At 30.5% G+C, this 70,213-nt stretch overlaps 8 protein-coding genes across 23 annotated transcripts; 5 read left to right on the forward strand and 3 right to left on the reverse strand.

The window, feature by feature from the left end:
• The first annotated feature begins 4,310 nt into the window (after positions 1–4,310).
• LOC114394126 (protein REVERSION-TO-ETHYLENE SENSITIVITY1-like) lies at positions 4,311–8,246 on the forward strand. 8 transcript variants are annotated; one of them, XM_028355712.1, is made up of 4 exons: positions 4,311–4,613; positions 6,107–6,190; positions 6,331–6,656; positions 7,479–8,246. In XM_028355712.1, exons 3-4 carry the CDS (start codon positions 6,372–6,374, stop codon positions 7,899–7,901), a joined length of 708 nt encoding a protein of 235 aa, XP_028211513.1. In that variant the 5' UTR covers positions 4,311–4,613; positions 6,107–6,190; positions 6,331–6,371; the 3' UTR covers positions 7,902–8,246. The 8 variants fall into 8 exon arrangements, with proteins under 8 accessions (XP_028211513.1, XP_028211516.1, XP_028211514.1 ...); XM_028355707.1 differs by having other exon boundaries at positions 4,313–4,613; positions 6,282–6,656; XM_028355709.1 differs by lacking the exon at positions 4,311–4,613 and adding an exon at positions 4,798–5,931 and having other exon boundaries at positions 6,282–6,656.
• Positions 8,247–9,368: 1,122 nt separating this feature from the next.
• Positions 9,369–12,074, reverse strand: LOC114391878. Of its 3 annotated transcripts, none has more exons than XM_028352872.1 (6): positions 11,724–12,074; positions 11,526–11,596; positions 11,380–11,441; positions 10,280–10,753; positions 9,939–10,029; positions 9,369–9,630 (listed from the first exon to the last, which is right to left on the reverse strand). In XM_028352872.1, exons 1-6 carry the CDS (start codon positions 11,863–11,865, stop codon positions 9,544–9,546), a joined length of 927 nt encoding a protein of 308 aa, XP_028208673.1. In that variant the 5' UTR covers positions 11,866–12,074; the 3' UTR covers positions 9,369–9,543. The 3 variants fall into 3 exon arrangements, with proteins under 3 accessions (XP_028208673.1, XP_028208674.1, XP_028208675.1); XM_028352873.1 differs by having other exon boundaries at positions 11,380–11,438; positions 11,724–12,017; XM_028352874.1 differs by lacking the exon at positions 9,939–10,029.
• A 1,276-nt stretch (positions 12,075–13,350) lies between these two features.
• On the reverse strand, positions 13,351–18,133 carry LOC114392972 (calcineurin B-like protein 10). 2 transcript variants are annotated; one of them, XM_028354232.1, is made up of 9 exons: positions 17,914–18,130; positions 17,415–17,607; positions 16,526–16,608; positions 15,277–15,336; positions 14,722–14,830; positions 14,589–14,641; positions 14,419–14,499; positions 13,910–14,022; positions 13,351–13,809 (listed from the first exon to the last, which is right to left on the reverse strand). In XM_028354232.1, the coding sequence occupies exons 1-9, from the start codon at positions 17,941–17,943 to the stop codon at positions 13,755–13,757; spliced, it is 777 nt and encodes a 258-aa protein (XP_028210033.1). In that variant the 5' UTR covers positions 17,944–18,130; the 3' UTR covers positions 13,351–13,754. The 2 variants fall into 2 exon arrangements, with proteins under 2 accessions (XP_028210033.1, XP_028210034.1); XM_028354233.1 differs by lacking the exon at positions 14,419–14,499 and having other exon boundaries at positions 17,914–18,133.
• Positions 18,134–20,641: 2,508 nt separating this feature from the next.
• Positions 20,642–26,586, forward strand: LOC114394093 (histone deacetylase 2). Of its 2 annotated transcripts, XM_028355665.1 has the most exons (14): positions 20,642–20,770; positions 20,864–21,023; positions 21,100–21,155; positions 21,240–21,357; positions 21,824–21,886; positions 22,164–22,232; positions 22,305–22,471; positions 22,540–22,604; positions 22,686–22,732; positions 24,491–24,535; positions 24,664–24,714; positions 25,033–25,119; positions 25,252–25,339; positions 26,238–26,586. In XM_028355665.1, exons 2-14 carry the CDS (start codon positions 20,934–20,936, stop codon positions 26,336–26,338), a joined length of 1,047 nt encoding a protein of 348 aa, XP_028211466.1. In that variant the 5' UTR covers positions 20,642–20,770; positions 20,864–20,933; the 3' UTR covers positions 26,339–26,586. The 2 variants fall into 2 exon arrangements, with proteins under 2 accessions (XP_028211466.1, XP_028211467.1); XM_028355666.1 differs by lacking the exon at positions 20,642–20,770 and having other exon boundaries at positions 20,777–21,023.
• Positions 26,587–30,288: 3,702 nt separating this feature from the next.
• On the forward strand, positions 30,289–42,208 carry LOC114391811 (K(+) efflux antiporter 6-like). Of its 2 annotated transcripts, XR_003662182.1 has the most exons (21): positions 30,289–30,741; positions 31,134–31,177; positions 32,222–32,280; positions 32,366–32,429; positions 32,522–32,583; positions 32,666–32,741; positions 32,851–32,925; positions 34,575–34,646; positions 34,745–34,828; positions 35,700–35,768; positions 35,885–35,962; positions 36,112–36,200; positions 36,954–37,050; positions 37,260–37,313; positions 38,061–38,156; positions 38,954–39,142; positions 39,229–39,306; positions 40,038–40,082; positions 40,742–40,831; positions 41,094–41,433; positions 42,032–42,208. XR_003662182.1 is itself a non-coding variant. In XM_028352786.1 (20 exons), the coding sequence occupies exons 1-20, from the start codon at positions 30,465–30,467 to the stop codon at positions 41,175–41,177; spliced, it is 1,782 nt and encodes a 593-aa protein (XP_028208587.1). In that variant the 5' UTR covers positions 30,289–30,464; the 3' UTR covers positions 41,178–41,761. The 2 variants fall into 2 exon arrangements, 1 of the variants encoding a protein (XP_028208587.1); XM_028352786.1 differs by lacking the exon at positions 42,032–42,208 and having other exon boundaries at positions 41,094–41,761.
• A 3,196-nt stretch (positions 42,209–45,404) lies between these two features.
• LOC114392233 (transcription factor MYBS3-like) lies at positions 45,405–47,766 on the reverse strand. Its single transcript, XM_028353284.1, has 3 exons — positions 47,364–47,766; positions 46,581–46,774; positions 45,405–45,952 (listed from the first exon to the last, which is right to left on the reverse strand). The coding sequence occupies exons 1-3, from the start codon at positions 47,743–47,745 to the stop codon at positions 45,716–45,718; spliced, it is 813 nt and encodes a 270-aa protein (XP_028209085.1). The 5' UTR covers positions 47,746–47,766; the 3' UTR covers positions 45,405–45,715.
• Positions 47,767–57,231: 9,465 nt separating this feature from the next.
• Positions 57,232–58,382, forward strand: LOC114391903 (abscisic acid receptor PYL2-like). Its single transcript, XM_028352907.1, has one exon. It carries the CDS (start codon positions 57,346–57,348, stop codon positions 57,979–57,981), a length of 636 nt encoding a protein of 211 aa, XP_028208708.1. The 5' UTR covers positions 57,232–57,345; the 3' UTR covers positions 57,982–58,382.
• Positions 58,383–64,410: 6,028 nt separating this feature from the next.
• LOC114393043 (homeobox protein ATH1-like) lies at positions 64,411–68,879 on the forward strand. Of its 4 annotated transcripts, none has more exons than XM_028354302.1 (6): positions 64,411–65,000; positions 65,271–65,357; positions 65,790–66,923; positions 67,396–67,751; positions 68,306–68,366; positions 68,549–68,879. In XM_028354302.1, the coding sequence occupies exons 3-6, from the start codon at positions 65,790–65,792 to the stop codon at positions 68,711–68,713; spliced, it is 1,716 nt and encodes a 571-aa protein (XP_028210103.1). In that variant the 5' UTR covers positions 64,411–65,000; positions 65,271–65,357; the 3' UTR covers positions 68,714–68,879. The 4 variants fall into 4 exon arrangements, with proteins under 4 accessions (XP_028210103.1, XP_028210100.1, XP_028210101.1 ...); XM_028354299.1 differs by having other exon boundaries at positions 64,413–65,000; positions 65,626–66,923; XM_028354300.1 differs by having other exon boundaries at positions 64,413–64,889; positions 65,626–66,923.
• Positions 68,880–70,213: the final 1,334 nt, after the last annotated feature.

The raw sequence follows: 70,213 nt of genomic DNA on the forward strand, positions 1-70,213 counted from the left end.
ACTTTACATTATTAGAATAAACAAATGGATAGTGGAAACATATTTATACTGTTAATAAATTAAAAATGATTATTAATAATTTTCAAGGTAATTAATTCAAAATCAACCAACTTTTCATACACAATAATTTATAATTAAATCAGTTAAATACCTTTAATTTACCTATTAGTACATTAACAATTCTCTTAATATTATAAGAGTTATAAACTTACCATAGTATGCGATTGAACCATAATTAAAAACTTTTCTAAATTTAATTAGAATAAATTAATGTTATTATCCAGTTTGAAGAAGTTAATATTTTTTCATAAGAGTAAGGTGTTGTATAAGATTTGTGCGCAATTTCAGTTGTATAAATTTAGGAAATAATTTGCGAATAAAGCTATTTAATCATTCTTCTCTTGATTTTGCAGATGAGGAGACAGGGTGGTATGTTCTCCTCCCCTTATGTCCTTATGTAAATCTTGGCGCACTGTAATTTGTGTTGTTATATAAAATATGCCATGTAAGTGTAAATTGGTGCAGTCCTCCACAACTGTAAAGAAAATTATAAAGTCTAATATCTTAGAAGTGCTGTATAACATATGATGTTGTTAAAAAATCATTAACAATTTATGAGCACATGATGTTGCTTGAAAAAAATCAGAGATAAATAATTTGATGGCATGGATGATGACATGATGTGTGCCATGTCAGTTGGACCAGTAAAATTACGCATGCTAAATAGTATGGTCAATAAGATCTTTTGTGGTGTTCATTGTTGTGCTCCTTTTTGTATACCTTAAAAAAAATGCCTCTGCATTTGTTTTTGTTTTTGGATGGTATGAACAAATATTGTATTCTACTACTTAAGCCTAAATATTTCTCAACAGATATGGGTGAAGACTGCTGAAGTTTTGGCCCGTGATAGACTCCTTGGATCATTTTCTGTGAGTATATATTCTATTAAACATTGCCACTTTTACACGTAACTTAACTGTTGCTGCCTGAGATTCCTGTGAACCAAGCCATAGGCATTATTTTATATTCTTACTTTCTTTTGGACCTATATATATATAATTGTTTGTGAAGATTTAAGATTATGTGGGTTGTGACTTGTGAGCTAGCTAGGATCACTATTGTAACTGAAACAGATACGCATATCAAATAGGGATATTGTGTCATCAAGTTTCAGGAATTATTTAAAACTGCAGATAGACATGCTTTTAGAAAATGGGAAGACAAGACACAATTATCTTCAATTTTGTGCCTTTTGCAAATAGACAACTTAAACTTTCGTTGAAGTCGAGTAATCTGCATAATGAAGCAGATTGAAAATTACTCTAGTGAGTCTAGCTTCATTACTTGTATGTGCACTTATCCTCATTAACATTGATGGGGACTAAAACCTGACATCAAAAGAACCAGAGTTCGAGTTGTACCTGGAGTTTACAATGATGATTCTGCAAGATTATTTGAACCACATGCCTTTCGTGATGAACTTGATCTTCAATAATACATGACCACTTATATTAAAGCATTATCAACGCTGGACCCTTCATGCATTGACAACATTGTAGTTATTTGGGGGGAACGGGTGCTCCATAAGTTCAGTATCAAATTCTATAGTGTACATATCTTATATTTGCATTTTACACATCATATGTTTACTGTAAAGTTGAAAACAAAATGAGCATATGTACAGTTTCAGTTTCTTGTGTAATCCCTTTTTTTTTTTCCTTTTGGTCAATGGGACTAGCTACTTAACATAGAAGAATTAGGGTCTCTTTGGATAATTTTTTCTTATAAACACTTCTAGAAAAAAGAAAAGAAGGGAAATTGAAATTAGTTTTTGCGTTAACTTATGTACGTATATGCTAATTTCTTGAAAGTTTGTTTAAGGGGAACTTGACATGTATCACTTTAATCAATTAATGGGATTGGTAAGTTGAACGTACTTGTAACAAATACCAAATATTTGAGAGAAAGAAATTCTCAATAAAGTCCTGACTCCTAACCACACGTTTCATCTTCCTTCAAATTAGTACATGCACCAAAGAAAGATAAAAAAAAATTTTAATTGAAATTTGAAAAATACTTTAGGGTAAGAAAGAAAAGGGTAGCATGAGAAAGTCAAGATTCCCCCAGCATTTCACTCTTGTAGGTATTGGTGGCCATTCAGCCTCTCCAAGGCTGCCCAAGAAACTTAGAACATGAGCAAATAGCAGTGTGCCCCATGTATAATAAACTAACAATAAAAGGGAAAAAATATTGAAACCTCCTTGCTTTTTTTTAGAGACCATAAACATCTCTAAGCAGAGATAATATTATTTGCTTAGAGATAATATTATTCGAGTAGTATAGGATGGTTATGAGCAACAAAGTTTTTTTTCAAAAATTTAACGCGATTACATAATTAACATTAATTTAAGACCATTAGTTAGGATATAATATCTTGTGTCAATTGATTTACACATTTAGGTATAAATCCTATACCTTTGATATGTTTTTTTAAGATAACTATATTTTCATACTTATTTTATATTTTCTTTTACATCATCGCTTTATTGATTTTTCTCTTTTTCTTTGCATCTCTTAATTCTCATTATATTTTCATTTTTTTCCTTTTCTTTGTTTTTTTTTAAAACGGAGTGCATACATCTCAAACGATATTAAACAATATTTTTTCCTTTTTTTTTGTATTTTTTTATAAATTATATTACGATAAGTTAGTTACAGATTATTTATTAATATTTTTATAATTAATTATAATTGATAATATTATTTATATTTTAATGATAATGATTAAAATAAAATTAAAATTAAAATATAAAATATAAGACTAAAAAAATTAGTTTCAAATTATAAGAACTAAAAAAAAATTAAAATACAAATAATAATAACTAAAAAAATCACTTTCAAATCATAAGAAAAAAAAATTAAAATATAAATCATAAAAACTAAAATAACTAATTCATAAAACAAATCAAACAAGTAATTAAAACATTTTTTAATAACATTAGATTGGGAGAAGGAAAAAAAAAGTGATTGCCTATATGCACTCCTACCACAGTTCCACCCGTACTGAGAGATAACCGGCGGTGACCATTTTGGGTGACGTGTCAAGCTCACACATTATGCAAATTAACAGTTTTTTTTTTTTAAGGAAAACAAACGATAATTAAACAGGTTTTTTTTTATCATTCTAACCCAATTTATTTTATATATAATTAATAACTAGGTTAAGGAATATAAATCGATATTAATTATGTCCATTGTTGTTAGTAAAATAATTAAACATGTTAAAACAAAACAAAAAGACAATATTGTAGGTATTATTTTCAGTTAAAGTTAATATTTTATTTCAATAATTACTATCAATTTAAATCATTAAAATTGAGATAGAATATTAACATTAATTATAATAACATGCATAATATATAATATTATATATATAAATTTTGTAAAAAATAAATATATATATTTTTTTATTTTGATAAACATAATTTCACTTTTTTTTTAAATATTTCATACACGACACATATTTAATTATACTTCATTAATAATATTAAGAATCATAATGTTTTTTTTTTCTTTTGCGTAAATATTAAAGAAAGGCACGTATTTAGGTTATCAAATCAATAATAATTGAGTGAATACAACGTAAAAAGTAAATAATATATGTAACCACAATATATTTTTTAATCACAAAAACGTTATGATAAATTTGATGCTTTTTACTATAATTATCTTATAAATCATACAATAATATTTTTTTATTAATTTATAGTGCAAGACATTTTGAATAACCTATATAAAAACTACAATATCAAGTTAGTGTAGAAGAATTAATCTTCTATAAAGTTAAAAAAATTGTAAACATCAAAATTTAAATTATATAAAAAATAAAATAAAATAAACCATACTTTCATATACTAATAATAATAATAATTTTTAAAAAATAATAATAAGACTTAAATATCTTTTTAATTTTTATAATTTAATATTTTTTTAGTTCTTATAATTTTTTTATTTTATTTCTTATATAATTTTGTTAAAAATATTATTTAAAGTAGTTTGAAAATTAAATATAAAACAAACATGTACTAAAAAAGTATTTTATAAGAACAAAAATAAAATAAACACAAAATTCTAAAACAAAATATCTTTAAATCAAATAATCTATTAAGAGTCCTATTTAGTATTTATTGCATCTTTCCTTTGAAAAAAGAAATGCAACAACTCCAGAGACATGGTAGGGGCCCACCATGAAAGATAAAAATGAAAAATCAGGGAAGGGTTCATGCACCTTTCCCATTTCCAGTCTCTTGCTTCTGTTCCAAAACAACCAGAGACTCAGATTTTCCCAAATGAAACAAACAATAATTAAAAGCAACATAATAAAAAAAATCCATTGCATCTAATTATTATATTTCCAAAAAGAGAATAGCTTGTGGACTTTGTGAAGCAATATTAATTATGATTTTTATTTTTCCTAAGTGGCTTCACCCCCTGAATAAATCACACGCCATTGCAATGACCCCCAACGACAACTTCAACTTCTCTTCTGCATCTTCAAACACCCTTGTGGCTTTTCTAAGTGTTGTGATTCTTTGTTTCACCTTTTTCTTCAGGTAAGGATTGGGGGCACCTCAGTTCTGTTCAGACAGTGATGTGTCTTTTTGTTTTTCTGACATGTTATGCAAATGATGAACTGTTATATATATATATATATATATATATATATATATATATCTCCAATGTGAGTATTCATACAAATAAAATGGGGCATTAAAATGCTACCCCCTTTAGCTGAAAGAACTTTTTTTTTTCTTTTTCTGTTTCCTCTTTTTATATTTTTGGGGGCTAAAGTTAATTGCTTGCATGAATAAAGGATTCTGTGACCAATTAGTGTGTAATTGAGTGCATCTCTCTCTCTCTCATCTCTATGGTCTTCTCTGTTGGTGTTGTAATTGGCTTTCTGCTTGAATCTATGGTTTGACACTGTTGTTTTATGTTTTACATTTTCTTGTATGGTGGGAAGGGGGCATGGGCATCCATTCTATCAAAATTTATCTGTGAACTGGACTGTTCAATGTAAACCTCTTGTGGTGTCAGTGCAAGAATGCTCTTAAGGGGCTAATTAATTTCCAGCATTGAGTAGAATAAGCACATTTTTTTTTATTGCTAATAATTTCATTTGTGCTATTTAGGAGAATGATATTTTGAAATATTTTGGGGTACTTTTTTGTACTATGAATACTCATTGTCTGCTTAGGTTATTTTTATAATTGTGTCCTTTCCTAAGTTGCTAGATCAAATGTGGGAAGGGAAACAATAACCTATTAAAGTAAATATTGTTTATGTAATTGGACCAAAAATGATGGCGACTTTTAATATTAAAGGAACAAGTTTAAACTAACTAGATGCACCTATTCATTGAACAGGAATGGGAACTTTTATTTTTAAGATTGTAATATTAAATTTTATGAAAAAACCAAATTAGTTATTTTTTTACAGCATCTTAGATATAAATTTGTTGTAGCAATATATGCAAATAAGCTCAAAATATATGAAGCAGGAGAGTTATTTAGCTTATTAATGAAAAATAATTACAGAATTGATAATATGGAAAAGTAGATTTGTATTTTCAAAAGATCTTAGTTTTTGTCTTTTCACTTGATTGTTGGTCCATCAAAAGAAGGTTGCTCCATGTGAGCTGTTTTGTAAGAATGTTTTTTATCCCCAACCTTGATTCTTACAGATTTGATTCATAAAGCAATTGACAATGTTGTGGTATCTTAATACGTTGCAATTATATATCATTGAAGACAGCAAATAGACAAATAAGTAGATAAATAGGTTGGTGGCACGGATGGAGGTAGGTAGTTGAAGTGATTGAAACTAAATCTACCACTGTGAGTTGTACGATGAGATGGCATGAAGAGTCAGGTAAGGAAGAATTAATGTGGCACACTTAGGAAGAATCAGTGGCCAAAATTTCTTTATCTTTGTCCTTGTGAATTCTCCTGAGGAAACATTTATACTGTGCAAGCATAGATTTGGTTGGTGTTTATGCTCTGAGCTTTATATTATATCTGATGTTGCCTTATTTTATGTGCTACAGGTCCTAAAGCATACTTGTGATTCCCTCCATTATTTACCTTTGAGATTTAGAAAGTAGTTAGTCATACACCCAATTCTAAATTAGGTATTTGTGCCATAAAGTCTGTCATTGCTGAATAAATTTTTATCAAATTGGTGAAGGATTAACTTTCTCACTTGATCTTTTCATTGTACAGAGTTGGGATGTCTGGAGTAGTAGTTTGATACAGTGATGCATCTCCACAGATATTTGAGTAAAGCTATATGCCGTGCCCTAGATTTTTACTATGTACTTAAATGCAAGTTATGACGTTGAGCATTCACATTCTACACAAAGAATACAGCATGAGCTGTGGCCTCTAGATCCAATTGATCCAAAGAAGGCAAAGTTTCCATGTTGTTTGGTTTGGAATCCACTTCCTGTGGTGTCATGGTTGGCTCCCTTCATTGGTCATGTTGGCATTTGCAGGGAGGATGGAGTTGTTTTAGATTTTTCAGGATCATATCTTGTGAATGTTGATGATTTTGCATTTGGTCCAGTGGCAAGATACTTGCAACTCGATCATAGACAGGTACTGTTTCTCAGATTCACTATCTAAATCTCTTGTTGCCTTCTTTCTTACAGATTGTTCTCATTCATGCTAGCATACCATTCACAAATGCATGCATGCTTTGCAATTTGCAAAACAGTTTTATACCAAATTCAACTAACTTTAGTTTTTGGTTGGTGACGGGATTTCAAGGGACTACAGAACTTTTATGGCCAAAATGTAGTCAAGTGTGAAACTATAAGGTGAAACATTGATGTATTGGGAAAACACCATAACTAACTGTGATGTTGACGATTATGTCCTTGTTGGAAATAGGTTGCATTTGCACCTACAGGGCTCTCAAGTCAAAACCTACAAGTCATGTCCCCCATTTGTATCTTAGAGGTTTCACCTTGAGATATATAAATCTTTTAGTTTAAATAAGAAATTCCTTACCTTTTACTTTTCCATATATCAAATTGAATCTGTTTTTTATTTTACCCTTTTTCCCCTCATAGGGACTCACTTATATTTGAAATTGCCTTTTCTTAATAGATAGATCTCTTAAGATGCTAATTCAAATCAGCACACTAAGTCTGCTAAATTCGAACAGTTGTGTTTGTTACCACCCAACAATTTCAGATTATTGACACCCCATTTGGGCCCTAATTTAATACGGTGATATGACCTTGATTTTGGAAAAGTAATTCAGTTATAGATGTGTTGACATTTTTATCCATAGAATAATCCATTTGCCAAGCTCTCCCTTTCTCTCCACCCCTTAAAATTTTGTTTGGTGTCAATTTTAATTCTTTAAAAGTATAAACTCTTATTTGACATGCTGTGTAACCTGAGATGTTGCAGTGTTGCTTCCCTCCTAACCTATCTGCGCATACATGCAAGCATGGTTACCTGCATGCTGAGTATGGTACTGCAATCACATGGGACCATGCATTACAGACAAGTTTGCTGTATTTTGAGAACAAAACTCACAACCTTTTCACTTGCAACTGCCACTCGTTTGTCGCGAACTGTCTGAATCGACTGTGTTATGGTGGATCAATGAGTTGGAATATGGTGAATGTAGGAGCTTTGGTACTATTCAAGGGGCACTGGGTTGATTTCAGGTCAATTGTAAGGTCTTTCTTGCCTTTTATTGTGGTTGTTTGCTTAGGTGTTTTTATGGTTGGATGGCCCTTCTTACTTGGGCTACTATCCTTCTCTTTACTCTTAATAGGGTGGTTTATATTGGGTACTTACCTATTTAGAAACTTATTAGAGTGCTAAAATGGTCTGTTGAGTTGAAAGATGGTCATGATTTGTGTTCCCTCTTCACCAAATAACAAGTTTAAATGTTGTTATTTGAACAAGAAATAGTTATCTCTTATGGAAAGTTAATGAAATAACTTTTAAAAGTGTACTTTGAGGCCTCATTAGACCGTGCATTATGCAATTGCATTGCCTTGTTGGTGAAACTGTTCTAGTTGCAGATTCTCTCATGTTTCTTTCAAGCATTGAGATGAAAAGATGGGAAGACGTTTATCAAATAGTATTGTTTTGGGAAATAATGTGAAGAATGTACTCCAATTAAGAATTTGAAAGCAATGAGAACTCATTCAAGATTGAACGGTACACATTGTTTTTATTTTATTATTTCTAGACAACCAGCTAATATCGAACCCTATTTTATGCTTGTTCAATAATAAATGGCTACAACAGTGTAATGTTAAAATATAAAAACTTAGTACCTTCCTTTGTTGTTTAAAATGATCATATTCTAATTCAGAAAATGATGGATGGTACAAAAACGAAAAATTGATCCGCTTAAAAATTATGCCCATAACATACCAGTAAATGGAAAAAAAATTATGCCCATAACGTAAATGGTGAAAACTTGACACATGATTAGCTAATTTTGACTATTTAAGAGTTCAATTTTTATATATTTTTGGTTAGATATTTTTGCAATGTTAATCAATAATCAATAAAATATTATTAGAGGGATTAATTTTAAAATAATTATTACAAAATTTAATAAAGTTAAAATATAGCGACATGTAACTAAAAAAAGTTCAAAATATAATAACAATGTAAAATTTTATATTGTCAGTATATTTTTAATTAAATTCAAGTTATACTTATAATATAACTTAATATTTTATTAAGTAATTTTATCCTAGAACTTTAGAAGTTCACATTTTATATATATTATATTTATGAAATTTAAAATTATTTAATATTTCAATAACATACTGTAACATAAAAATAAAAATTATTATATTTTCACTAGAGTCTAATTTTGATAAAAAAAATTAATTTAACACACATTTAAAGTAATTTATAACTATAATTGAATTAATAAAAATCACATTTCATAAATTATTAATGATATAAAAATGAATATGATTTTCATAATTTTCATTAACATAAACCGATGTTCGATATTAGTTTTATTTTAATTTCAACCATGCATTACGATTGTATAATAAAAACTAGTTCTTCTTAAGTCTTAATCATACATTCTTTTTAAATTGTGCACTAAAAACCTATTGAACCATAAAAGAAATTGGGCTTGTGTTGTGTGGAAGACAATGTACATAGAAAAATAGCTACTGAGGAGTACTTATATCCGTGGCATGTCTTGATATTGAAACGATATGGTAAAAAATTCAAGAGATGTTTTACTATACAAGAAAGGACTACCAAATATAAATTTCTGATCTTTGCTTACGAGAAACATTACCAAGAAAAGAGTTTAAGTAGATAGGTGTACCCTTCAATCATCAAAATCTTATTTATTACATGATGGAACAGAGTATATACTTTAGTTTAGAGTCCGAAGAAAACATGTTAATCAGAAATTTTAAATAGCTCTGCTGCCATGGCAAGAGGCCAACAAAAAGTTGAAAAGAAAAAGGAAAAAAAAAAATCAGGCTCCATACTTGGGAGCTTTCCAAAGCTTAAAGGCTATCTCATGCAAGAACCTATCTGCTGGTATTGTAAGATTTCCACCATGCTGCATTACAAGAAAACAAAAAAGAAGCAAAGATTATACAGTAACCAAGAATTACAGTATAACTTAAATGGATAACAAGCCAAGGAAAATTCCATAACAGCTAGCACTCAAACCATGATTTTACAAAAACTGCAAACACTTACAATCACAGAATCAAATATGTTGATGAATAACATGAAGGTTTTAAATATTGAAGTATGGAAAGTTGTGTACACTGAACATCATTCAGAACCACACATAGAAACACTAATTGGAATAAATCATTACTAAATTGTTAATAAAACCTAAAGTAAAATCTTGAAACAAACCTCCATAAAATCTTCAAAAGAAAATCTCTCTGCATTATCCTTGCGAGTCACCGCAGATTGCCATTGAGCAATTAACATGGGAGAATAATGTCTGTATCATTTGATATGGAGATAAATATTCAAGACAATCCAAAGAGAAAGCAAAGATTACTAATCTTCAAATACTATAACTTAGGAAGTGTTTGGTGGACGTGTGCGTATCATAACATGAGCTCTATATAAAAGAACATGACAAGGGGGTAAAAGATTTCTCCATTCTTTAAAGGATAGAACCAAGGATAACAAACAAAAAATGAATTTTCTATTTTATTCTATCTATGCGCTAAAGCTACTTTAATTACCTTACATCCTTTCGAGGAATTCCTCCCTTCATAGTGTAACTTTGGAGAGGATAAAGCATTGAAAGATGAGAGTTCTTCTCATCTACCCTCTTTAACACAGAAAACTTAGAATCATCAGCCTCTAAGACATTGCCATAGCTCATGACAACGGATAAGTGCAGACGTGAACTGATGTCAGATCCAGGTTGTGCTTGACTCATTACCCCTCCAACCAAGGCATCCATATACCCCACATCAGCAGCAACCACTTTTTGTTCACCAGCTCCAATGTGAAAGAAAACAAGATCAAAGTGGTCACTGTCCAGCACCTTCCCTTCTTTAAAGCCAAGAAACTTGAGCAGCTCAAGGGCCACAACCTCAGCAGAACCTCCTCCCACTAACTCATCCAATTTAAGAACACTAAATCCAAGTTTGGCACTAAAAGACTTCAAGCTTGAATTGTTGGTCAAAATAGCAGCTTTCATTCCGATAAACCTGTATTGAAAATGAAATCCTTTATTTAAATCAATAATTTGGTCCTTACAGGTGACACTCATTTAAGAATCAGTCCCTAGTGAAAAAACTTTAGTACCTGTAAGTCCTTAATTAGTACAAATTGGTCCTTGTTGTTCCTATGTTTCTTAAGTATTATTAGTCCCTTAAAAACTTAACTTTTAGTCCTTATAAGTATAAGGACTAAAACTTACTCTTTTTTTCCTATACTTGAATGAGTGTCACCTATAAAGATCAAGACCCTGTTTGGATAACTTTCTCAATAAGCACTTATAAAAGAAGAAAACAAAAAGATAAAATAAGTTAAGTTTCTTTTATAAGTTAAGCTAAATTCAACTTATTCACTTCAACTTTTATAGAAACTCTCTCACTTAACTTTTCCACAAGCTCATTGTAACTTATTCATAAGCTAATTTTAACTTACAGGAAAAATTTAATTCATTTTACTTATTTTCTTCTCCTATAAATGCTATAGAGATGTTTATCCATACATGGCCCAAATGATTATAAATGCTATAGAGAAGTTTATCTAAACATATCAAATGATTAATTTAATCTCTACAAACAACAAAATGGAAAATGGAAAACAAACAAATAAAAGAGAATACCTATCAGGCAAGGTTTGTTTTGGTGGATCCTCTTGGTTGTCACGATCACTGATTTGCCCCTTCTAACAAGAAATAACAAAAAATCACCAATGATAAGATAGAAAAAAATAAAATAAAAAACTTGAGCATATGGGTTTCACTCTCACCATATTTGAATAAGTGTGGCATGCATCCAGCAGCACTGCAAATTCTCTAACTGTCCTCTCATCCTCGCTTTCTGAAAACTACATATTCAAGTGAATTTGAATCCGGCAGGGGCACAAATGGGAAAAAATAATAATTGAGAAGCGTGTGTTAGACATTATTACAAACACAAAGGGGTCATGGATTGAGAAGAAGGGAACCTGATGGGGGAGAATTTGGGAGACTCAAAAAACCGCAGGAAGATAGAGAAGCGAGAGAGTGAAAGTGGGAGTGCGATGAATCGATGGAACGAGCTAACCCATCACCGAATAAGACCAGGGATCGGCTTGGCTTATCGGCCATTGCTTATTCAGCTTTTGGGTTTTTCACAATTTTGGAATCAGATGCAGAGAGTGTAGAGATTGTTTGGCGAATATGATGCTACGTTGTAACGAAGACCTTTGTTTATAAATAGGAATTCTCTGACACGTTCTTTTGCGGTTTAATTATTTATTTTTCTAAGGTTCAGCTTAGTTTTCTCATTATTGTTCAATCTAATACAAAGGATTAAATATATGATGTAAGGTTGCGTTGAGAAAGATGTATTTAATGGAACAATCTATATTCATTCGATTTCTATACTATATAATTTTTTGGGCTAACAAAAGTCTCTTATTATAAACGGAATTAGTCATTCACTGAGTGGTTAGAAAATATTCATATTCTCTTACTTGATAAAAAATATGATTTAATATAAACTATTGATTCAATTAAAATAAGACTCAAATTTAATTTCTTGAAACAAAATCTTGAATTCAAGCTTTATAATAATTAAAAATGAAAATTCTATTCTAGATCATCAGTCAAATTTTTTCAGCAAAGATTATTAATTGACAAAGTCAGTATATACTTTAAACTTAACAAAAAAAATAATTTAATAATGTTTATCATTTTTAAAAATGGTTCAATTAGATTTAAAAGTTTTAATTAGATCTCTTATTGTTTAAAATGTGTTTAACTTAATCTTATTTAAACCTGTCAAATTTTTTAAATAAAAAATCTAATTGAACTTATTTTAAAAAAATAAAAAAATTAATTGAACCTTTAGAAAATAAACTTAATTGAATTATTAAATCTAATTAAAATTTCAAAAAATAAGAGAGGTAATTAAATATTAAAAGTAAATTAGATAATCAAAATAATAATTAAATCTTCTTCGCCTTCTTTCTTTATTATTATGTTATCTCAATTTTTTTTATTAAAATTATGTGTTAGCAAAATATATATTTAGTCACTAAGGATATTTTTATGACTGGTTAGGGATCTATTTGGTAAAAGACAAAAAAAAGTTTAACTAAGTTTTTAGTTGCTAGAATTTTAAAAAAATTGATTTTTAATCCTAACAAAATTTTGACTGGTTAAGATTTTTAATTTTTTTTAAAAAAATTAGTTTTATCTCTAAAAAAAAATTTGAACTCCATTATTTTATTTATTTATTTATTTAATGAGATTTAATGGATTAAAAAACAAATTTTAAAATAATTTAAGTACTTTTATTATATGACTACAAAACTTAACTGAAAAATGTTGAGTGAGCTTGACCATTTATACTTTTGTTCAATGATTAAAAAATAAATTTTGAAAAAATTTAAGTACTAAAAATTTAATTAACCAAAAAATATAAGATGAACAAAATATGAAAGATCTTTTTTTATATATCAATATGAAATAGAGTTTATTTGAGAAATAAAAATGAAAGAAATAAATAGATAAGATGAATGAAAATAAGTGAAAAAAGAGTAAATTTTAAGAGCAGTTGATCTGAGGAAAATAAGAAAGAGGGAAATAAGAAAAGAAAATACAAAATGATCGGATGTTAACCATTGATTGATTGTTCAGATATATACTCATGATACACATATCTGCTAGCCATTATGTTCTATGTATAACTGGCATCATGCAGTTTCTACTAAAGAACTACTTACTAATACAAAATCAGTTATTTTCTTTTACAAATTTACTAATACAGATTTACCAATATAGAAATAAGTTATTTCTTATTGCATATATTCCTAATAATTTACAACTTCTAATCTATTAATGGACCCTTTCCTAACTAATTTGGATCTCAATTCCCCTAAAAAAGCCCTGCTTGTTTGTTCACAAAACATTTCTGTTTTGCAATAGGGCATCACAATTATTCACCTCAAACAAAAAGCATCTTGATGCCAAAATAACAAAACAAATTGATCTCAAGGTTTTGCCTCCGTTTTGAAAACAAAACTCGAAAGCACACTGGTGATATCCCTGGTAGATGACAAAAATGACACAGTTAGTTGTAGTTTCAAAAGGGTGACCACATAAAAGAAGGATCATACACAAGGGAAGTTTTTATAATCATCCATACTTCAAATAAGGAAGTGTCATGTTTATCAAGAGGGATGGATTTCGGCTCACAAAAGCTTTCCAATCTTCTCTACTGATTTTACCATCATTATCTTTATCCGCATCAGCAATTGTCTGCAAAAGGGAAAAATGGGCTGTTGAAAAACTGAACTGAATTGAACTAAACTGAGGTAAAAAAAATAAAATTGAATGCTTTTGAATAAAAAACTGAACTGAATTGTTTTTTAGTTCAGTTTTTAAAAACTGAACTGCTCCTAAACTGAACTCTAACTTATGAGATTGAAAAATGTGAAAAATATGCTTTAAAATATGTTTATTGAGAATAGTTTGTGGGTAGTTTATAACAGTTCAAAGCAGTTCAGTTCAATTCAGTTTGCCCAAACTCTTAAGTAGTTCGGTTCAGTCCAGTTTGCCTGAACTCTTATGCAGTTCAGTTCATCTATTTTGTCCATCCCTATTAATTTATATGCTCCATTGAAGCTAAATTTTCATATTTGATTACAAAATAACCTTGTGAACAATTGCTTCAAGAAGATCATCAGGAAGATTCATGTCAAATTCTATCAAAATGGCTACAACCATTAGCTTGACCTAAAACCAAGGAAACCATATAACCATATCAGCAAAAATGAACTTGTACCACCAATTATGGTGAGGCTTAAATGAATTTCTACACTTACTTCCTCTGGCTCGATAAACCCAGTTTGCCTCAAGTCATAGAGCTTAAATGCAACTACAAAATATCATTGAGGGACAAAGATTAGATGTGAATAAAAATTGAGTTTCATGAGTTTGTCTTCAATTTTAACATACAATCAATTTTTTCATCCATGGGGGCATATGGATGGAAAACACTGAGGGCGTGGACAAATTCGTCAAACTCGATTACACCGTTTCTTTTTTGGTCGAAAACATCAAAAACCTGAAGAAGTGTAATAGTTTCACACATTAGTATGTTCAAGGCTCTGTGGATGAATCATGAATCATGAATACCTTAACTTAATGAATGCATGAAAGAAAGGAAGAAAAAAGTACATAAAAACTCCATATGCATGTTATGTGAGTCATGTAACTGTTTTTTAAGCCTCACATGCACCTATTAGCCAAAAATCATATTACAACTAACCGATAAAAACACAAAATTATAATGCCAAGATTACAACTAAAAGGCAGCAATCATTTTCTCCCTAAGTATTTTAGAAAATTAAACAATATTTTGCTATATATATCTATTTATGCTTTGTTTCATGCAGTCATTTTACTATAATACAAGTCAGTTTTAGTCTTCCTAGAAACTTAATTGGATTTCCAATATAGTAACCAACATGAAGAAAAATGCTATGGTCGAGAAATATAAGAATTGCTTACTCGATCTAGGAAAAGATTTTTCCCATATGGGGTCTGAAACAGTGCCAATTGAAGCTCCTCCTACAATAGAAAAAACATACTAATATCATGATAACCGCATCACTGACCTATTGATTTTGTACAACAAGAAAATGATTATAATTTTGGCTACCATTTGGGGAGGAAATGGGATTTTTTACAACAAACCGCCAAAGATTTTTCTCATTAGGTGCTGAATGAATTGAATAACACCATTCTGGTTTGTCCCCAACCAAATTTAATTCTAGATCATTTTTAAGTGTTTCATTTATGATTTCTTGATCTAACTCTATCTTAAAGTCGTTCTTGATCTATCCATAATTATTGAGCTATCCTCCATTTGTTTAAGTCTTCCAAGCAGGGTTTCTATTCTATTGGTCTTCTTCTCACACATTCAAACCATCTTAGACACAAGTCTACCATCTTTTTTTCTTAAAAATGTCAGTCACTCCAACTCTCTCACTTTCAATTTTCATCTTATCTTTTTCTTGTATGACTACTCATCAAACTCAATATTCTCTTCTTTGCAATCCTTAAATGTTGTCAGTCCTTTATTAACCAACATCTAGTACCATAAAGTATCATTGATCTTACAGTTTATACTGTAAACTTTTCCTTTTAGCTTAAGATCCGTCTATATCAAATAATCCTTCTATTTTGTTCACCTTTCTTGAATTTTTTTAATTTACATCTCCCTCTATTTATTTTTTTATCATTTTGTATGATAAATCCAAGATACCTAGAGAGCAATCGCATATTATCCGACTAATTAATTGCATACAAACTCTGACATTGTAAGAATAAGAAGAAAACTTAGATATAATTTTTTTTTGAGTTTTTTAATGTTGTTTTTCAATCAAAATTAGAGTTTTACTTCTGTAATATATGTAATAAACATATGCATTAAAGTCATTACAGACTATTTTTTTTTTTGACAAAAAAGTCATTATAGATTATTAACAAGTGAAACTTTAATTCTAATTAGAAAACAACATCAAAATACGAAAAAAAAACAACTGTTTTATCCTATAAGATAAACAAAAATACACAACCATGCAGCTAATCTCCCTATGAGAGAGACACTCACATAAAAGGAGAAACATGTGAATCATAGAAAGCCAGGGCAAAGCAGTAAAATACAGCAGTAGTAATTAGTAAGTCACTAAATCATCATAGAAAGTACTAATTAGAAACGAAGTATGCCAAACTACTTGACAGATCAAGTACGTACCTTGTGAATCGAGTCATCATCAATCAGGGAGCTACTTAACCTTTTAAACAACACATGCAATGCCTCCACTTCTTCAACTGTAACTGCATTATTAACAGCAGAAAAACCAATCATTGAACCTCATACATTCGTACTATAACATTTGTGTTATTTGAGAGCTGTCACAAAAAATTAATATATAGACCTTTGGACCCCATCAAAGCTGGCATGAAACCTACTTGCCGAAAGTTTTAACAATAACAAATATGAAGAGAATCATTATAATACTTGAACATAACCAACTCATATAATAACAATAATAATAATAATAATAATATATATATGACAGTATAGGTTTCTTTCTTTTAAAAAAATTGATTTTAAGAATGTATAAAATAATGATGTCATGAAAAGTAAAAGTAATTTTTTATTTGATTAATATATATATAAAAAAAAATATTTTAAAATTTTAATTAGTTACAATAAAAGTTGTTTTTTCAAAGCTGCTTAAAATAATTTATCGAAATAAAGAGAAGTTTATTTTTTAATTCTTATCATTAAATTTTTTTTGAACGTACACACAAAAAGAAATCAAAATAAACTTGAACTTTTGTAAAGGAAAAAGACAAACTAACTCACAGTAAGATATTAGAAAGGATGTAGCGTGCATGCAATTTTAACTTTAGTCACACATAAAATAAAAATAAAAATAGACAGTTAACAGAAAGTGGGTGTTAGGGGCGGGCTAGCATATTATAAACAAGAAATTTCCTAATATTTTATGAAAAAATGTTGAGCTTAATATCAACAAACTTAATATAGCTTCTCTTCCATCATTATATATATATATATATATATATACACTTTTGATTAATAATCAGAAAGTTAAACTTAGGGAATATTAATTTACATCTGGTTTCATCAGCAAGGATTGCGAAGTCCTTAGCAGTATAGGTACATTTATGGTTCTGATCAATAATGCTGATGCATGGGCAATAGCTGAAACAACCTGTCACAGTCAAAATCAAAACCTCAACCACCGCTATGAGTGGCATCAACGCCGCACACACGCGCTCCCCTATTGTCCAAGAATCTGACAAACCCTGTTCAAATTTAATTATATATATATATATATATATATATATATATATATATATATATATATATATATATATATATTCATCCATTCATCAATCATGACTTATTATCAAGCAATGAAATAATGAGTGAAACTTGAAACATACTAGTATAAGATTCATGCTTGCTATCTACTTTAATTTAATTTATTCTGAAGTAATTTTCTTAGACAATTTAAAATATATAAAAGGCGATCGATTATAATTGCTAAGCTAAAGTATACTAATCAATTTCAAACATGGGCCAAACTTGGTGGCCAAAAAAAAACTTACATGGGAATCCGTGGCTATGGTGGAACTCATGAAGATGAGAAGAAATAATGATTGTTCTGGAAAAATATTGTATGCTCTGAATGGTCTTCAGTTTGGCATTGTATTCCTCATAGATCAGATCCTTCTTTCTTAGTCTCGAGTGTCTTTCATGATTTGGGTTGTATAGAGACAAATGATGGTTATAGTTGGTCCAAACATAATCTATCATTGAGCTGAATTTTCAACGAAAAGATAGAGATATACACAGAGAGAAGCATATGCTGGTGTTGCGTGTGGCCCCAGCTCAACCTATTTGTTTCAAACAAGTTTGAAGATATGTGACGACACTCCCGTGACCATACTTTCCCACCTCATCATCAATACTTCCCTTTGCATAAATTATTGGGAAAAAAAAAATCACTGTGTGAATTAAGTGTGTGAATTAAGTGGTATGAATTATTCTAATTTATGATTTCAGGTTCAAATCGTAAATATGCAATTGCATATTTAAAGAAAGCTTTATAGTTTATATATAGTAATTCAACATTGCTCGAACATCATATTGTCTCAGATAAATGATATATGTGGTCTAAAACAATGCATGAATATCAATGTGTTACTAGACATTTAGAGTGATAGTGTATACATAGTAAGTGGTATAAAATGTGTGATAGTAGGGTATCAATAAAATGTTCATATCATGCAAGTATCCATATATGGTTATTCTAAGGGTCTGTTTATTTATACTTTTATTTCGTATTTTCATCTATTTTTACTTTTTAATTTACAAAAATATAATTAGAAAAATATCATTTAGTGGCCGACAAAATCAATTGCTATATTGAAAAATCAGTTGTTAATTAAATTGGTCACTATTTAGATCAGCCACAGAAATAGAGAGGGAAAGGAATAACTTTATTATTTTTTATACTTGTAATATTTTTTTTCAAGCTTATTATCTATTTTTTTTATTACTTGACATTTTCAATTCTTTACTTTGAATATATGTCATTAATCTAAATGATGTTGTGATATTCTTTTAATTTATCACATGGATGATGTGACTCTTTATTAATTTGTTATGTAATCACTTTAACGGATTAAAATTAATACACATCTTAAAATGAAAAGTTTAAAATATCATATGATAAAATAAAAAATTAAATAGTAAACTAAAAAAATATTGCATGTAAGTAAAATATATTTTAATTTTTTTAAAAGATAAATTTATCGTCAGATATTTATAAAATTAAATAAATAAACAAGTGTCTTAAAAAATAAATTATAATATACTCTAATTTTAAACTATGTAATAATTTAAACATGCAATATCAGTTCAGATAATGATAAATTAATAAACTTAAAGTAGTAATATGGTAATTAACAACAGAAGAACTCATGCTTAATTATGCTAATACTGCAAATATGCGAGGACGGATGTTTCAAAACGAAACCTTCGCGATTGTTGAAAAACGTGTTTACGTGCATTGGTGCATAGAAATGTTATAAGAGTAGTAGCTTTCGTAATGATCGTTCTGAAGACAAAACATGTTTGACGGATTAAGGATGATGTGTCCACGGGAATATCGATGTTAATTTCCATCTCTTAATGTCAACATTAAATACTCATTATGCAAATAAGATGAATGGATTATTTATTATAGAAAAAGTAACATAATATATAATAAGAGAACTTGTAAGTTGTAACGTACTACTACTAGAGACTAGAGTCCATCTAAGATCTAGTAATTAATGGAAATTTGAATAATTAATACAGAATTTTAGATTCAAACTTCCTTGCTAAAAAAATCTATGAGAATTCTCTGTCAAAAAAAATAATTCTGAGAATTTGTTTGTCTAACCTTCTTACTAAAAACCTTTTCACGATTTACACTAAGAACTTGCCCTATTGTTTTAAATATTAAATAGGATTAACGTTTATTTTTATTTAAATTAATCCTACTTTGTTATAAGAAAATTGTTTAATGCAGTTTAACTTGATTTTTAAATAAATAATAATTCAAACTAAACATTAAAAAATATACAAACTGTCTAATTCAATTCAAATGTAATATTAGATACGAATTAAACTAAATTAATCTTTTATCATTTTATAACTCGGTTTGATAATTTTTAAAAATAATTTATTTTTATAAAACTGCTAAAACTATTTTTAATTTAACAAATAACAAAATAAATTAACACAGAATAAAAATTAATGACTTATTAAGTTATGATTAACCTTTCAAAATAACATTGACGTAATTATACAAGCAAATAAGCAATATAGTAAAAAAAATCATTATAAACCTCTTAATATATTAATTACATTAATATATTAAAAAATCACTCATAATATATTAATTACATTACAAACTTATTAATATACAAAGTACAAACCATTCAAAATAAATTAGTTATTCATTGTCAATATCATGAACTTATAATTTAAAATAACTGAAAAACAATAAACATAAGTAGAATTATATATTATCACTATCAAAATTGAATCATAACTTAACTTAGTATGATGAGATTTTATATGAGATTGTAAAAGAAAAATATATATAAATACAATGTGTAATTTTATTTGGTAATATAAAAATCATGGGTAGTATAAATATAGAGTTTTTCTTTTTTCATTAAGTAGTGAAGCTCTCATAATAAGCACATTGTTTTTGTTTGGTAATAACAAGACTCTTGAATTAAAATAACCAAATAGTGGAATGTTTCATTAAATAAATAAAACAACAAAACGGTGTATTTCTGGATAATACTACTGTAGCTTATGTAATGTGGAACATTCCATTTTTTCGGTGCCATTCATGATTTTTATCAACCGCTGCGTTTTTTGCATCGAGTATCCGAGTTAAGCAAGGTGAGTTAAGCTTCGTCGATTCACGAAATTTTATTCCCGGAAATCGTTACTGAGTCAACTCGGTATTTCGGTGGCTCGTCCAATTTGCATCAGGTTCGCCGCCGTCAAAGCGTTTCCGATTCTCCACCACCGCCGTAGCTGCCGCCGTCAACCGTCGCCATCGATGTCGTCTTCTTCCGCCAACGATGCCGAGGCTCTCCGGCGCAACCGCATCCTCTCCAGCAAGCTCTACTTCGACGTGTCTCCGTCCAAGGTAAGCGAGCTCCGCGCACTCGCACTCTTCGCGGGTCGATTGTTTACTTCTTAGGTTTGTTTTTATCGTGACTCAGGTTCCGCTAATCTACTCCGCGTCTTACGACATAGAGTTTCTCGGCATAGAGAAACTGTAAGCAATTTCTTCTCACTGACGTCGTTTTTCGAAGCTGTGAATAGCGTGTGGAGTTGCGTAACTGTTTGCTGATTGTTGTAGGCATCCGTTTGATTCGTCGAAGTGGGGACGCATTTGTGGATTCCTCGTTTCGTTTGGTATTCTTGACAAAAAATGCGTCGTTGAGCCTTTGGAAGCTTCCAAGGATGATCTTCTAGTGGTAAGCGTTGTGTAATACTTGATCAGTAAGACCTTGTTTGGATATACTTCTTCATAAGCGCTTATAGCAGAGAATGAAAAAAAAAAGAAAGAAAAAGAATGAATCAAATTAGTTAAAGTCAACTTTTGTACCTCAATGTTTTGGAGGAGGAAGATGAGAGGGTTTTTTTTTTTTTTTATAAAAGTTGAAGTGCACAAGTTGATTTTAATTAATAGGAGAAGCTTAATTCGTTTGAAAATTGTGTATGTATATTCAAATCACATGTATAGCAGCAACAAACAAAATGTTTGGATACATGGTATATAAAGTGCTTATGAGAGCTTCTACTGGAAATATAGAGATTTTTTCAATAGAGAAGTTGTCGAAAGCACTTTTAGTCTTGTATCCAAACAGACGCATAATGTAATTTAAGCAGAATGTCTGGTGCTGAATCTGATTTTTTTTTCTCTTTCCTTTTTCTTTGAAGGTACACTCTGAATCGTATTTGAATACCCTGAAGCAGAGTTCAAAAGTTGCTATGATAGTTGAGGTACTTTCACTCACTTGTAGGCACGAGGCAACCATTTACGTATTTGTTGTCTCTACATACAGTTCCATGTTTTTCTTTAACTATGGAGCTCTTGTATGGAAATTTATCTTGACTTAGTAGAATAGAATGAAGCAAATATGGTTGTGCTGGAGTTCTTTAATGTGTTTGTTTTTGTTATTTAATTTCTATGATAACAGATATGTATTTGCTGAGGCTTTATACAGTTGATGTATTAAGAATTATTTACTGAGTACTAATATAAATTACTAAAATATAGGTCCCTCCTGTGGCATTAATTCCCAATTGTCTTGTGCAACAAAAAGTTCTTTTTCCATTCAGGAAGCAGGTAAATTAACTGTTTTATTGAATTCTTTTTAGCATCTCCAAAAATCTCATCTTGCTCCTAATCAAATGGTAGGTTGGAGGAACTATATTGGCTGCGAAACTTGCAAAGGAGAGAGGATGGGCCATTAACATGGGAGGTGGTTTTCATCACTGTTCTGCACAAAAAGGGGGTGGATTCTGTGCTTACGCAGATATTTCTCTATGCATCCACTTTGCTTTTGTTCGGTTGAATATATCAAGGTACTATCTTATTGCAAGTTAGAATATTCTATTAATACCCGTGCAAAAATTGATTGCAAAATTTTCAGGGTGATGATCATTGATCTTGATGCACATCAAGGAAACGGTCATGAAATGGACTTCGCTTATGATAGTATGTCCAAAAAAAATTTTGCTCAAGTGTTTGACTTCTTATCTTTTAGTGCTTTTACCAATGGGGACTTTGTAATGGCAGGCCGAGTCTATATCCTGGATATGTACAATCCTGGAATATATCCTTTGGTAATCTGCTCCTTGATTTGTTTTACATAATTTTTCTTACTATCTAGTATTGTGAGGTGATTTTTCTCTGTTTCTGTTTTTGCTCATTTGTCTCATCTATTCAAAATCACTGGCTGGCATCTGATGTGTTGTTGCAGTGTCCTGTTATATTGTACATTTGAATTGTCTGGTCCTTTGTCTTGGAATGAAGCATGGATTTTTCTCCATGTATATAAAATTGTGGAGTGGTATGAAAGAATATATTACAATTTCTTTTCTATATTCCACTGGTGAAAAAGAGCGAGTTTTGGTACATCAGGAAGATTGCTGTCTTGTGAGTTAGTGGTAAGAACAAGTTTGCAAATATATGACCCTCTCTAGACCACACATGGTGGGAGCCTCATCCACTAGGTGCTGCCCTTTTAATAAACAACAACAAAAGTCTTTTTGTATTGGGTGGGCAATATGAGCCTTAGGAGAATCACATCACAAAAGCTAGGCATTGTAATTAGATAGCCTAAGGCCCTATAAACCTTACACCAGAATCCCATACTTCCAATGCTGAAGTCAAGTCCCATACTTGGGATCGGATCCTAATATCCTGCCACAAGTCACAGCTGGTACTAAGTGAAGTTGCCCAACACATATATAAGCTGCAACCCAAGAACCGAGGCAGGTGATGTGAGACTTCCTAACACCCCCCCTCCATGGATGCCTACCAGAACAGGCAAGCCTACTAGAATAAACAAGAACTAAGATGGGCTATAGGCTTCGATACCATGTTAGATTTCAACTTAAAATCAATTCGCACCAAGTGAAGTTGTCCAACAGATATATAAGCTACACCCCAAGAACTGAGGTAGACGATGTGAGACTTCCTAACAACAGCCCCAACACCCATGCAGGCTGGTTGTGTACTAGCCATTTATCTAGCCCCGGGCTAACACTGCGATATTGGCATCACCATCCACACTCCTCAATTCCAGCTAAAAGATATGGTCAAGAGTTTGATAAAAAACTAGCCATTGTAGTTGGAGAACCAAAAGCCTTTTATAAATTCCACACCTAAATCCCATACTTCCAATGTGGACTCAAGTCCCATACCTTGCAATTGGATTCTAACAGTGGGTCAGTTACATGGATCAAATGATGCTTTTGTAGTAAAAAAACAACTTTGAGAAAGGCCATTTAGATCAAGGTCTTTTTTAAAAATTATTTCTCTTAAAATTTATGGTCTTACTCTACTCTACTTTGTTTGTGGGGATAACTTCCATATAACATTATTTATTAGGCTAATCTTGATATGATCAACCCTTCTTACTAAGGTCTTTACTGGTCTTGTCCACACTACCTGTTAAGTGTTAAATCCGGTGGTGAAAACCTATTCAAATACTAGATAATGGCATTTATGTCAAGCACTCAAGCTTACAAATGTTGATATTTTTTCTGTCTGCATCTGCAATTGACTTGTAAATGAAGTATGCAGGAGGCCAGCAAATGATTTTGCTGGAAAATATGTTGAGATGGGTTCATTAAAACATTAGTGCTTACTGATTTCCAAATAGCGATGCTTCATCGTGATGTTGGAATAATGTTTTTTTCTGATAAAATGGGATGAAAGACCTAATTTGTGAAGATGGATGGTCCATCATCAACAGTTACTTGTTATTTGCTTTTAATTTGAATTATGCATATATTCTGATATGGTCATCATAAATTTATCATCTTGAGACCAACTTATGGCAATCCCTTACCATTCCTTTTTGCCTTCTATATCAGGATTATGAGGCGAGAAACTACATAAATCAGAAAGTTGAAGTAAAGGTATATTCGACTTAAAAGTTAAACAATTCACCAAAAAAAAAAGAAGGTTAAACGTGAATCATATTTGCTTTTCTGATTTGCCTCTTTAAGATTCTCTCTCACTCGTATGTTTCCCCCTGAACTTTCAGAGTGGGACAGTTACTGAAGAGTACCTGCAAAAATTAGATGAAGCACTTGAGGTATAGCTGTGTGTCTATACATTTTTGTATTTCTATATCCTATCCAAGTCAAATTCTATTAACTGTTCATTTGATTCATGATGCACTTTATCTTACCCTTCTCTTTATTTTAAAAATAAAAACAAGGGAAAGGAAAACTGTATATTTACCTCCCAATCTCTACCCTTCCCTTCCCATTGATTTCCTTTCCCCCTTTCCTTTCTACTCTTAACTCCCTATCATACCCATAAGATGCCATAGAGTTGTTTATCAGGTGAAGGTATACCAACATTCAAGTTCTTTTACTAATTTTTGTTTTTCATGTCAATGTGATTCAAGGTTGCTGGGCATAGGTTTAACCCTGAGTTGGTTATTTATAATGCTGGAACTGACATCCTAGAAGGTGATCCATTAGGAAGGTTGGAGGTAATGTCATTATTGGATTTGCTCTTATATGTAGGTTTTATGTGAAAAGAATATTTCATTATTGAGTTAGTGTTTTAGTTTATTCCTTTACCACTCACCATAGGTTGTGCTTGTGCTATTTTGTACACACAGATCAGTCCTGAAGGAATTGCCCTTAGAGATGAGAAAGTTTTCCGGTTTGCTCGTGAAAAAAACATTCCTATCGTTATGCTCACTTCAGGTTTGCTATTGTTTTCCTCCCTATTATATGGTGGCTACTATGGTCTTTTGTGTGCACAGGAAACTTACCTAACAAAGGCCTCTAGTCTTATCTTATATTACCACAATCTTTTGTTTACTATTGGTCTTTTATTTTTTTTTATTTGTAGTTTGTGCATTTCACTCATGCAAGTATCTTATTATGTGAAAAAGTAATCTGAAGGAAACCTGAAATTACCCTATCGTATGTCTGACTTCAAAGAGGTTATGTTTTTTATGTATGAGCATGTGTCATTCTATGCCAAAAATTTAAAATACTATGATCTGTTTAGCGAGTTATTTGAGACTGAGGTCCTATGGCACAACTTTCATGTAGGAAGATACGGTATTGTAAAGCTGTGTTTTCATCATCAATATAACCATCGGTTACATTGAAAGATTCTTAGAACTTTGACCCACTTAAATGTGATCAAATAACAAAATTTTATGAAGTGAAAATATGACTAATCAGTTATAATTAATAATTTATAAGACAATCATTTTTGGATTATTTATTTAGGTTAATTGGAATCCGATTGGTAACTTTATCTGACCTTATATAGTTTGTTAGCGATGCACCTAGTTCTAAACGTCAATTCATGTTTTCCAAGAGACAAGAAGTAGAAGTAAATTTTTGTTTCGTCCAGGTGAATGTGGGTTTTGGTTGAGATGAATTGTGAAACAAACACTAATGTTTTCCCCTGTTCTGAGCTGATATAACTTGCTTAAGGGAGATGTGATCTAGATAACTAATTGTAGAAATTGGCAACATTCCGGACCGATCGATCCGCGTGACAGCTTTTTTTGGAAATTTTCTTCTATTTTCTCTTCGGATCGTTTGTTTGATGTTTATCAAGTTGTTTTTATTTTCCATGTTTCAGGTGGTTACATGAAGTCCAGTGCTGGAGTCATTGCAGATTCAATAGTCAATCTTTCGAAGAAATGCTTGATAGAAACGAGTGGAGCTCCAAAGTCTACGTAAAGTGCTTCTGTGTTTTACTGATCATGAATGGTCCCTTGTAAGAGTTTTCCAGATCCTTTGTGTATTTGGGTATAGAATGTTTCCATTTTAGTGGAAACTTTGATGTACAGTATTTTAATATAAAAAAGAACTTAGTGTAGATGAAAATGTGTTCTACGTGAGTTGTAACAAGTCCGTAAATGCTGCTGGTATATTAGTACTACATAATGCATAAATGAGTTGTATATTATTTCATCATTTTTTTGGAACGATGGTCTTTTTAGCTTTTTGTTTTGATTTGTCATAAAAATTGGTGGAGAGTATTGTTATTGGTAGTTAGTAGGATAATTTATGCCAAAAGTAATTGAAAAATGGAGGATTTATTCTAAATTTGTATTAATTGAATATTTTTTAATTAGGGCCTCATAACTTAAAAGGAAATATAAATAGTAAAGATATTGGTTAAAAACTTTAAAAGGGAAAATATTTTTATTTAAAGACATTTATGATTTTTATTATTATTTATATAATAATTTTTTTTTAACTAATGTTTTAATAACACTCCTTAGCAACACTTTAATTACCATTATTTTGGAATTCAAATTAAAAAGACCATTATTTTGGAATGGTGGTAGTATGATTTGCTCTGAAACTTGAACAAGGGTGACCAGGTGGGCGATATGTAGTAGTATCTCTGTATTCTATACCTACATTATATCTGTGCGAGATGAATTCAGAAAAATATTTAGCAGTTTAATATGGTTGGTGGCAAAGGCCAGTGCTAGTCAAAATCTAGAGTGTGTCTTTTCTACCTCATTAAAGTGATGCTTCATTCCTAACCAAATCGGCTTATTCATAGATATTTCCATGTTTCCTTATTTATCATTTATATATATATATATATATATATATATATATATATATATATATATTATTTTAGTATTATTTCCATCTCTTAATATATTAAAATTTCAAGAAAAATAGAATTATAGTTTATTTTCTAAAATTTATTTAAAATATATTGACAGTGTTGCTGTTTCTAATGATTTATTATATGGTCAGATTTTTAGGTAAATTTAATACATTAATTGAGGAATAGAGTGAGTGAAAAAAAGATTATTTGTTACAGGAGGTTAACTGCACAAAGAATAAGGTTGATCACGATGTAAAAATTTCAATGGCAGGGAATGTTCGATGGTTGGGTTTTTAGATGAAGTTTTTGTTATTGAATGAGCTATTCATAGGGCTGCATGTCAATCTTGAATATTAAGGCAGCTTAATTACATTTTTTGTTAAGCAATCCAAACATTAATTTTATTTATTTGGATGTGATGCAGCACCTTATTCTTAATTTAATGAAATATGATGATTCTGTAAAATGCACTTCTTTCAGATATAAATATAAAAAAAAAATATTTCAGTTTATTTACTTTTTTATTTCATATAAAAAAAACTACATTTCCTAAACTATATATTTATTGGTGATAGTAAAAATTTGAAGGGAGCAGGATCCAGAGGTACTATGTTGTGGTAAAAAAAAAAATACTAGTAATTTAATTACACAACTATAATTCATTACCAGTTCAGCTTGGCAACAAAATCGTTGAGCACACTTTAGAATTATAAATATAAAAGTAATAATAATCGTTCATTATTATAGTGAAATACTTTTTTTTATATATAATCATAACTTGAGAAATGTTAACAGTGCAGTATTCAACAATCATTTTCCTTTATTACAGTCTCATATTTCCATCGACAAATTCAACTTTTTACAAATCCAACTTAAAAGTTGGCAACTTGTAAGGGCGTCACGTGCAGGGTGCGTGCATGTTGCTCGTGCACGTACATTTCCATCTGCTAGCTGTTATCTCTTTATTATATTGTTTGTATGTTAGTATAAATATAACAAAATTAAGAAAGCTATTTTTATTAAAAAATATAATTCTAATTTCTTTAAATATTAAGAATAGTCGGTAATTCATGAACATGATAAGTGCTTATATAACTGGGTAGACCATCCCCTTATGAACCGGTTTTTAAGAGGACCTTTCGGATGTCTTTGCTGCACGATAAAATTTAATATGGTATCAGAACCATATTTTGTTTCTGTCCGGTGGGTGCCACCAGCCGGGTAAACCTCCCACTTATGAACCTTTAAGAGGACCTTTCGGATGCCTTTGTTGCACTATAAAATTTAATATTAAATGTTTAAGTAAAAAATATCAATAAATAAAATTTATTGATAATTTATTAATAGTACTATATTATTTATTTTGTAAAATTACAAATACACTATGAAACAAATAAATATACTTACATAAACATATAACATAAATAAATAAAAAATGAGATGAGAAATGTATTATTATAAATATAAGACAGACAGTACAACATATAGGCTAATTAAGAAGTTCCTAACTATGAGTGTCGTAAATTTTTTTATATTATGTTCAATTTTTACGCATAAAAAAATTAAATGAAATAAATTAATCTCATAGGGTTTAGTTTTATGATCTTACTAACCAGGTCCTTAAATAGAGAATTAATTAATAAATAGAAAGGTTTGGTTTCTTAACTAATTACTTTAAACACACTTATTAACAATTTTTTAGCACTGTCAAATAAATTTACACCATTTAAAATTAGTTATTGAAACACTTATTGGTATTAAAAAAACGTTTAATGACTGACTAAAAACATAAAAAAAATAAAAAAATCTGCCTAGATTGTTTTATTTTAATTTAAAGTGCATGTATTTAATGCTTTAATTCGTAAAATATTAAACACACATAAGATCCTTTCTTTATTTAGATTAAACTATATTAGATTATAAAATATAAAAGGAAATATTTACAAAAATAAAGTATCTTAAGGTACGCCAAACTGATAGGGGTGTTGAATTTATTAAACTTTATTTAGTATATTTATAAAGTTCCCGAATCCTTTCTTTATTTGGATTAAATTACTATATTTATTTTGAAGAATAATTTACTAACTAGATTACATTTTGATTTCTTTTCCATTGCTTGCTTCCTTTATACTAGAATCATGAAATGTTTTTTTTCATCTATTTTTTCAACTAAGTTTTAAGATTGCAAAATATAGCAGGAAATGTTTGCATATACAAAGTACCTTAAAGCACGCCGAATTGATTGGGCTGTGTCAAATTTACAAAACAATATTTTGTATATTTACATTTATATTTATACTAATTAATTTTTAAAATTTATTATTACCTTAAAATTTAAGAAAAATATGAAAAAAAAACATATTTTTTATGATAAGTTTTATATTTTTTATTATTAAATGAAATCTCATATTATTTTTTGAAAATAAAAAGAATTAAATCTATTTGATAAAATCAACACAAATTTTATTTAACAACAACGAATAATATGTAAAAGAGATAAATATTCGTAATACATTTTCTAACACTCTTTAAATATAGATTACTTTTTATAAATTACAAATACTTCTACACTGCTTCTTATTTTAAAAAAGCTCACTTATAATTTTATAATTTTTAATGAATTTTAATTAATAATAAAATTTAGAACCAAATCCTTATTAAAAAAAATAGAAGGTTAATAAAATTTAGAGAAAAAATCTATGCACCATTAGTATACATTATTATCCAATTAAAATTCAATATTTATGATAAATTTGTTATTTGTTTTGAATTTTATAAACTATAAAAATGATGATGAGTGATTGAATATCGGTATAAAATTAATGCATTATAATTAAACTTTGAAATTTAACTATCTAGCAAGTGTTTTGAATCTTGCTTAATATGATTTTTTTTCCCTCTAAAAAAATAGAGATTAAAAAGTGTTATCCCGAATATAGAGGATGTAAGAACTAAGAAAGGTTACCATCGTCAAAACGACAAGAAGTCCCACGGTAATTAATTAATACTAATTAATAGCAAATAATAATGAGAAAAATAATTAATGAACGATCTCAACTTGACCCTTCACCAATCACCACTTTCAAGTCCTCTACTCCCTCTTGTCTTTTTGCTCTGCTCCTCGTTTTTTCTCACTTCTCAACTTCTTCTCTCTCTCTCCGCCACGCCGGCAAACGGTCACCGCCGTCCAACACGACGCAGCACCGCCACCTGCTAACGTGCGCCGGCGGAGCAATGTCGCGAGCAAGATCACGCTCACCGTCACCGTGCTGCGGTGACACTCACTTAGTGCTGCTGCTGCCTGTGATGCTCGCTGTTTTCTTCCACTCGCTCCTTCTGCTTCCTCACTCCTCGCTCGCTATTCGCCCTACCGAGTCGGATCGGATCGAACTCGCCAACGCGACCGAGTCCAGCAGCAACGCCTCCCTCTCGCGCCCTCGCGAAGGAACCTTCGCCGACATGATTGATCGCGCGCTCGAGCACGAGTTCACCGAGAACGACCAGAATGAAGGTACCGTATCGGATTCCTAGATTCCTCCACCTCTCACAGTTCAATTTCAACGATTCTCGCTTCCTTCTTTTTTTTGTTTTTGCTTCAGTAGCTTAGAAACTCAAATTGCGGTTTCCGTTTGCTCCACGTGCTCTCTCGTAGGGTTTTGGTTCCTGATCTGTGAACTTAAACCGGTTTATAAATGCCGGATTCATTCAAATTCGTGTCACTTGGACTGTGTTGCTGCATTTTATGATTTTGCTTTTTTTTTATTTTTTATTTTTGGCGTTTCTGTTAGGGATTAGTGTGTGCTTTTACCTGTGCTTAAATTTTGGTTTCCGCGCATAGGATTTTGAAATGAAGAGTTTCAGAAGCGGTTTTAACGCTTTGTTTGTTCTTCTTTGTGCTAGCAGCGCCTGATCCGGGAAGCTTCAACAACAGTGTAGCAGAACAACAGGTTGGTCTTGTACCTTGAGCCTTGATTTGAAATAATGATATAGTTACTTTGATTCAAAACTAGTCGCTCGTTAGTCATTATGCATGTAGCAATAATAATAGTTGTATTTAATAATAATAATGTAACAATTTAACAATAACATTAAATTCTTATTCCATTAAGTGAGCTCCGCTGCATGGATCACACGAAGTTATTTGGCTCGGTTAAAGACTAAAATTTCAGAGATGTTATATATACATTGGTGGTTCCCTCTCCTTCTCACTAATGTCTTTTTTGTATATGTAAAAACCACCTTAACCATTTTTTTTTGTTGTCATTTTTTCATCAATCGGGGCTACACCAATCTCTCCTTGTGTACTATCATTAGGTGTTTTGTCTTTTTTTGGGTGGCTACATACATCTTAACAATCTTTTTTATGCTACTCCCACTTTTTTCTCTTGCTGTCTCCTAAAAGTCCAATATTCATTTATGTATAGCTGGCCATGCAGCAGTATGATAAATGTGTGATGTTCTCATTGATTTTCATATCATTTTGTAGTATTGATCCCAAATATTTAAACTTAGAAACTTGTGATATGGCATCTTTCCTTTTTACTTCCGAGTTCCAAGTCATGTCCCTCTTGTTTCTTGCTAAAATTGCAATGCATATATTTTGTCTTACTCTTGTTTAAGTGTAATAGAATTATGATAATAAAAATAATATAACCACAACATCATAAAAAAATGAGGGAAGTTAACAAAAAAAGTGAGGAAATGAGAAAAAAAACGGTGAAGAGCTGACATGGGTTCATGTAGAGTCATTGTTTTAATATATCGTAAATAGATATATAGATTAGAGGTCTTAACTATTAATGGCACTATTGAGTTACCTTTTTTTTTTTTTTTTTTGTAATGTGTTTTGAGTTTATAGACTTGTAGCTTTTAGTTAGTGATGAATCTGGCTTTGTTCTTCTACCAATATGCATCCATGGTACCAGTATATTATGTCTTCTCTGAGCGTCATGATATGCTGAGTTACTCTTCTTGCCTTATTCGTGGATCAGGCTGTTCTGGAAACTGTGGCCAGAGTCACACCAAACAAGAATGACACGAAAGATGAAAAGTACTTAATTTATTACTTCATTGGTTGTCCAATATGGTGCATTTGATGCATGATTTTATTTAAGTATGTTTTTCTAAACTTACAGGTCATTTCAACTACATCATGTATTCAATAGAGCTGAGGAAACCCCAATGTTGATAGATCGAAAGGTGAGATAGCTCAATCTTGGGCTTGTTATTTTTGTTGACATTCAATTAAGTTTTGCAAATTTTAAGTGTATGAATTTTGCATCTTCTTTCAGGACAATGTCTTTATCATTTCTAACTTTAAATCCAAGTATCCCGTGCTCCAGCTAGATTTACGGTAAATTTATTTTGCTTATGTTTTTCTTTTTGGCCCAAAATGGATTTTATTACTTACTAGAAATTTTATTATTGTCATATAGATTGATTTCAGACCTGGTAGTTGCTATTGTTTCAGCAACTTGTGGTGGCGTTGCATTTGCTTTTGCTGGACAACCGGTCTGAACATTCTTATTCTGACTTCATTCTTCACAAATGCAATCTTAGAATCTGTTGTAGTATAATTTCTGGTAACTCTCTCTAACAAAAACTCAGTATAAATTGGCAGGTCATTACCGGATATCTTTTAGCTGGCTCCATAGTTGGACCTGGCGGCTTTAACTTCATCAGTGAAATGGTGCAGGTATTGGGAAACAGTAAATTGCTTTTGTGATAGCTTCTTTAATATCAAAATATTGTCTTTTTTTTTCGTGGTATACTTTTACTGTTTGGTTCTGTAGGATTTTATTTTCTTATTTTTTTATAAGGTATGTGCAAGCCTGAACTTAGGTTGTAAGAATAATCTTATCAAATGATAAAAGTGTTGAAAAACATATGTAAGTACGAAAGTTGTGCCCTATACATTGAAAATTAATAGGATACCTTATGTGCTCTTTGCAAGGTATTGTAGAAGAGAAATTATGTTATTTGTACAACAATTCATACAACACTTTGTACAACAATATTTTGTGTCTATCACTCTCCTGCACATCATTTATTACATGTCATAATGATGGAGAGAGATAGACACAAAAATTAATATTGTACAAATTATTGTATACATGTATCACATCTCATTGCAAAATGCTAGAATGTCACTACTCTCAATTTTCCAACTAAAACTGCACATCACTCCATTTGATCAACTTGACTATCAGCATATTAGTATTACTTTATGCTAACAGATATTCCTTCAAACCTTGCATCTAAATATGGATAATATTGTAGGATCCCTAAATTTCAGAAATATGAGTACCTTTCAGCCCCCCCAGAGATCCACCCTATGTTGTCTCTGCCTTTCCAACGAGGAAATTCAGTCATCACATGTTAGTAAGCTTAGTTATTATCTCCTCCTTGTTCCAAGGATTGCCTTAATCATGTAGAGTTTGAGTCACCCTTTTGATATTTATGGCTTATAGAATCACTAAATCACAAATAATGTGATATTAGTAACTTTTACACTGTCATCTTGTCAAGCTGTGTACTAATGTGTAATGGCACCAAGTTGATTGTCTGAAGCCTTATCAAAAGCCATCTATTGATAACAACCTGAGGCTTTTATAGGGTGATCTCTTCAAGGGGGTTGTGTTCTCCAATAAAAAAGTCCTTTGGCGACTAATTTTATTCCTTATGGTATAACCATAGTTCAAAAACCCGGTCTGACCCGACCGGTCGGACTGGTCCAATCGGGACCCGGTGGCATAACCGGACCGGTTTGTTTATTAGACCGGTCATGCATCTAGTCTGGTTAGACCTGACCGGTTTGGGGTAAACCAGGTAACCCAGTCCGATTTTTAAAATCCGTTTCGCGTAAAAAAAAAACAAAAAAAATGCTCCAAAAAAAATCCGGGACTTGTGTAATTGTGTTATTGAATTATTATTTGTGGACTTGTGTTATCAACTTTAGTACTTCAATTGTTATTTTGGATTTTGGAATATGAATGAATTTTTCTTAATCAAATAATGTTAGTTATATACTTATATATAATAGATACATATATAATTTTGAATTTTTTAATATATACCGGGTCAAACTGGACCAATTATTGGCCCACCCGTTGGACCATTGACCCACTGACCCACTACCTCAACCGAATTACTGACTGGACCGGGTTTCATAACTTTGGGTATAACTGTACAGCATATGCAATACAAAGTCCTCATCCCTAATTAAATTTGGGAGCAACATAGTTAAAGGAAAATACAAATGTACAACAATTAAAAAGAAAATCCTAGTAAAAATAGGAAACTACTTTAATATTTAATCAAAAGAATTTTTTTTCAAATATGTAGGTGGAAACAGTGGCACAATTTGGGGTAATATTCCTTTTGTTTGCATTGGGCTTGGAGTTCTCCACAACAAAGGTTGGCTTATTTTTCTGTTCTCTTATATATTTCCCTCTTATTCCTGTTTATGTTTTAATTAGCTCTGATTACCCTGCTCTTTACCTATATGATTGCAGCTTCGAGTTGTTCGAGCTGTTGCTGTTCTTGGAGGCCTACTTCAGATTTTTCTATTTATGTGCATGTGTGGGCTTACAGTATCAGTATGTTTTATAATTGTGATTCATCCTATTTCTGATTTTCTTGTTTGTTATTATTCTTATATCATTTTATAGATTAATGTGGAATTCAAATCACAAACAAAACAAGTAACCCTTGGATCATGTAGTTGTCCTTTATGGAAATTCATGTCATATGCAAGATTAATATGACTTGGTTCCTACCTTATCTATTAATTGCACAATCTAACTCTTGTCATTTTTAAATACATAAAAATGCTTTTCAAACCAAATGGTTAAGTTTCATCATTTAATCTTAAAATTAGTATACGTGTTGATTGAATGATGGTTTCTCCTTCAGTAAGTAGATTTTGGGAAAACCAAATTCCACTTGAAGTCCCCAGGAATGACAAATTTGATAGGTTGAAACTGCTACAATGAACTTGTATAATGGAAATGTTCATGGGTATACTAACCAAGAAACAGTTTCTACAATCTAATTTGTCTCATCTGTCTTTCTTAATTTCTTATCTTCCTTTGGGGATATGTTCTATTCCTTATTTTACAAAATCCATAATGTTTGATGCTAGTAAAGTAAAATTGTATAATTTGACTTCAATTGCTGGTGACATAGATGGGAAAAAGGTAGCAGCATTATAATATATGTATTCGTATTTCTAAACTTCAAAGCTTAAATGAAAGGAGATGATGATAATTATTTAATAAAACAGGAAGTTGTGTTCTTTTTGTCTCCTTAAGTTGATCTAGTATCTCTTTTACAATTAAGTTGTTTGGTGTTGTAGTTTTAGTCGATGTTTATGGGCAGGCAATGTTTTATTTAATTATCTTTTATATCAGTAAATTTTGGCATATGACATTCTGAATGCTGCAGCGCTGATTGAATGCTATTTTGCAGCTATGTGGTGGTAAAGCTTCAGAAGGGGTTTTTGTTGGTGCTTTCCTTTCCATGTCTTCAACAGCAGTGGTATATCAACATAACCAATCTAATTCGATCTCATTTTTAAAATGCAGACGCTTCTTGTTTGGACTTCTGGTTGTATACTTCGGTTTTGGTTTCTTATACACTCTTTTTTGGTTTAGGTCTTGAAGTTTTTGATGGAAAAGAACACCACTAATGCTCTTCATGGACAAGTCACAATTGGGACCCTGATTTTGCAGGTACTTAGTCAGTGGTTGCTTGTGAATCTAACTTTTTCTTCTGCTTTGTCATGTCCCTATATTATTCTTTGCTCACTTTTTCGCTGATATAGATAATAAATGCCAGTAGAATGTTCTATTAAGTCTCGTCAATTTATTTTTGCTTAAAGGATTGTGCTGTTGGATTGCTCTTTGCATTGCTTCCAGTTCTGGGTGGCACCTCAGGTGTTTTTCAAGGAGTGTTATCAATGACCAAGCTGTAAGTGTAGAACTTCTGGAGTGCTTGAACTGATATTTCCATTATGTGTTCATTATTTCTAGTTTTTTTTCTCTTCTCGTTCTCACCTTCCCAAAGGAAAATTAAGACAAGTTCATGCAATTTTGTCTTTTGAAATTATATGCTTATATATGTTGCATAAATTAATTCAAACTAAAAAATAGACAAAAGTGGGAAATCTGAAAAAAGAAAATGAAGGAAAAAGGTGAAATTACATGTCAAGCTCAAACCAGAAAGATTGCAAGTTGATGTTCTCGTTAAGGGAAGAGGGAAATATGTATCACTGCAACAGTCAAACAATAAAGTTACAGTAAAAAATAAATCTGTCATCTAAAGCAAGAAAAATGGTACTAGAATTTGGGCTTAGGTCTGAACTCAATCCCACAAAAGCTTTATAAGCTTTATTTAAGCCATGCCTTCAGTTGATGTGGGACTAAACACCACCAATTGCAGCCCCCAAAGAGGCTGCAATTATGGTGGCTTTCCAACACTGTCACTGAAGACTTCCCTTAATTAGCATTTGTTGACCTCTTATTTTGAGCCATTTTTCCATAAAAATCATAATTTGGCTAAACTCCAATTCTCTGAATGGCTTTTTAGTTAGTTTTTTCAGCTTGGCACTGGACTGATATATCAAAATGCACTTTGTCAGTTTTGCATTCTATGGAAGATTTTATTTAGCCTGTAACCTATAGTTTCATCCAGCATAAACATTATACTCCTTTCTGAATCCAGGTTGGTGACATTAATTGCATTCCTCTCTGTTCTGTCAATATTGTCTCGCACTTGCCTTCCATGGTTGCTTAAGCTGATGATAAGCCTCTCATCACAGGTTCATACTACTATCCCATTTTAATAATAAAATCTTACCTGTGGAAGTATTTGCTTCTTATTTCTGAATTATATTGGCAGGGATAGTGGAATCAAATTTGAAATTTGTAATTGGTTCTTTAGCTATTTACATCTTATAGCTAATTGGCTATACATTTTTGTCTGACTGTCTTAGTGGTTCAATGATAATTGATAACCTTGTTTGTGCAGACAAATGAACTCTATCAATTGGCATCAGTTGCATTCTGCTTGCTAGTAGCCTGGGTTTGTTCTCTTCCAGATTTCTATGTTTCTATTTGAAATGCTTTGTTTTCATTTTTTTTATAAGCAGAAAAATGTTTACAAGTAGTTATCATTTGCTGTAGTTTACCTTACTTTCACAGGGTATGATAACGAGTACTGAATCAAAATCTTTCTGCATATCATTTAATGTTTTGATTCATTGAAAGTATCTATATTCTGGGCCTTCTTTTTCTACATGCTTGATTACAACTATAAATCTTTGTTTATTTTGAACCATTGGAAAGGATTTAGCTGGCTTACTAGATCCTAGGAATTAGATCAGCCAAAAGGAATCTTTGAATATGTAGAAAACAATTTAATAAGAAACTGATGAAATGTTCATTAGAATTTAGAATGACAAAATAGAGGAAATGATTATCTTCTTGTGAGAAGGCCTCCTGGTTCATGTGTGGGAATTATCATCTAGTTGTAATTGATGTTTCTTTAGAAGATGGAGATGCATGATGTCAAAGGTAAACTGGATTCTTGTGTCTCAGCAGAAACGTCCTTAGTCATTGTGTTTTTGAGTGTTTGGTTGTGTTTTTTTCTTGGTTTTACATTTAAAGGACTCCAGTACTTCTCCTTTGGCTTGAAATTATGCATATAGATATTCTTTTAATTGTCTTCAAATAATGTATGCTTATTCTGTTGATTGATCACCTTACTGTTACTTGCACACAATTTTTTGTATCTCATTAGTCATTGCTTTTATTACTTTTATATTTGCAGTGTAGCGATAAGCTGGGACTAAGTCTAGAACTAGGTTCCTTTGCTGCTGGAGTGATGATTGCAACCACTGATTTGGCTCAACATACACTAGAGCAAGTAAGACTACATACAAAATCTGGAAAAGACTCGTGTGAATAAATTAACGCTAATATCAACTGATCGTTGGCATGCATTGGTGTTGTTAGATGTCCTACGTTGGCTATAAATATGGCTAAAAGTAGTAGTCCTTATAAGACTAGGGCAATTTTCCCCTTTCCCTTTAAGCTAGTTTTGGGGCTGAGTTTGGCCTGGTCTAATTTTAATATGGTATTAGAGCCTATCCAATCCTGATGTTGGGCCGCTCATAAATGTCTAGTTCTGGAAACTACACCCTCCAAATGTCCAGCCTTGGGCAAGATGAGGTGTGTGTGTGTTAAGATGTCCACATCTGTTAGGAATATGACCAATTTTCCTCCCTTAAGCTAGCTTTTGGGGTTAAGATTAATCTGTTTCAATAGATGTAGCTTTATGTATTCAAACAAATCTCTGTTGATTCTAATATTGGTATTAAGAAATGCATTAGATTCTATGTTTTTATCACCCACGATGTGAAGGAAGTACAAGGTAATGAGTGAAAATGCAATATATTGCTTTTCTTAGTAGTAGTTTGCAATTTTTTTTATCAGCATATGCTGGACAAATTTTGATGAGATCCATGCACATTCGTTGGTCATTTTGATCTGCATTCTTCATATGTGGCTATTATTTTTTTTCTTCCTTTTATTCACTAGATTATTCATGACAAACTTGCTGATTATTTCATGAGCCTAGACTCTGAATTGGAAGTCTGGAATGTTTGGTGGTAAGATACATTTATGGAAGAAGATTGACCTCTTTATTCATTTATTTTGCAGATTGAACCTATTCGCAATCTTTTCGCTGCTCTTTTCCTTGCCAGCATTGGAATGCTGATTCATGTTCATTTTCTCTGGAACCATGTTGATATTTTGGTAGCATCTGTAATATTGGTGATTGTTATAAAAACAATCATAATTGCATCTGTTGTGAAAGGATTTGGTTACAATAACAAGACTTCAATACTTGTAAGCTTTGTTTCAGAATTTGTAGGTTAGATACTCTTCTTTTCACCCTCTTACTGATTAGGGTACCTGAAATCATCCATGTGTAGGTTGGAATGTCGATGGCACAGATAGGAGAATTTGCTTTTGTTCTTCTCAGTCGTGCTTCAAACCTTCATCTAGTTGAGGTTAGTGACAAAAAGGATTTATCTATGGTAATTAAGTGTTCAGTTGTTTAAAGATTTCTAAACTTGACCATGAAGATAAAAATGTCAGTGATATTGCTAAATTGGTTTAACTTAGACTTGGTGATAGGGCTAGAACTAGATTTTGGCAAATGAACCTAGCTTAAGCTTTCACTTGTTTGATTCATTAGCTTAAGAGCCAACCCAATATATAAATATATAAACACATTTTAAATAATAGTAGTCTTAGAAGGGTTTGGGCCTAACTCAATTCTAAAAGCTATCTCATAGGGTGAGGATTGTCCTCCACTTATATACTCTATCTTGGCACTATCTCTAGCCAATGTGGGACTTGCATTTTTCCTAATAAGTAGAAATATTATTATACTTTAGTTTAATTTATATTAGCATTTAATTTAATTTTTGGTTTGACAATTATATTTTAACTAAATATATAAAAGAACTTTTGTATCAAGTTACAAATTTGAGCTTGGATTATTCTATCAATATTTATATTTAATACAAAGCTCCATTGACTCGTTAAGCTTGAGTAGCTTGTGAGCTTTTAAGTGAACTAAGAAAATAGGCTCAATTTGCTATTGAGAAATGCTTGAGCTGGGACTAATTCAGTTCAATTCATTTCCACTCCTACTCGGTAATATAACTTGAAAGTTGCAGCTTAAATTTGTAAGTATTGCTGGCTATTATGGATTCTAATATTTGATTAATTTCAGGGTAAATTATATCTGCTGCTTCTTGGGACCACAGCTCTTAGTCTGGTATGAAATTGTTTTTATTTGTTTGAATTAACAGTTACTAGATTTCATAACTAGCTTTATTGTCTTTGATCCATGCTTGATTTTCAAGAACCAAATCTATGCAAACTTTATTCTGAATGGAAGTTCTGAATTACCTAAACACATTGTGGACACGACAAGCAGCCTTAAATTAGCTTTTGTAATTATTTTTTTATGTCCCGTACTCCTATATGATAGTGCAGGTAGTGGATAGGTAAAATGCTCAAGTTTATTCAAGTTGCTGGCAATACTATTGGGGTTCTAGATCTTGAAATACAATGTTCTTGAAAATACACACATTTACTGATAATCTTTATTTAAGACTGTGCAAAGAAAAGGCTGAAGTCCAATAATTTCATTTTATTTTATCTTGTTTTTTTCTTTTATTGCTTCATCTTTCAAAATGAATGTTCATTTTATCCAATAACGGAAAAAAGGAATGTTAGGCAAACTCTGGGCTAACTTTTCTAAGCGACACTTGGTTGCTTCTATAAGCTTGCCAAGTATCTTGCCATAAATAACTTGAAATCTAAGGATCATAAACTGCAACCTGTTTCCATGATTTAAAGTCAGTGGTACAACTATCATTATGAAGTAACAATAAATAGTCCCATTTATAATTTCTTGGTTCATTTCTCCAGGTGACAACTCCTTTACTTTTCAAGCTAATTCCTGCTGTAGTGCATCTTGGTGTCCTACTGAGATGGTTCTCTCCTGATAGTTCAGTGGAGGTAATCACCTGTCTGTCATGGAATTGCTTGACTTCTATATGCCTGAAAGTCTCTCTCTCTATATATATATATGTGAAAAGGGATCCACTTCATCCTCACCATTCATTTTTTTAAAATCTAATGGTTAAAATTAATTACAACCATTAGATCTTAAGAAAATGAATGGTGAGGATGACGAGTTACTCCTGGAGTAATTGGATGCCTTCCCTCTATTTTATGTTTTCTTTATTCTGAAGATCTTGTCTTTGTTGTCCTAATGTAGATTGGATATAAGCTAGATAACCTCCGCTCAGATAGTGGTAAGCAGCGGATAATTTTGATGGACCAAGAATCTCATGATTCTTAATCACTGCACTGCACGAAGGGATTTCCATTTTTGCACGACCATAGTTTTGACAAGGTTTTCCAAGTGTTGCTGAAAAGAATTTGATCTAACTGCAATTTTTCTCGAATCATGCAAACCCATTCCATGATGGTTATTGCATACCAAACTGACCAAATACTAACCAAGGCAACTCATCCGAACCCCAAAAATGGAAAGAACAGGGGAGAGGAACGATAAAAGATTGAAAGAAAACTGACAAGAAGTCGTACACATGAAGGTATGTGGAAGATATTCTTTCCAGAACTTCAATTTACATTCATTTTTTTAAAAAAAATGGCTGGGGATGCTCATAAATGTATGATATGGTTTGTAATTTGAATAGTCACTATCCTTGTTTCTGCAAGCGTAGTCTTAGTGTATCAAAAGTTTTCTTTTCTAGCATCAATGCCATCAGTTGTGTGGCTGGGCTTTTTTGTATATCTTAGGCAAGTTTGCATTTGTGTTTTTGGACAAATCAATCGATACGTTCAAGTGTGTATAAATTATAATAGATGTCATGTATCCATTTCGAAAATCTGCCAACAAACATTTGACATGCTGCTTTATCTAATCCATCTCCTATAATCGTTTCGTTTATCTAGAATTAACGCCCCTAGTTTTGCTTGCGATGTTTTCAACTTTCAGAAACTAGTAAAATTTTGAAGTTGAAATCTTCGTTCAAAGCAAGCAGTATTCTTTGCTCCAAGATATGGGGATGGTTATGTCTTTGTGTATAAAATACCTTATAGTTTCAATATCGATAGTTTGAACGCCCTGTTAGGAATTTGTGGTTGTGCTACTCATGAAACGATTGTTTAAAAATGGCAAATGGACAGGTGTTGGAGGTGAGTACCACGAGATATAGAAGAGCAAGGTGCTTCTTCGTGATGCATAACATTTATCCATTGAACCCTTGGATGTTTATTAGTAAAACAATTTATATTTAGGAAGCATTTGGACGAGTTTTTTTAAAATTAATGTAAATTGCTTTTACCTTTTTTCTGGAGTGCTAGCAATCCATTTTCTAATACTCTTTCTAGCAATCTACTATTGATCTAAAATTTACTGGAGACTATAGAATTATGGGCGAAGTTATTAAATGAAAGACAATATGTTTTTAATCTCTCAAAGCTGGGATAAGTATTTTTCTGTCCTCTAAATTGAAAATTGACATCAGTCTTGTAATTTTTTTTTACGGAAAATTTATTGTGGTAAGATGTTTGATAGTAAGAATGTAAAATCGAAGTGAGTTATGTAAGTAATTAGTCACGAACTAAGTCTCTAACGATGTTAGGATAGAGTGAAAGTTTAGAAATGACAAGTTCAGAAAAAATGTATAACAAATAATAGATTAAGTTACTGCTCAGAAAAAATATGAAACAAATAATACAATAATTTCTTTTCAAAATATTTTTTTGTAATAAAAATTTAATCCTGTGAAATCATTAATACATTAATAAGACTAAACAAAACTATTTTTTTTTATAAAAAAAATAAGAATTATATAATAAAAATAAAATCAAATTTGATGGATTTAATTATTAATCATTAATAAAAAAAAAGGCAGTACGAAAGAAAGAGAAGAGAGTGAAAAAAAATTGGGTGACAATGCCCTTTTTTTTGCCTTCTTCTATTCCTTTTTTGTTGTCTTTTCCATTTTTTTGATTTCTTTTCCACTCCCCCCCTTATTCTTCCTCTTTCGTTCTTTTTTTCTGACTTCAACTAGAAATAGTTGCGACTACGTCGCCGCCTCCCTATTTCCTAGTCGTACCCTCTCTCTTCCTCTTCATCCCATATTTCCCCCTTGATCTTCCATTTTCTATTCAATTTCATCCCTAATTGCATCACCAAAGCCACCACACCTTCATTTGCCAGAGAGTTGCTTCTCCCATCAACTTCAAACCTCCATCGTGTGGGTTGATGATCACCCTCTTCAGGCTTTCATAGACATTGAAATCTTTAGACTTGCGAAACTGAGGTTCTCTTATTAGGGTTTCATGTTCTTTCACTTAGGGCATTAATATCATTGTCTTATATTTTAAAAATAACTATGGCATATAAAAACAAAAAGGTAAATAATCTCTCCAAGTGCGAGACAGTCACACACATTGGTTCTTAAAACTTAAAAAAATTCAAATTTAGTTTATAAATGTCTGAAAAACCAAAAAGTGTAAGAAAATTTAATAATAAATTGGTCTCTAAATTTTGAAATTTGATATTAAATTAGTCATTTAAAAATATAATTTATTATTAAATTGATACTTGAATATTATAACTTGGTCTAAGAAATTTAATGACAACATTAATTTATCTATTTTTTACATATTTAATGATTAAATTTATATTTTTCATCTTTTAATAACTAATTTATCATCGTATCATATTTTTTTGGGGTAAATCTGGTTATTTATCCAAAAAAATACGTAGTTGCAATCTATTATATTCAATTAAAAAAATAAGAATGTTCAAATCCAAATATATCCAAAATCAAAATTATGCTTAAAAACCCCAAAAAATTGAATCAGACCGATAGTTTTTTAATTTGTTTGAATGATTTTGTGTTCAAACTTCAAACCCATCGATTTGGTCCAGGTTGTAGTTTTTGTTTCTAACATCGAACGGAAACGCAGCATTTATATACTATTTTAATGTTATGCTTTTTACACGTATATCACTCAAGTTTTATATACTATTATGTGTATGAAATTTATAGGGTATGTATCACTTTAGATGATTTTTTCATAATATATTTGATTTAAAATATATGAAATTTTTACAGGATTTTTATTATATAATGTTTAGCATATATATTAACAACTTTTGTAGATTGTTATTAATAATTTTTTAATATAATTTGATTTAAAAGATGAAAAGAAAGCATATTAATTTTAATGGAATCATATTTTTAGTAAAATTCAAAAAATCCATCTAAATCAAATCGTACGAGATTGGTTTGATTTGATTTGAATTTGATAGTAAAATCAAATTTAACTATTTATTATTTTATGTTTGATTCAGTAAATTTTTGTTCAAATACCAAACCAAACCACATGAAGTAATCCTTAAAAAAAGACTTCATTTAAATAAACTTGACTTGTTTAAAAAACTTGCATTATAAGCCTCCCCATATTTGTTATTTTGTTATGTGCTATTCTTTTAAGCTCAATCTAACGTTTTAGCCTAATAATTAAAATCCATTTATGTTTAAACTTTTTATGATGTATTTTAATTTTAAATAGGTTTGGCTGATAAAATAATGAGAATTTTTTTATATAAAGTAAAATATAAACTATGAAAATTAAAATTACTTCCAATTATTTAAAATATGAAACAAAGGTGGAAATAGATAAGTAGGAGTTAAAAAAGTTGAGTGTAACTCTTTTAAATGATATAAATCTATTTTTGAGATCTAATTCAACCTTTATGTGCATAAATTTATCTTTTAATAAGTCTATAGTTTGACTTTTTATGCAAAAAAAGATACAGATAGAATTTTAATATATTATATGAAATTTAAAATAGTAATCACACTAATAAAATGTTATTGTTTATTTTTATGTAAATTGTTTAACTTATTAAATTTAAAAGAATTTTTGAATGGTTTAAAAAATATTGATCAAATTTATTTTTCAAAAAATTTGACCAGAGCTCTATCCCATATAAGCTAGATGAATAATAATATCTCAGACAGCTTGACCAATCTCGACCCCATATATGTTATGCATGGAATATGATTTTAATTTTTTTTTTTTTATAATTTTGACACTGATCAATTCATGATACTCCATCATTTGGCAGTTGAAAACGTCATGATAATTGGCATGTCCTCTAAATAACTCCTAATGTCGTGAAGGGACAACTTAACTTTTGCTTTGGTAAAATAACCACAAAACCAAGCAAATAACCAACCTAGTCTAGGTAAACATGAAACATCATCTAAAGTTCACGAAACTACGGATGAGTTTGTTTTAAATTTGAGTAAAATTACTTTTAAAAAATCATTTATATTTTAAAGTATATTTAAAAAGATAATTAATTTTATTTAGACCATAAAAAGGAATAAATTTTATAGAATAAATATAAAAATATAAAAATCTTGTATTTAAAGTAAATTCTCATCATTAAAAGATAACTTTTTACCTTTTTAAATCAATTCTTCTAAACACAATTTATTGCGAAGGAAATTTCTGCGTGGACAAGTTAGCGAAGATGGGATCCTCCGAACTTTCATTCTGTGTTATAGCTGGGGTGTTTGTCCTCCACAACTTTGTTCCATAAGAGAGTAGCTTGTTTGTTCTTCTTGTTTTTTTATTTTCCTCACAGCATAAAAAGAAGAAGAAGCACAATTTGTCACAAGTACTTTCACACTTTAACTAATAATTAAACTGCTTACTCTTTTAAAGATTCAATAATCAGAATATACTTGCACTTAACTTTTTCTGAATGCCCAATTCACATAAACTAATTAGCACATTTAATGGAAGCTACAATAATATTTCAAACACCACACGTACTTATAATTAAGTTCTTTCGCATGGCTCTGTTTGTTTGGGAACAGCAAGCTTGAGTTCTAGATCTGGGGCAGCACTTTGATGAGTGTAGTTTGTTGAAGTGGTGGCCCAATTCATCACTGAATGTTTGTAAGAAACCCACTGAGGACAAGTAATTATAGTCCCAAATAGGGACCCAAATTGACCACTTGCCTTTAAACAAGTATTTAATGGTTCAAGTGTAGTTGTGGTTTCATATCTTCCCACCTGAAATCGAACAACATATGTTGCACAATTCCATAGAAAAACAATTTTGTTAACTAGCATTTAAGGGGGCAAAAAAAGAAAAAGAGAACTAAAAACAACCGATTGCATATGAATGGTAAATGGAACACGATAATTGGATGGGAAAATATTAATTGGTGCGTGGATACTAATTTCTATTTCTACTTTTCTAGTTAACACTCAAAGAGGAAAAAAAATCTAAATATAATAAATGATAGTACATCCTCCTATCTCTGTTATAAGCAAAAAAATAATTAATTTCACATTTGTTAAAAAAAATAGTTAATTTCATTAATTTGTGTTAATTTTAAAACAAAAAATAATTTTTTCCCTAATTAAACTATTATTCATTAGAACTTGATATCAACCATAAAAAATTCTTTAACCCTATTAAATGAATTTCATTTTAAAGATAATCTCATAAAATAAGGTAAAATTAGTTAATTTTCATTTATATTTGAAATAAAAAAAATAAGTGATTTTTGTTGCCTATAATAAAAACCAGAAAAAATCATAGTATAAGAAATAAAACCTAATAATAGACATTGATGGAATATATTATAACATGTGATTATATCCACGTATCATCATTCTAATTAAATTTACTCACATCAAAGAGGCTGCGACGGCGCTTTCTTTTATTGAAGCTAGTTTGACGCAAAAAATATTTTTGTGCATGACTAGCCACTTGGGATGGTGTTCTTGTTGTAACAAAATGTTTAGAAATGCCTCTCCAATTACCCTTCCCCAGCTTCTCCAGTCCTTCAAGAAATTTCCGGTGCTCCTCCTCATTCCATGGCACACCTGATCATAAACATATAGTAACAGTACTTAATTTGTTCAACCAAAGATAGCAACAAAGCTAAATATATATATATATATATATATATATATATATATATATATATATATATATATATATATATATATATATATATATATATATATATATATATCTAAGTCTCCGGAAGAATTGTTATATATTCTCAAATCATTATATACTATATAGTCGTGATCCTAATTAAATTTGTGAATCTAATATGATATTAATATAAAATATACACTAAATTATGTTAAGTAAAGAATGATTAAGACAGTAATAATTTCAAACCACATTTACTAATTCCTTTGACTCTCCTCCCATTGTCTAATAAAACATTTTTAATTCAAAAGCACCAATTCCTAGATTTTTGTTCGAGTTTAGAACACAATTACTACAATTATTTATACAGTATATGCTTTCTTTTATCTATCTTATATAATACATATATTAGCCATCTCATCACTCACTTGGCTCTTTTTCTTGTTTTTCCCTCCTTGTTTAGAAGTAATGCAAAATTTATTATTAGGAACCATACACCGTAACAAACGCGAGTTAAAGTTGGGAGAGAACCTTTTTTCCTTTCTTGATGACGAGTTGTTGAAGTGAGTCCACCACCACCGACACTGGCTATGTACCCATCAGATATTGCTTTATCTGAATTTTCATCCACACCACCACCAAGCAGAAAATTATAAGAGGGTGATGATGAGGTGATTCGTGAAGATACAAGGTGGTAATTCATGCTCAAACTTCTTCTTTTCATGATATCAATGAGTGTTGATGAACAAGAGGAAGAGGATGAATTAGTTGATGATAATGAAGAACAACAACGACAATTAGAAAGGTTAAGTTGCACTCCAAAAAGCTTTAGTCCTCCTTTGTGATGAGTGTTGCAAGTCCTTGAATTGTGACCAAAGTTTCTACAATAGGAGCATTTTCTTCCCGTCCTCATTTCTCACTGACCAGAACAATAATGATGTAATTAATATAACAATATCCTACTATACTATATAGTAATTATTATTATGTATATATAGTACAATTGTACAAACTGCATGGACTCATCACATGAATCCTAGCTAACACTCAAAAGAAATTAAGATAGATAGAGTAGTATATATTACATGTGTGTGTGGCTCAGAAATCAGAGGAAAAGGTAAAGGAGGAATCACCAATCCCCATTAACCTTTTGTCGTCTCTGGTGGTGGATATATATTAGTAACGAGCAAAGTGGAAGCAGAAAGGTGCAGTTTTTAGGGAAGGGAAGTGTACAGAAAAAAAATTACAGAATTGTACACAGTTTTCATTTTGGACCTTTCCCCCACCCAATGTTTTGCAATTGCAAACTGAGGACGGCAATTAAAAGTCAAGTTCTCTCAGTTTCATTTCAGTAGATAAATTAACTTACCATCATAAGGAAGCTACTATATGTGTGTGTGTATATATATATATATACACACAAAAGCCACCCATAATGGCACAGTACGTAGGCATGCTAGAAAGGAAGGGACCCAAGATATTATTCTTCATTAAATTGTACCTACTAACAATAATCAACACATTATGATTACTGAGTAATGTGCACATCCTTAGTAAGGGATGAGAAACATTAAGTATTGATAATTAATTTTATAATCAGTTTAAATGGTTGAAGTTTAATTTATAAAAATACCTTAGACCCTGAATCCATAATTAATTTTCATAAAATTATTATTTTTATAATTAATGTGTATTTTAATTATAAAAAAATATTAATATAATTGATAACTCGAGAAAAGAATCTTATTAAAAATAAAAAATAATAATAAAAATAATTTTGTATTTAAGAACAGACATACTGCATATTATATTAATATTTAATATAATGATAATATATTATTTTATATACTATTAATTTATTTTTTGTTGATAAATCTTGTATTAATTATAGGCGTTTATATCCCATTGATAATAATAGAAAATACATTACATCGACTGAAACTTTTTAAATGTCATACTATTAATATATGACTTTTTTCTCATTGATGTAATACTATTTTTGTCTCCATTATTACATTTGATATAACACGTGGTTGTTGAGGAGCTGCAGAGTTCAGCAATGCTTGAAAAGTGGGTAACTGAAATAAAATGTCATATTTGAAACATAAAAGTTAATTGGTATCTTAAGAATATTTGGTTAAAAAATTTAAAATAAAAATATTTTTATTGGAAAATAAAAAATTGTATTACTTATGATAAAAAAAATATTTTTTTCTTTTTAGTTTTTAATTAATGCTCTAAAGACACTGATTAATAAGCTTTTATTTGAAAATAAAAAAATTAAAGAAGTCTCATTGGGAATCTGTAAGAGGAATTAAGAGTGAGATGGTGATAAACCAACCTAATTGTGGTTGGAGATTTGTTAATTTTGAACCAGTAATTGGTTGCAAGTTTTGGAGGCATGAAAATGTTTGTTGCCTAAGATCTCACATTTATTGTTTGTCTGACCTCACAAGATTTAACGTACGACTGGCCAATTTAAATGGTCCCGAGTTGAGTATGGTCCTCCCTACAGGGAAAGACCACCTTATAATTCAATTGAATCCTGTTACTCTTGTTCAGGATTTTTCCATAATGAATCGACAAAACAAGTGTCAAAATTTCCCCCCTAGTTCAATGCATATGATGCTGCATGCGTTTTAGGAAGAGGTTAAAAAGAATAAAGAGAAGGAAGAATGGGAAAGATAGAAATTAAATATGTTTCTTTCTCTTATTTGATATGTTTATAATATTGAAGGAAATATTAGAATTTATGTAGAACTCATACTTGTTGGGTTCTTTCTAATTTGAAAATAATAAGAAAATAGAGAAAGTATCTTGTTACATTTAAAAGATCAAATTATTCATGCTTTTATAATTTTTTTATCAAAGATATTTATGTCATTATAATTATATATATATATATATATATATATATATATATATATATATATATATTCTTTAATTTCCTGTACAGTCAAATAAGATGAAGAAAAAGTTATAACTTTGGCTTAAATTTCTTTTTTATTTTTATAGCTTCACCATTGTGCATTTTGGTTTTTAAATTTTTTATTGCGCATTTAGTTCTTACATTTTCAAAATTTAATAATTTTTGTCGTTGTTAGTGTGTGAGTAATTTCTAACAGAAATTACTAATATGACACATTAATAATGATATGATATTGACATACTAATGTAATACTAATGTAATTGATGATGTGATAATCTAACATATATGTTGATGTTGCATTAATAATGAATTGGTGTTGCATGGTAGTATTTTTTTTTTTATCTATGCACAACACATTGTTAGTGCCACTTAATATATGTATTATACTATGATATCATTTGGCATGTCATGATATTAGTTTTATGTCATTAATAATATGTCACACTAGTAATTTTCTTTAAAAAAATTAATGACACACTAATGGTGGACTAAAATTATTAAATTTTAAAAACAATGATGATTAGATGTGCAATAAAAAATTTTGAAGGACCAAAATTTCACCATCATGAAACCTAAGGTCAAAATGTGGAGTTAAGCTTACAATTTTATTTTCTTTCAATTTCTCTCGCACAAGTTACAAATAACTTAAGACTCTAATTTGAAAACAATGAAAATGAACATAGAAAGCTAGAAGGATAAAAAACAATATTCATTTTAATTTTTTAGCGGTATGGTATTAGCAACAATTGGAAGGATGGATGAAAAAACATGTGAGACCCACTCTTACAACAACTCTTTCATTGTGGGAGGGAAAGAAAAAGGATAATGTATTATTGTAGTAAAATATTAAAATATCCTTATTTTTACATATTTTTTTTTATCATAAACATCTATGGCATTTTATATACACTATTTTTTTTTTTTTACTTTTCAACTCTTTCTTTCTTATCAAACAGTACACAAAATCATTTTACTTTTCATTTTTTTCCTTTCTTTTCTCTATTTTTTTTCACTTGCTTTCTTTTCATTTTCTTCCCATAACCAAACACAAATCATCACCTTGTTTTCTATATCTCTTTTCTTTTCTTTCATTTTTTCTTTTTCTTTTTTTATTTTTCTCTTCCCTGTTTCTTTCAAATCAAACACTCTTAAAATATTCTTTTTTTCACGAATTCCTCTTATCTCCATTCATATGCACCCTAATTCTCTCGTGAAAAATAGTGAAAAAAATATAGCATTAGTGTGAGGAGTGTACAATCAAGTCATTTTCATAAACAAGGTTTAACCCTGTTGATTAAGTAAAATATATGAGTATTATAATTCTCTGTTATTCAATTCTTATGGATTAAAAAAAAAACATCATCATTTAATGAATGAAAAAACAACAATTTAAAGGCCAACTTTGTTTCTTAACTTGTATGAGAAGAAAAATAATACTCCAATTAGGTAGCTGCAACACAAGGACTAGGCTACATCAAGAGGACCACAACAACTAGTCTCACTGTCGCTGGCTAGGGGCCCTCGTGATTTCCCTTTTACAAAACCGCTGATTTTAGCAACTCAGATTCTCTTAATTTTTTTTAACTCATTTTTGGTTTTTGTTTTTATTTTTTATTAGCCAACAGTAGTTATTAATCGTTAATTTTTTTTTTTGTTAGTAAAATATTCAAATCTATAACACCCCCCCCCCCCTTCCCTTATACCTCCTCTCATTTTCCGTATACCCTTACAATTTGTATTTGGTTACGAAATTAAATATTTATAGATTTCACATAAGGGTTTTTTAATGAAAAAAAATAGCCTTAAATCTTAAATTCCCAGTTTGACATATATCCTTAGAATTTCCATTTGGCTAACAAAATATTTTGAGATTTCATAAATGTGAAAGTTTAAATTAAATCTTAAACTCCTAGTTCAAGTTTGGGAGTAGATTTCAGAATTCAGACCATTTGTCCCATTTTAAGAATACAAATATACCGTTTGTTGGTAATTGTCATTCTTGTGAGTAAGGTAGAAATTTTACTTTCTCACGCACGAGATATCAGAGATGGGATGTTTTGATAATAGACAAAGAAAGCCACCCAACATCATCGTCCACAACTGTGGTGCAAGAAAGAAGCCATGCATGGCGTCAGGGACATGAGAGAAGTGAAACGCGACAACATTTTGGGAATGTTTTTCTGTAATAGTGAATTTTTTTTAACATTCCAGAAAACCCTTTTTAGAATGTTAAAAAAATCACTATTATGAAAAATTATTTTCAAAATTATGTTAGCATCATTCTGGAAATCCTTTTTCTGGAATGTTAAAATCCCAATTTCTGAAATCCCTTTTCAGAATGTTAATTTTTTTTTACTATTCCAGAAAACCATTTTTGGAAATGCTGTCGCGTTTTACACTTCTCTCGTGTTCCGACTCTGCGTGCCTTCTTCCCTGCACCACAGTGGTCAACGACAATGTTGGGTGGTGATGTTTGCATTTAGCGGTGGTGTTGGGTGGTTCGATGGAGGGATATTGTTGTCTGTTTGGGTTTTCTGAGGTGGAGAAAGCAAAAATGGAGTGCAGGAAGCAATTGCCTTAATGCTGATAATGTAATGATCTCAACAAATGCGAAGATGAGTTTTAACCTTGTGGCCCAAGGATAAGGGAGTAGTTTTCTCTCTCAATTTTTATTAGTAGTTTTTTTTCCTAGTTATTTTTCTTAAGTACATTTTGTTTGCATTTCTTACAGGTTGATGTTTGAAACATATAGTCAAATTTCTTCTGTATTGTTTAGGCCCATGATATGGTGTATGTATTAGTTTGAGAATGTGTCTTTTTTTTTAACCTAAAATTTTTAGGTGAGTTAGATTATGAGAATTTATTAAGATTAGGACATGTCTCAAGATTCATTGAATATCTATAGAAATACTTATAAATTATTTATCAAAAAGGCACTCTCACATTAACAATAGAATTTTAATTCATATTTTTATAGGATATGAACTCGATCCTTACCAAACTGGATCCATCTTTATTATCAATATTCTTTTTTATTTTTGCTGCCTTTGCACATTCTTGGGATACAATTGATATAATACTGTGTTGCTAAATATGTTAGCTCATTTTTTTGTAAATAAGCGTGTTTTAAGAGCAATTCTTTTGCATTCTTTTTATACTTATTTTAGTATATTTCGTTGATTGAACTATTATTTATGAACATTTTATTTCATGGATTGACAACTGAATCAGGAATAGCTATGGTATATATTCTTATGTGAAAAAAATTGAAAAAGGTGACTTTGTTCCAATGCTTTCAATGACTTGGTTAATAAGAGCTAGGCTAAATACCTTAATCACTGATTGAAAGGACATTGTGAAGTATTATAAATAAGCGTGATTAATAAATTAGCTAGATTTCATCTCGGTCATTTAAAACATGCAATGGTGAGTTTGGCTTCAATAATTTTTTAATTCTCATACTAATTTCTGCAAATTTTGCATAATGCATTTGATCATGCTTTTGGTGTGTCATGTGTGTTTTAGTGCATTTACAGTCTTTCTTGATATGATGGGATGTTATCTTGTTAACATATTTTTCAAGTATTATTAGGTTGTTTTATTATGTTTTTTTTCTTAAGGGCAAATAAACAATAAGGTGTTTTTATTTGTGTATAATGTTAAATGTTTTTTTAGCGCTCTTTAACATTATAGTGTTGTGTTAGCTCACATTGACGAAACAAGTTATTCAATTTTTATATTATCAAGAAGACTTTTAACTAAAAAAATATTTATTCATAAATGGACCACTGCTTATTTCACTCTCAATGATAATTTGAATTAGTCACTAAGTTAAAGCATAACTTTTACTTTAATAGGAATTTTATTACCTAATCACATCATCAACTTTGATATCACTTATTTAATAATACGATGAGATAAATCGTAAGAAAATCTCTATCAATAGACTGTGATTAAACTACACAAGTAAATTTGATTTCCATCCAATCCAAACAAGTTAAATTTATGCATCATTCTTGCTTAAATGTTATTTCACAAACTCATTCCAATCCAATACTGGATTTTTTACTCTCACACTTGCATTTTAATAGGTATGCAAATTGGTAACCCAACACCAAAATCAAAGTTAGATTCGATAAACAGGTATTGAACTGATTATCTAAACCAAACTTCTAAGAGAAGAAAGTCGGTTGGGTAAATTGGGTATGGCTAACATTCATCTACATAGTATAATAAATCATTTACAAAATAAGTATATTTTATTATGAAATTTAATATAATTATTCATTTTTGAAAACGTATGCATAACTTTAAACTAGTTAGGAGTATATAGAGATTAAAATAAGACCAGAAAACAATAAATATTTGGTGTTTCGTAGTCAAGAATGGTAGATTTTTGTTAATACGATATCACGTTGTGTTGCTGTTGTGCTATACTTAAAATATTTATTTATTAATTGATGGGGGTAATAATTGATACTTGCAAGTTTAATTTTATAAAATAAAAAAGTGTTCTTCTAGAGGCTGTGTCCACTTCTGTATGCTGAGCGCTGCTGAATGTGAGTGAAAAGTGGTAACCCATGCGGAAGCATCAATGATATATAAACTTGCTCCAATTCTGATTGGAAGCAACAAAGGTTGGCATTTGTAACTTCAAGAACTGTGTCTCCCTCTCCCATTTGCCTTTACTTAGCAATAAGGCAATTCCACCAATACCAAATCGGGAACGTTGTTGAAAGTTGAATGAATGAGTCATCTTTTGCTACCATTGACTAGTTTTGTTTTTGCCTAGAGTAGGAGAAATAGTTGTGTAGTACTTAGATTCTCTTTGTACAAATCGAGTAAATTAAAAAATATAGATCATCAACACATTATTGTGTAGTAACATAGATATTTATGTTATTAACAATAAAATAATGGTAACATTTTTTACATGAAGAATGGACAAAAATGCAAAAGCACAAGTCAGTCCAATGAGCCTTTTGCTCATAATTAATATTGCCAGTAAGACAGTGTCAGTGTTCTGTTTGAAGTCGAATCTTCAAACCCGCGTATATAGCTAGCTAGCTTTTCTTGAATTTCTGAGCACTTATTCGTCTCTTCTCAATCTCAATACAAAAAAAAATTCAGGAGGGACAAACTCAACACATTAATTTACTAGCCAGTGTTCTCACCTTAATTATTGACCTGACTGTGTTAGAAAATTATTGGATTGCTCGGGATATCATTATACATTATTTATGGTTTCAGATGATATTAACAAGACACATGATTAAATTTTAATTTATAAAAGTAAATATGATTACTTATCTTGTGAAAATGGATTGAAACCATGGAGATGTATAATAATTTTGAATTTTACAATATTTTTTTATGCATGTCAATATATGTTAGAGAGTATTAAACAAAAATTAACTAATCCAACAAATATAACTCAATTGAAAATGCACACTTATTTTATGGAAGAGAACTTGAATATATTAATAAAAATTACAAAAATCAAATCAAATCAAACCGTAAAAAGTTTGATTTGATTTGAATTTAAAATTAAAATAAAACCAAATGAAGCTAAACTACATATAGTTTTTATGTTTAGTTGAGAATAACTTTTTAGTTAAAAATCAAACAAAACCACGTCACAAACACTCCTTTATTATACCATATTTAAATAATTAAAATTAAAAAAAAATGCATAACTTTTTTTAAAATAATGTAAAAATGATTTTTTATTTCATTCATCATTATACTTCTAGTTTACTTAAATTTAAAATTCTCGTTTTTACAATTGAAAGTATTCTAACTTACACACATACACATATAAATGTATCATTAAGATTAACTCATCACAATTTATTTTTTTAATTATCATGTTATTGATATCAAATATTTATCAATTTTATTTATAATTAATTTGTGTTGGTTGATTACCTTTAATTGATCTCCTTTTTTAATTATATTTTTCTTCATTTAAAATACTTGAATCGGCCAAATACCTGGTTAAAAAGATTCAAGTCTAATTTTACTTACACCACACTATGTTAATTCATCGCACTTCTATATATATATATATATATATATATATATATGAATGTTGTTAATTACTTTTATATGTGTAAAATGATAGAGAAAGGCAATACATATTGATAGATTCTCTTGCTTTGAAGCAATTCAATTATGGTCACTTTACTGCTGCTGACATTTCCGCATGCATACAGCTAGCCACACACATGCAAAAGCTGTGTCTCTCAATCTTTGTATGGAAGAAAGTCCCAAGCAAAAAGGGCCCAACAAACATGATGATGACGATCGAGACCACTTGAGAATTGAGATCAATGATAAGCATCCCCTATCAATAATAATGACTCATATCTTTCTATATATATACACACTAGCCGAAATAATAAATAACTAATATGAAGTTAATTAAATAAATGGAACAATTTTAGACGTGTGGTGGAGGAATGGCTGGGTCCAAATGAGAGGTGGGGAATCCTGCAACCTGCAAAGTGAAGTTTAGATCACGCGGATAAGAGTTTGTTGTTAGACTTCAATTCTCACATGATTTGTGAATCTCCCAACTTACCCTTTTCAACGATTGCGACTACTCCTCTTATCCAATCTTACCCTCTAAACCACAATCACATTCCTTTTTATATGCTCCACAATTTATATAGTCTACTACAGATTTAATTCTGCTGTGTACTTCTATAGGTAAACAAGTTATATTAAATATCAAAACATGAATTATTAAAGTAAACAAAGTTATCCTTGGTTTTGACATATCCGATTATAAATATCTCACTTTTACGAAAAGAAATGGGATTAAGAATGGAAAGGCAAAGGTCAACATGACGCACAATTTGTTATAAACCTGTCCTTACATATGAATACTAGATGCCCATAAGAGAAATAAAATAAAATAAGAAACAAACCTCAAAAGCACCACCGAATCAGCTTCAAATCACCATAATACAAAAAAAAGATTTAAAAAAAAACTTAGTGCTAGAGTCTTGGAGCCAACACCTTTCCTCATATAGCTAAAGTTGAGGTCCAATCTATTCAAATTATATCCCTTACTTAAGAAGTAAGAATATTATTTATTTATTTTTGTATAAGAAATATATATATATATATATATACTTTTCATTAAAAATCTCATATTCAGACTACAAACAACAAATACAATAATGCACTTTTGCATCGATTATTTTTTTTCTTTTCTTTTTCCTTCATATTTCTCTCTTTGTTCTCAAGCAATATGTGTGCACTGTGGAAAAAAAAAATACTTTGCAAATTAATTAACGTGATCCTGACTCCGGAGCAATGACGTAGCAAGTGATCTTTTGGTGTCATATAAAACTGAACTGTCCAGGGCATATCCGTCCAAAAAAAAAAAGGCAACCCCATACATAAATAAGCTTATTCATCGATCGTCATGTGTTGTTTTTTCCTATGATTATTTTGCCCACTACCCCCATCACCATTTATATATCAACATCATAATTGATATGGTAACCTAAACCCTCCTTATTCATTTCATAACCCTCTCTTCCCTCTACCATCTTCAATTCTTGTTTCTTTTGCATGATAACTTTGCCTCATCACTCAACCCAAAAATCATCAAATCATAAGTTCGTAACACCCCAAAATTACATGGCCTCGGAAACCCACCATCATGTGGAAGGCCTAACACCCGAGGAACTAACCCAACTTGAACCTATCATAAAAAAATACCATCTATTCGAAGCATCTTCCAACAAATGTTTTTCCATAATAACACACCGGATTGAAGCACCCGCGAGCAGCGTGTGGCCCTTGGTCCGGAACTTCGACAACCCTCAGAAGTACAAACACTTCATCAAAGGGTGCAACATGAAAGGGGATGGCAGCGTTGGAAGTATTAGGGAAGTAACTGTGGTCTCGGGCCTCCCGGCCTCAACCAGTACCGAGAGGCTCGAGATTTTGGACGATGACAAACACGTCCTAAGTTTTAGGGTCGTTGGCGGCGAACACCGACTCCAAAACTATCGTTCAGTCACATCCGTGAACGAATTTCACAAAGAGGGTAAGGTTTATACTATTGTTTTGGAATCTTACATCGTAGATATACCTGAAGGGAATACGGAGGAAGATACCAAGATGTTTGTTGACACCGTGGTGAAACTCAATCTTCAAAAACTTGGGGTCGTGGCCATGGCTTCATCAATGAATGGACGATAACAACAACAGTGAATGGAGAAATTCTATGGTACCATCATGAAATTCAAGGATTTTGGTATTGTTATTGAGAAATTCTCTCTCTCTCTCTCTCTCTCTCTCTCTTTCTTTAACATGTTCAAACTCATTCCATTACTGGCGCAAAAAATATATATATGTACGAAATTCTTAGATTTCTTTTGGTATCATAGCAATTTCTCTATTGATCATGAATGTTTAGGAACTGGGGTAGCTAGGTTAATTAATGTGTTTGTTTTCATGTTTGTACGAATTCTAATGTACCAAAATGGAGAAACAAACACGCACTTGGAATCTATTTGTCCATTGATGATTAGTAATATTGCATGGTATCTTGGAATATATTTTTCTCCTTGTTTCTTATTCCTTTCTTGATATTCTTTACTATATAAGAATATATATAGTTTATTTATTTTTGTTATTAGAGCTTTTGATTAGACAGTTGGTTTTTATTTTGTATATGTTGGACTAATTAGTTCATAAGTTCAATACACCAATAATGATGATGATAAGTTCGTGAGGTTTACTTCGGTTTTATAGTATCGTCGTTGGCACGGTTGCAATTTTAAATGCAGTTGATTAGATGTGTGGTGGTTATGTTATGCCCTTTAATGTTAATTTTAGTCAATTGGATGTATGGAAAAGAAAAATGGTTGGAATCTAACAAGAATTGCATTGGATTTCAAGCTTTCTTAACGTGGAATGGGTCTTAAAATATTTGGATTTGGCCTTCTTGTTAAGCAATTGACTGAGTCTGACACGAAGAAGAAGGGAAAAAAAATGCTACTGATGAAGTTCCCATGCATATACTTTTTTCTGTTCGTAAGTTCCCTTGTATATAAAAGTCGAGAAATTTGACGTCAATTAGTATAATTGTAAAATTTGACTTGCGATCTGCTTGTGCATGTTATTTGAATGGGCTTCTAGCCTGTGGGTTCGACTGGGCTTTGCGTGCTCCTTTAAAATAAGAATTAAAAAAAAAAAAACTCAATTGTATAAAGTTAAAAAATATATATATTTGGTGTAAAGGTTCAAAGTCATCAGTCAAATTTTTAAGTGAAAATTAGTCATCATTAAATCTGATAAACACTTTATACTGATGACATAATCACTAAAGAGGGAAAAAAAAAACTTATAGCTCAAGTGGCATTAGATTCCACGAATAATTCTAATGTTTTTTTGTATTATCTTAGCATTGATTAATATTCAAGAGAAAAAGAAGAAAAAAAAAATAGGTGGATGGTAGTTGAGTTAAACGCCTTTTTGTGCTGCTTAATGTCAAACACCTAATTCAACGGCAAGCACAACTAAGAGAGAAGATCTCGTGATCACTTGTGACCAACCTTCAAGATCATGTGACTACGAAACATGAGTATGAAAGCTTCTCTTTCCCCTAATTTTGTTTATTTTTTTGCAACTAGATTATTATTTTGCTTTTAAAGCACAAGCAAGATAAAAGTCAATTGAAAATGGCTCGGCATTTTTTCCTTTACAGAACAAAATACAACTTCAAACCTTATTTTCCACTTTGAGCCTTGGCATAACTAACTAATCTATAACATTAGGTATAGTACAATAAAGTGCGAACAATAAGTTAAGCACATTGACTTTACATAACTCGCTTTCATTACAAGTATATGTATAATAACTTTATTGTAAGTTTTTAATTCAATACGTCGTATTTGATCAAGTTTTTAACAAACCTAGACGAAGCATTGATCATGACATGTTGACATAAGACACAAGCAACGTTAAGGTTGGTAGTATGAATCGAAAGAGAGTCAGCTAGAAACTCTCTTGAAGATGGGCTTGGGCCGTTCTTAGTACTATTATTCTTGACAGTTACTATTACCCCCCAACTAAATTGCTCTTGATCTCTACCAAATCATGACAAAGACAAAAATATCATTTCCAATTATTGGCATCACCCTTTCTTCATTTCTTCCTTCCTTTTCTCTTTCCCTCTCTTCCCTCCTTGCCTCACCCAGCTCTCTCTTGTGCACGGTATTTTTTTATCCATGTTTATCAACACAAGAAATCATGATTCTATTGTTCAAATTACACAAGGGAATTGTGATTCTATTTTTTTTTTCGATTTTGTGGCAACCCCACGGAATCATAGTTTCTTTGTGTTGCAGAATCTGTCTCTGTGATTCTATTGTGCACTTTTTTATCAACCCCCGCTTATTCAACACCTCACAAATGCAACAAAAGTGTGTTTCTAGTGTGCATTGTGGGGAAGGGTACTTTTAGAAATTTAAAATGTTAGTAGGGGCCAATAGCAAAGAGGTTAAAGGCCAATAGCAACTCCCTTATTCTTTGGGTCCGGTCATCACTGCATGTCCATGCGTATTTGGGCCTAAAAATAAAACGACGACTAGAAAAGTAAACTTTCTCCGGCCACGTTAATCTTGGTTAAGACTTAATAATAGTGGACTCAACAATGGCTTAATAATATTAAGGTTTTTATCTTGAAAGTTTACATTTTCTTAATTTTGGTTGATATATTTTCTTTTACTTATTTTTAGTTACTATAATTATTTTTTTCAATTTTGGTTTCTATAAAAAAAAAATTATTTTTAGTCCCTTATTTTTTATTTTTAATTCTTATAAGCTTGTGTTTATAGGAATTAAAATTAAAAAAATTATAAATTAGAAACTAAAAATAGGCAAAATCTTGTCAGAACTAAAATTTAAAAAAATATAAATTTATAAGAACTAAAAATAAATTATACGAATCAAATTAAGAAAAAGCATATAAAACCACGAACATATTTAAGTCTAATGTTAATGAATGATGATCCAAGGTGCATTAAGAGCGTAATGCACACGTCGCGGACATGGCTTTGTAATTTTTTTTTAGGAACGAGCACGAGTTATACACATTGGTACATTTGATGTCCCTATGGTAGAATATTGTCTTGTATCATTTAATGAGCCAACCAATAATCGAAGAAAATAACAACAGGATAAATGGAGAAGAAAATGGGACAATACTCGTACTTTTTTAGAGACTCACTTGATTTGATATGTTGACTTAATGTTTCTTGGTTTACATTAGGAATAGCAGTTTTACCTAAACTTGCAAAAATTATTCACCACATCTCATTAGTGCAAGCAGCTAGCACAATGTGCTCACAATTAATGGAATAACCTTTCATGAAAATTGAGAAGAAAATAATTTCCACAGACAACATGGATAAGGACATTGTGTTTTATATATATCGAGTGATAAGGACATTGTTATTGTAGTAACAAACCAACTTTCCTTATATTTTTGCATTACATGATCAAGTGTTTTCAGGAAGAAGATATACAAATATTTATTGAAATTATATAAAGTAATATGAATTATTTTAAAAAAATAATTATGATGTCACAAAAAGAATATGATACTATAAAATTAATATAAATTATGATGTTACAAAAAAATATAAATTTATAAATAAATAAAAACTTAATCATTTGTAACAACTATTTAGAGTTATTTGATTGAAAATACCTTGACCTCCAAAAACAAAGGACTAAAATATCATTTTGATTTATTATATATTTTTATTTTAATTCTTTAAATTTTAAAAGTTTTTTTTATGTGATGTTAATTTTTTTTGTTTCATTTTCTGACTATTTAAAACTATCTGAAATTGTTTATCTCAAGATTTAATAGGTATTAACAAATTATCTCAGATCTAATTAAATTGCTTAATGCCTATTATATGTTTCAAACAAGCAATTTTTTATGGTTATCAACCTCCAAAAAATATCTGACAGAAAATTTAATAAAATAATTATAAAATTAATGTGACATCATAATTTAATGGGCAAAAGGATAATTTTGAGTCCATTCACACAAAAAAAAATCAAAATAAAACTTTTAAAATATAAAAAATACAAGAACATAATGAATCAAAATAACATTTTAACCCTAAGTAATCTATGTAAATGAAAAATGATAATTCTCAACCTAGAGAAGAGAGTACGGAGACGTGCACAACACCGATCTATGGTTTGCGACACAAAGTAAAATCCCAGAATATATGCAAAAGGACACCCAACCTGTTATCATTTGTCATATTTTAATTGTTAAATAATTCTAAATATTTATAGTAGTTGTTTAATTATTATATAACATAATGAATATTTTGCATTTTAAAATGATAGCTTTTATTTAATATTTTTCATGAAATATTTGAAAATAATAAATAAGTATTGTAAAATGACTTTTATTCTGCATTCCAAGTATTTTTATTTCACTTATTAGAGGTAATCTTTCTAGTTTTGATAATGATTTTATATCACTCCTTCCTGAAAGAAAATGAAGAAAACAATAATTTTGAAATTGAAACTAAAGTCACGTTGGCCTAATTTTAATTTATATGTTGTGATGTCAAATATAAGTTCACACACTTAATATTATCAAAATTTCAAACAATAAATATAAAATATAATGTTAATATTAATAACCAATAAATCATTAATCTGAATGGTCTTGAATTTGATCTCATAAGGTCTTAGATTTAAATTTTGTGAATGAAAAAGGTGTGATTAGAAGATAAATCTCATTAAAGATTATCGGTCAGATTTTTCGATAAAATTAATCATTAATAAAATTGATAGATATTTTATAATAATATAAAAAAATAATGTAAATATTAATATATTATGCTGCAAGTCATGTTGACCCAATCTCATTCTATCTATTATTGGGTTAAACTAAAGTTCACAATCAAAATTTCAAAGACCAAATAACTATATAGATAAAATCATCCTAAATTTTCCTACAATATTCCACCGAGAAAACCCTTGTAGTACCATAGATGCTACGAGTGTTCATGATCTACTTCGTATTAATTGACCCAATTTGGCGCCAAAAGGATTTTTGACAGGTTTGGATTTACAAATTAGACCCAAACTACTATTTTAAGGATGGATTGTGCTTTGGGTTGTCCCAACCCAATCCAATGTCTTATATTTTTTAAAGAGTTTTGTTTTTAAAATAATTATGTAATAATAATACACTTTCTTAACTTAATAAATAATGTTTTGAGAAACATAATATTACATTTCTATTGTTATTATTTGTCTTAAAATGTGTTATGAAGTATACCTGATTGTAAATTGTATAATTTTTTAATTTAATTATGGGTAATGTTATGAATAAGAGAAAAGGGATTATATATTTGTACTGCACAAAATTTTATAAAATCATTTAATCGTAAATGATAAATTTGTTAATTTTAAAAATATTTATTTTAAAATAATTCAAATAGCGATTTGTAACCGTATAAAATTACATCAATACATAGACATTAATATATTATGTCAACAAATTGGAATGACCCAATCTTATTTTATATTTATTAGATCTTAATAAAATCAAGTTTAAGTTTACAAAATCGATCCTATTAAAAAAATTATAATTAAAGTCAAAAATCATAAATTTATAACAACTTACACTTTAAAATAATAACCAATTAGTTATGATTATAATTAGTTTTTTTTATGATTGATTGTTATGAGCTCCCTTAACTACCCGTCTCAACCCATGAAACTAGGGATGAGTAAGAGATGGTCAAGGACAAGCTTATCTTTATCCCTACCAACAAAAAAAAAAAACCCAGAATAAATGGGACAAAATCTGATTAATCAGACTTTTTAACATTAGATATCAATATTAATATTATATATAGTTAAATAATAGAAATATAATGTTAAATTAAGGTATATTTTTTAACATATTTTAAAATAAACAAATTCATTCTAAACATAATACATAATTGCTTAAGAGAATATTAACGCTAAATCATGTTAGGACAATCCAAACCACAACGTGAACAATGTTACAAAATGTATCATGTTTATTTCTAATATTCAAACCTATGCAAATTAACTAAGTTGGATTGAATCAAGGTGTGCTTGAATTTTTGGTGGGAAAATCCAAAAACATATTTGAGAATAAAATCAATTTGTAGGTTGTGAGAAATAATAAAGGTGTCATTGTTGTCTCAAGCCTGCTCATCAAATTTTCAAGCATGCACTTGGAATATTTTTGTAAAGTCAGTTTAACTTGTATCAAAACTTAAATTTACAAATTTTAATTCAAAGATGTACCTAATGAGACGAGTTGGTTTATGTTCATTCCCAATAAACACTTTATTAAATGTGTTTGGTTGCGTAGAAAATAAAAATAAATATTTAAATTAAAATAAAAAGAAAGAATATTGAGGCCAACATTATTTTTGAATAGTAATTTTCTCTGTTCGACTAAACCATCCCTAAATGCAAATGATGGTTGATTTGGTGCAATAAATTAATGAAAGGTGAAAGACCTTTCACTCAAAAATTTGTCGTCATTTATTGCCTTGCTTACATCACCATGAGTTTCTTTCTCTTCTCCCGGGTCTGTGTCTGGCTTCCCACAAGAAAGTACACTCCACAGTCCAAAGCCCACAGCTACACTACAAAGCCTATAACTATAACAGTGCTTTCATTTCTCTCTCTCTCTCTTTCTTTCACACGTCAAAAACAGTAGTACAATACAATTCCCTCGTGCCTTTGTTGTTACATTGTGTAAGGAAAGTCTTTGCACTTGGTTTACCCCATTTGAGTCATGTTTCTGTTCACGTTAGCATCTTGTTTAAAAATGGCTAAAAAACCAAAGGGTCTTCACCAAAAATGTTTCTGAGGCCCCCCCTGCTGTGAACAGAAGAGAGAGAGAATCCAGATATTATTTTGATTTGCATTGCAGTGAAGCAGACGATAATAATAGTAACAGTAATAGGTGTGTGTTGATGAGGTGAGTGAGTGAGGAGGACAAAAGATATCAGAGAGGGCCCGTTAAAGGCTGCAACACAAATGAGTGGCACTGCACCAAAGGCTACTTCTTCTGTCTAGTGTGTTCTCTCTCTCTTTCTCTCTCTTTCTTTTCTTGTTTTTACATATTCGTGGCTCTTCTACCTCCATCATCTCACACTCACACCTTTTTCATTCATCTCCAACACTAGGTGCGTAGATCACTTTTTGCTCTTTGTTTGTTATGTAATGTAATCTATCTTTTTCCTCTTGAGCCTTTACATTCTCTTCCATGCTTTTGGTTATTCTTGAGGTGGTTGTCTTTTTTCATTTGAAAAATGACCAGATAAGACATATGGTTTTTATTTTTTTTCATTGTGCTTTCTTCTTAATCTTCGAGGTCATATTTGATGACCCTCTAACCTTTTAGAACTTAGAATAGGAAGTGCTTATTTTTCATGTTCCTTTTTTGTTTTTTCTAGGTTCTTAGAGAGGGTGGGTGACTACACATCCTTTGAAGATGTTTTCAAATGGTGGCGCCGCTTGACTTGGTTGGAGATAACTGATAGGTAACTAATTCCTTACTCCTGTGCTTAAGGGAATGTTGTTTTACTTGGTTTTGCTAATGAGCATGCTTTTGACTTTGTTCTTCTCTTGAAATCATTTTTAGTTTACATAAGTAGTAAAAAAAGGCATCTTTTTATTAATTTTCCCCTTTCGTCTTTCAGTAAGTTGTCTACTTTGGAATGGTGATCAATTAAGTCACATGTGAGAGAGTAATCTTTTTTTTTTTTTTTTGCTGCTTTGTTCCAATTTATTTTCTTTTCTTGTTTGTAGCATGGACCTATTTTCTATTTTCCTTGAGTAAGTTAATTCTTCCAAGGGGAATCCACTAGTCCAGTTTTACCATGAATTTGAATACTGACCATGCCATTCATGAAGTAATGTTGTTCTGAAAAACCATTGAAGAAGTGTCAAAAGCCTCTTCTTGCATTTCCTAGATGGAGAACAACATGTACAGTGCTCGACTAGACATGGCTGGCCGAAATTCTACCGGCATAGATGAAATTGCTCGCCATTTAGCACCAAAGCCACTGATTCATTGCTATTCATTTGACCTCAATAACCAAAACCATATTATAAATGGAATTCCAGTGCTTGCTGGAGAGCAAGGTGAACCTGCAAATGATGTCCATGTTGAAGGTTGCTTCTTAAACCCTGCTAGTATTGCGGATTCAAATTCATTTGTTACATCACAAGGAAAGACTATTGTAGGAGATGCCTCAAATCAAATTAACAACAATGATTTTCAAGAGCATTTAGTTGGAGGAAGGCCAATTGCTTCTGCTTCACTTTCTGCTGCTAGAATTGGCCTTCAAGCAAATTTAGAGAGTTCAGAAGCTTTGCCTTATTCAATGTGTTCATTGGAGGCATTAGGACCATATCTATTCAATAATTGGCAGGGCACATCAAACCCTTTGCCTGCAACTTTTGGTGATCATCATCATGCCTACGATGAATTATCCAGTATTGGTAAGTGGAATGTGAACAAGATTCTGAGAGCTCCAGAGGCTGATGGGACTGAGATCCTGGCCTATTCATCCATAGGAAGCCTGGTTCAAAATGGATGGACATCATCAAATGTTGCAAACTTGGCCAATTTTGCCTACAATTCCCCTCATTGTAGTAATGAGCTATCACTAAGTCTTGCAAGATCTCCTCAAACTACTGGTCAGTGCTCAGAGATGAGCTGCTCCGGCGCATCACATAGCATGAATGGAACGAGGTCAGGCTTGGAGCAATCCTCCTGCAGCAGTAAGGAACTGTGTATGAGATTAGGCTCTAACAAACATGTCCAGTTTTCATCAGCAATATTAGGGTCCAGATTTCTTGTTGGAATTCAAGAGATACTTGCTCAAATTGCAACATATTCATTTGAAAATGTGGAACAGATAAATTGCTCAGCTGCTGGTGTTAGAGCAGGAGGAGATAAGTCAGCTTCAGCTTTCACACCAAAGAGAACGGTAGAGAATAATCAAAATGCATCCATGTTTGGAGCACATGTAGAAGAATCTCCATTGGAAGGACTTGCAACTGAATCAAACAAATCCCAACTTCTCATGCTTCTTCAGCTGGTATAATGCTACCTTTTAACTCATTAGTAGAATAGAATAAGTTATGGTCCTGGTTTAATTATATTTGCCAATGTGTTTACTTTGCACTTCACAGTTTGCATTTTTCCACATTAAAGTTTATGCATGGAAAAATTTGCTAGTATTTAGGACAATGGTTAGAAAAAGGCTAAAATATATTTTTTGTTTCAATTTGGTTCTTTAAAGTGTCTCAGTTATACAACATTGGTCTTTTTGTTAGTTTACCACACTAATTTGATCAACTTAATGACACTTGACAAACTGTGAGAGATGTCGCATTAGATAAATATTCGTCATGTTAGTAAAAAAACTGGCAGAATCATAAATTGATAGAACAAAGACACTTTAAGAGACTAAAGTAAACTTTTTAAACTTAGAAGACAAAACTAAACTGATAAGTAATATATGAAAGTTTTTATCCTAACATAATAATAGTAATCTTCTTTGTGTTCAGGTGGACAATGGATATAGTCAATGTTTGGATGAGATTCATACTGTGGTATCTGCATTCCATGCTGCTACTGAACTGGATCCACACATGCATGCACATTTTGCGCTTCAAACGATCTCTCTCTTATACAAGGACTTGCGAGAGCGGATTAGCAATTGTATTCTTGCCATGGGACCGGATTTTAACAGCTTGTGTTCAGAAGAGGAGAAGGAATGGTCTCTTGAAACATCATTCATTCAAAAGCAATGGGCTCTCCAACAGCTAAAAAGAAAAGATCAGTTATGGAGGCCCCAAAGGGGCTTGCCAGAAAGATCTGTCTCCGTACTACGCACTTGGATGTTTCAGAATTTCCTCCATCCGTGAGTTTCTTTACTCGAAGATAAAAACTTTCTTTGGAGAAACTTTTTCATAAGCATTCAGAGGAAAAGAAAATAAGAAGATAAATAAATTAAACTTCTTTCATAATTTAAAATCAAATCAACTAATGCATTTTAGTCTGTAGAGACGTTAAATGAGAGAACTTATATAGAAATTGAAGTTGATTTTAACTTATAAAAGAAATTTAAGGACTTATTTGGATAAATTTCTACAAAAGCACTTAGAAGATACAAAGATAAAATGTATTGAACTTCTCTCATCAATTAAAATCAACTTATGCACTTAACTTTTATAGATGTTCTCTCATTTATTCTAGAAGCTGATATACATAAGTTGATTTCAAATTTTGGGAGAACTTCAATTCATTTAACTTTCTCTGCATAAGAAGAAGTTTATCTAATTAGTGCATGATCATAAGCTTTTGGGCTGTAATCATCAGAGCTGAGCATACATATTTAGTGAGTTTAAAAGTTGTGCATGGATCTACCCTCAAATGCATATGTTTTTTAATATGATATAATGTGATGGATTTCAGGTATCCAAAGGATGCAGAGAAGCATTTACTTGCAGTAAAAAGTGGGTTGACGCGAAGCCAGGTACTTGTTTGAGTTGTTTCTCTCCTGTTAGTTGTTGCACATCAGATTTAATCCTTGCCAAGTAGTTTGTTTGGGAGGAGCAATCTGCTATGAAGAATGTAAACTTTACAGAAAGAAAAATAGCAAACATCTTGTTATCATTGATGATGATTTTGAGTTGTATTTATGGTTTGATTGACTAGGTATCCAATTGGTTTATCAATGCACGTGTTCGACTGTGGAAGCCTATGATTGAAGAAATGTATGCTGAAATGAGTAGAAGAAAAGCTTGTAGAAATGAAGAAGGAATGGAGATCACTCAAAGAACCAGGATAAGCATGAAAAATCAAATGTTGAATATCAATTGAAACTGAAGGTGTCATAACAACATGGAGCATTATTATTGTTGTTGTTACTATTATTTTTTGATCAAGTAAGAAACTCAACACAATTGAAATCAGAATTGTGCATAATGCCGTGCTTAGTTGGGTACTATTTGAGCAATTACACTTATCTTGAAAAAATGCCTTCATATGACGGATGCCCAAGATCATTTTCTCGTAGTTATAACATGGAATATCAGTAAATAACACGGAATTTCTTTTTACTGTAAAAAACGCCTAGTTTGTTTTAGTTTGAATCTAAATTACTTGATGTGTGTGGCACTTTGAATGTATTAATTAAAGCTAACAGAAGTGATACTTTTCTAGGGACTGAAGACAAGTCATTTATACAAGTTCCAATTGATAATACTTGATTGAACTAGTGAAAAGCTAGATGGTTGAAAACTTGGAAGGAATAAACCACAATTTCAACCAAAATTACAGTGTAGAGTAAAAACAAATTTATTATGTTACTGTACAATAAATTTCATTCAAATTTTTTAACTGTTTAATCCTGCTGATTTGTTCATTAGAGATCCTTAATTCCAAATGAAGTTATGAACAACTTTCATCACAGATTATATAGGAGGACTTCTTGGAGTGTTAGTGAGCTATAGCTGTCAGCTTAGAAAATTTTCCTTATTTAAGAAATTTGGTTAGTGTTTACTGCTTCAACAGTTTATTCTGGGTTTTTTATTTTAAAGAAATAATAATGGAACAGTTAGGACAAAATGACTTTTAAAAAAGCTTTCAAAAAACTTAACGAAGAATTATTATTTTCTAAGATGTTAATTGCAGATGTGTATGCTTTATTTTATTTCATTTTTATCCTCAATTTAAAAATAGATACTTCAAAAAAAAGTTTTGAAATTTAAGAATTATAGAAACATTAAATAATTTTTATTAAATTTAGAATTATTATTTTTAATCTTAACTTTAGTTTAAGCGCTGAAAAATTACTTTAAATATTAACACAACATTTTAACCAATTAAGTTAATACTAAATGTTAATGAATTGACAAGTACATCAATATGTCCCAAGTAGTAAAGTTAAAGCAACCAGTATTGAATTCATATGGATTTTGTTTATACTTAGGTAGATGAATATTTAATTAAGAAAAAGATTTGAAGAGATTGTAGAAAATAGTAAATTAAATTGCTGAAAATTAAATTAAACAAGAAAAAGAATTAAACATGAATTTAAATTAATTAATTAAAGACATAAAAGATGAGAAAATCCAATAATATTGTATAAGAAAATTCAGAAGATGAGAATGTTGGGAACTTAACTTACCAAAACTACTCTTTGATGTAATGTTAATAATTTTTCTCTATTAATAATTATTCTAATATACATCTGCATCTACTAATATACTCTAACTTTGGTTTTCCACACGAAAGAAGTTAATTTATCTATTTTCTCTCTCAAATCTCTTTGAAGAGCTAAAATAATAAATTACATTAAGAACAAAGATGTATAACAGG

Source organism: Glycine soja, chromosome 17 (genome assembly GCF_004193775.1).
Source record: "Glycine soja cultivar W05 chromosome 17, ASM419377v2, whole genome shotgun sequence".
Taxonomy (NCBI): domain Eukaryota; kingdom Viridiplantae; phylum Streptophyta; class Magnoliopsida; order Fabales; family Fabaceae; genus Glycine; species Glycine soja.

Coding starts and splice junctions, on each gene's coding strand:
- LOC114394093 (XM_028355665.1), top strand. CDS start 20,934: ATGTCGTCTTCTTCCGCCAACGATGCCGAGGCTCTCCGGCGCAACCGC. Junction 21,024..21,099: donor TCGACGTGTCTCCGTCCAAG/GTAAGCGAGCTC, acceptor ATCGTGACTCAG/GTTCCGCTAATCTACTCCGC. Junction 25,120..25,251: donor ATCCATTAGGAAGGTTGGAG/GTAATGTCATTA, acceptor TTGTACACACAG/ATCAGTCCTGAAGGAATTGC.
- LOC114393043 (XM_028354302.1), top strand. CDS start 65,790: ATGGAGAACAACATGTACAGTGCTCGACTAGACATGGCTGGCCGAAAT. Junction 67,752..68,305: donor TTTCAGAATTTCCTCCATCC/GTGAGTTTCTTT, acceptor GATGGATTTCAG/GTATCCAAAGGATGCAGAGA. Junction 68,367..68,548: donor GTGGGTTGACGCGAAGCCAG/GTACTTGTTTGA, acceptor TTGATTGACTAG/GTATCCAATTGGTTTATCAA.
- LOC114391811 (XM_028352786.1), top strand. CDS start 30,465: ATGTCGCGAGCAAGATCACGCTCACCGTCACCGTGCTGCGGTGACACT. Junction 35,769..35,884: donor CCATGTCTTCAACAGCAGTG/GTATATCAACAT, acceptor TTTTTGGTTTAG/GTCTTGAAGTTTTTGATGGA. Junction 37,051..37,259: donor TGATAAGCCTCTCATCACAG/GTTCATACTACT, acceptor TTGTTTGTGCAG/ACAAATGAACTCTATCAATT.
- LOC114391903 (XM_028352907.1), top strand. CDS start 57,346: ATGATAACTTTGCCTCATCACTCAACCCAAAAATCATCAAATCATAAG.
- LOC114391878 (XM_028352872.1), bottom strand. CDS start 11,865: ATGGCCGATAAGCCAAGCCGATCCCTGGTCTTATTCGGTGATGGGTTA. Junction 11,442..11,525: donor GCCACACTTATTCAAATATG/GTGAGAGTGAAA, acceptor ATTTCTTGTTAG/AAGGGGCAAATCAGTGATCG. Junction 9,631..9,938: donor CTTTTGAAGATTTTATGGAG/GTTTGTTTCAAG, acceptor CTTGTAATGCAG/CATGGTGGAAATCTTACAAT.
- LOC114392972 (XM_028354232.1), bottom strand. CDS start 17,943: ATGAGTTCCACCATAGCCACGGATTCCCAT. Junction 16,609..17,414: donor CCTTGCTGATGAAACCAGAT/GTAAATTAATAT, acceptor TTAATAATGCAG/TTACAGTTGAAGAAGTGGAG. Junction 14,500..14,588: donor GGTTTATCGAGCCAGAGGAA/GTAAGTGTAGAA, acceptor CCTTGGTTTTAG/GTCAAGCTAATGGTTGTAGC.
- LOC114394126 (XM_028355712.1), top strand. CDS start 6,372: ATGTACTTAAATGCAAGTTATGACGTTGAGCATTCACATTCTACACAA. Junction 6,657..7,478: donor TGCAACTCGATCATAGACAG/GTACTGTTTCTC, acceptor GAGATGTTGCAG/TGTTGCTTCCCTCCTAACCT.
- LOC114392233 (XM_028353284.1), bottom strand. CDS start 47,745: ATGAGGACGGGAAGAAAATGCTCCTATTGTAGAAACTTTGGTCACAAT. Junction 46,775..47,363: donor TCATCAAGAAAGGAAAAAAG/GTTCTCTCCCAA, acceptor GTTTATGATCAG/GTGTGCCATGGAATGAGGAG. Junction 45,953..46,580: donor GCCGTCGCAGCCTCTTTGAT/GTGAGTAAATTT, acceptor GTTCGATTTCAG/GTGGGAAGATATGAAACCAC.